The sequence below is a fragment of the Somniosus microcephalus genome, chromosome 9 (assembly GCF_052327205.1).
Source record: "Somniosus microcephalus isolate GS21.2 chromosome 9, FLI_Smic_1.0, whole genome shotgun sequence".
NCBI lineage: Eukaryota > Metazoa > Chordata > Chondrichthyes > Squaliformes > Somniosidae > Somniosus > Somniosus microcephalus.
This window is the reverse complement of record NC_140995.1, coordinates 11,068,611-11,140,699: the sequence shown is the minus strand read 5'-3', so window position 1 is coordinate 11,140,699 and position 72,089 is coordinate 11,068,611.

Below are 72,089 nucleotides of genomic sequence, written 5' to 3'. Positions count from 1 at the left end.
AGTGGGGAGCGTTTGTGCAGAATTTTCATCGGTGGGCCAGGGGCTATGACAGAGTAGATTGTACATTTATCTGTGTAAAACATGGGAGGGATGGGACAAACGTGTGATCGTTGTTACTGGTTTAGGGATTGATGAGTGGTCTTCTCGCTGGTGTGCATATCCAAATGTTTCTGGCTTGATGGATCTTCAAAATAAAAACCCAGGGGGAGTAATTTTGACTCTGCCATAGTGTAAAACCGGTGATCCCGTTGTACATCTCTCCTGATTTTTACTTCCACTGTAGTGGTGGGTGAAGGACACCTCTCGTTTGTGCTTACCCACATATCCGCAGCATAACAAAGACCGCCTACTTCCACCTCCGTAACATCGCCCGTCTCCGCCCTTGCCTCAGCTCATCCGCTGCTGAAACCCTCATCCATGCTTTTGTTACCTCTAGACTTGACTATTCCAACGCACTCCTGGCTGGCCTCCCACATTCCACCCTGCGTAAACTTGAGGTCATCCAAAACTCAGCTGCCCGTGTCCTAACTCGCACCAAGTCCCGTTCGCCCATCGCCCCTGTACTCGCTGACCTACATTGGCTCCCGGTTAAGCAGAGCCTCGATTTCAAAATTCTCATCCTTCTTTTCAAATCCCTTCATGGCCTCGCCCCTCCCTATCTCTGTAATCGCCTTCAGCCCCACAACTCCCCCCGAGATATCTGCGCTCCTCTAATTCTGCCCTCTTGAGCATCCCTGATTATAATCGCTCAACCATCGGTGGCTGTGCCTTCTGTTGCCTGGGCCCTAAGCTCTGGAATTCCCTGCCTAAACCTCTCCGCCTCGCTACCTCTCTTTCCTCCTTTAAGACGTGCCTTAAAACCTACCTCTTTGACCAAGTTTTTGGTCACCTGCCCTAATTTATCCTTATGTGGATCGGTGTCAAATATTGTGTCTTAAAATACTCCTGTTCAGTGCCTTGGGATGTTTTACTACGATAAAGGCGCTATATAAATACGCTTGCTGCCTGCCATTTTGGGGCCTTCAGCAGTGGCCAGAAACATTTCTAGGCCAATGTGCTTAATCTGGGGCAGATGTTACACTAAGCAATTGAATTCCATTTTCAAAACATTTACAGTTTCCAAAGCCAATTTATAGACAAAAACTGGGTCGGGCTTGGCGCAGACACAGAAGGACGGGTGAGTGTATTGCCCTGCCGAAGGTCCGCCTCAAGAGGAACAACAAAACCAGTATCTCATTAAAAAAAAAGGACAGTGACACCCCCTCCCCACCCGCACAAACACAGAGCTGGGAAGTAGAGCGATAACAAGGGAATAAAAAGAGAAAAAACTATAAGGAAATAACATTATATTAAACAATGTTCCTTCATCGTAAAGAGATGGAGAAAGAAAGTGGTAGAAAAACTGGGGACCTCAGTACAGGACTTAGTATAGACTGGCCCTAGTTAGAAGAACAGCAGACAGCAGAACACACATGCAGACCCACCCCAGCCACAATCTGTTCGCCCTCCTGCCATCTGGGAGACGCTACAGATGCATTCGCACCCGAACGACCAGATTTAGGAACAGCTTCTTTCCCAGGGCTGTCATCCTACTGAACTCCACAAATAAACTCTAAAGCCTGCACATCTGACAATGCACTTTATTATGGTTATGTTTATGTTAATGTATTACAAGCCAAATGAATGTTGAATGTTTAAATGTCTAAATCTAAATGTACACTCTCGGGAGCCGCAAGCCTACATTTCGTTGTACTGCACTTGTGCACTAACAATGACAATAAAGTTGATGATTATTATTATGATTTCAGCGTGAATTCCGCCATGGTAACATCTCCTAAAAAGAGCGGATGCATTTGTTTGAAAGACCGCTCACGAAATGTTCAGAACGACGACTTTCCGAAATCATTCAGTTGAAGTACGTGTCTAACGTTACAGTATACGTTTTCTTAATATCTGGATTTATTAAATTATTAATTTCAAAAAATTCAGAATTTAAAGGGGGAAGCTGGATAAGTACATGAGGGAGAAATGAGTAGAAGGCTAAGGATGATGGGGCGAGATGAAATAGGGTGTGGGGAGCCCCGTGTGGAGCGTAAACTCCGGCACGGACCAGTTGGGTGTAATGGCCTGTTTCGGTGCCGTCAAATCTACGTAACTCTCTGTAATTTAATACTTTTGGAAATCATTAAAAACCTGTTGTGTGTGAGATTAGCACCAGTGCAAGCAGGTTTAATTTGTGGGTATGATTTACACTGTACCTGACCAGCAGGTTTGTTTTAAATTAAACATTTATTATTGGTGTATATATTGGTACAGCATGCAGGAGTTAATATGTTTTTTGTTGCTTATACCTGATGGTGCTATATGAACATAAGAACATAAGGAAATAGGTGCAGGAGTCGGCCGTACGGCCCCTCGAGCCTGCTCCGCCATTCAATAAAATCACGGCTGGTCATCGACCTCAACTCCACTTTCCCCGCCCGATCTCCATATCCCTTGATTCCCCTGGAGTCCAAAAATCTATCGATGCCGGATGGCTGGGATGCTTTGCTGCAATGGTGGCTTTGGAGCAGGAGGGTAGTAATTGGGTGGCAGAGCTCAGTGTTCTCACTATCATTTTTGGGGTGATGTTGGATTGGATTATGGGTTACACCAGCCAGGACCATTATGAGGTCTACCCGCTGTCACCATCCTCTCATTTCTAAGGTTAAAGGCAGTAAGCATGCAGGTGCATCAGGCGGTTAAGAAGGCAAATGGTATGCTGGTCTTCATAGCGAGAGGATTCGAGTACAGGAGCAAGGATGTCTTGCTGCAGTTGTACAGGGCCTTGGTGAGACCACACCTTGAGTATTGTGTGCAGTTTTGGTCGCCTTATCTGAGGAAGGATGTTCTTGCCATGGAGGGAGTGCAGCGAAGATTCACCAGACTGATACCTGGGATGGCAGGAATGATGTATGAAGAGAGATTGGGTCGATTAGGCTTATATTCTCCAGAGTTTAGAAGAAGGAGAGGGGATCGCATTGAAACTTATAAAATTCTAACAGGACTAGACAGACTAGATGCAGAAAGGCTGTTCCCGATGGCGAGGGAGTCCAGAACCAGGGGTCACAGTCTAAGGATAAGGGATAAGCCATTTAGGACTGAGATGAGGAGGAATTTCTTCACCCAGAGAGTGGTGAACCTGTGGAATTCTCTACCACAGGAGATAGTTGAGGCCAATTCATTAAATATATTCAAGAAGGAGTTAGATATATTTCTTAAGGCTAAAGGGATCAAGGGGTATGGGGAGAAGGCAGGGACAGGGTACTGAATTTGGATGATCAGCCATGATCTCATTGAATGGCGGAGCAGGCTCGAGGGGCCGAATGGCCTACTCCTGCTCCTATCTTCTATGTTTCTAAATGTCCTGCTATCACTTCCTTAATGAAGGGCTCCAGCATTTTCCCAATGACAGATGTTAGGCTAACTGGCCTATAGTTCCCTGCTTTCTGTCTCCCTCCTTTCTTAAATAGGGGCGTTACATTTGCGGTTTTCCAATCCTCTCCAGAATCCAGGGAAGTCTGGTAGATTACAACCAATGCATCCACTATCTCTGCAGCCACTTCTTTTAAGACGCTCAGATGCAAGCCATTGGGTCCAGGGGACTTGTCCACCTTTAGTCCCATTAGTTTGCCTGGTACTTTCTCTCTAATGATAGTGCAAATGATTGTGAAATCTTAAGCGCAAATTACGTTCAGCGTAACTTGAGTTTCTACGATATTTTGCGCTGGTTTAATAAACATTGCGCTAGAAGCCGGCCCCACCCACAAATCTGGTCACGCCCCCAGGATGAATTAATCACCATTGGGAATTTCCACTAATTGTGCTCATTTGCAGGCCTTCGAGGAGGCTCTAAAAATTAAGCTGGTTCTTTTGGGCATGAGGACACTAATGGACGCGTTTTAAAAGCTTTTAGGGAAGAAAAAACATCTGGGACATTTTGCGCCAGGCGCAGAAGTCCCGCCCCGCTCGCTAAATTCGGGTTACCGTCCCCAGAAGGAAGTGGAGCGCTAAATCAAGCGCTCCACCTCTTTCCTGGGGCGGGAGCGGGGCGCAGCGCACGGCTCATCAGCGCTCGGCACTCGGCCGCGTACGAGGGGCTCTTCCCTCAATTAAAGGGAAGGGCCCAAGCTGCATACTCTGCCACAGAAGAAGCCACCGACCGGGCCCAGCGGGGAGCGGCGGTGCTGCGCGGTCAGCCCGGCACTCGAGCAGAGCGATCGCGGCACCGAACCCGCCAATAAAGCCGCAACCGGAGCGGCAACGAAAATGGCCCTTTTTTTTTTCACAGCAGCCAGCCACCTCCCCTTTAATTTTCACCCCGGCGGCGCCCGGCCGCTCGGTACACGCCCCCTGAAGCTGTAAAGTGCTTTGGGACATCCTGCTGTGGTGAAAGGCGCTATATAAATGCAATTTCTTTCTTTCACGGAGGCAAACGAGGAAACTAATTTGCACACAGCAAGATCCCACAAACAGCAAATGAGATCAATGTCCAACCAATCCTTGTTATGGTGTTGATTGAGGGAGGAATGTTGAAGAGGACACTGCGAGAACTCCCTGCTTTTCCTGAAATAGTGCCGTAGGTTCTTTTATGACCCCCGAGCAAGTAAACGGAGCCTAGGCCTTCACTCGAAAGGCAGAACTTCCTCGACAACGTAGCACTCACTTGGTACTGAACTGTAGCGTCAAGATTACGTGTTCAAGCCTTGGGTTGAGGCTTAAACTCACGGGGGGAAAAATTCAGTTGTTTGCGCCACCCGTTAGCGCCTTAAGAGGGCGCTAAGTGGGGCGCAAAGCAACTAGCGCCCTGGCGCGGCGATGTCTGCGCCTCTCGCGAAATTGACCGGACATTTTGCGGCGGCGCTAAACACTACTGCCATGATCTCCTGCGCCGGCAGATCGTGATGTCAGTCGAGTGCGCAACGCCCCGGTAGCGCCCCGGATTGGAAATTGAGTGGCGCCCCCTGCCTTACCGCCTGCCGCTAGCAACGACAGGTTGAGGGGAGCGTTTTGCAGTTGGGAAGAGACTGGGGGAGCGCTATTTAAAGGCGACCGCTTCCTGCCTTTTTTTGTTGGTGACATTTTTGCACCACGCATTCTGAGAGAGAGAGAGAGAGAGACTTCTGGAGAGGTTCAACGTTGTGTGAAGGAGTTTTGGGTACTGAGCAGCACTTTGCAGGTTGGTTTTGATTTGCCCTTCCTTGTATCGATTTAGAAGAGGCTATGGGGGCTGCACTCTGAGCTCTTTCCCTGGGCCTCTCCATTGTTCTTTCCAGCAGATTTGATGTACAGGTCTCTCCAGGCCGAGACTCAAGGCTGCAATGAACAGGATGTAGATGGAGACCAAGATAAACACTCCCCTTTAAGATAAAAACAGAAAATTCTGGAGAAACTCAGCAGGTCAAGCAGCATCTGTGAAGAGAGAAACAGAGTTAACGTTTCAGGTCGATGACCATTCATCAGAACTCCCCTTTAAGAACTGGACAGTGCCAGTGTGTCTGTGTTCCATTGCTGATTGACATCACATGAGCTTTTCCAGCGCTGTGAGTTAGCGCCTCGCTCCTTGGCCTTTGCGCCTTAAGACAGATGTGAAGCACCTGATTTAGCGCTCCAATCACCTCCGGGACAATAAAAGCCAAGTTTGCAGTTAGAGGCGATAATTAGCGCCAGGCGCTAATCTTTGCACCCGGCCAATAAATGTGCCCCAAATGGGGCGATACCGAATTTCTCCCCACTATGTTCTGATTCAGAGTTAAGAGTGCTACCATCTGAGCCAACATGACACGACCCAAATCATCTAAATGACCCACGAGGAAGGGAAAGCATAGCAATAGAGCAAGGGAATTAAGCCAAAAGCAACTGAAGCCAGGCAAAGACATCTTGAGGCTTGTTGATTTTGTACTTGTATATTCTAGTTATAAGATTGTAATCCAAGTTAAATAGCCTGCTTCCACCTATATTGTATGCCTCTCGGCATGTTTAAAACCGGAGTCGTGTTCCCTCTCCCTCGTTTCTCCAGTGAAAACTAGTTCAGCTCTTGGCAGTATAGATCTCCGTGTCAGTATTTACTAAGCCAGCATTGCTGCCAGTACTTAGTGCAGCTCTTTATAAAAGTCTGCATTTGCCAGCATTGAACTCACTGACATTTACAGTGTTTGCATTTACCAGCAGCACTGATCCCAGAGCAAGTATCCACTGTAGTTACATGCAATGAAAGATATTGGCAATTTGTCGCATTATTTTGTTACATCAATAACAACCCTTCTCAGTGCAGTGGTGTTTGTGACTAGTAACTCCCGACACTACCTATTAAAACCAATTGTATTGGGGGGAAAAACCAGACTTTGCTGTGTGAAATTATAGCAGGATCATATTTTTCTCATGTGATTTTCCACGGAAGATTCTAATCTCAGCCAGGATGTTGGCAAAAGAGTTTCTCCACGTGAAAGCAGAGAGGGCTGGCGGCTAGGTAAACTTGTGGCACTTTCTGTGTTTGCTTACCAGCTTCACGTTCACACAGGTCCCGGAAGCAAGCCACCTGTTGGGAGGACCTAGTCTGTAAGCGGCGATTCCTCCGGGTATGCCAGTTTTATTGGAGGTTTCATGCTTTTTCCAATGACCTGGTTTGGAAATAGTGCACAGCACCACTGAGCTAATGGTGGCAGCGGGCGGGAGGGAGAGGAAGAATGAACTGAAAGATGAAGGAACGTCCGACTACAAACCTCAGGATCCAATATCCGAAGCATTGTGATTGCTGTAACTCCCCTGTGCTTGGTCTGCTGCTGAGTTCAGTATAAATAAAGGGAATGCAATGGATGTGGTAAATATGGATTTTCCGAAGGTGTTGAATACGGTGCCACTTGCATTTAACTCACATCTTATGTTCTTCGCAGGGCATCCCAAAGCAATCCACAGCCAAAGAGTTGCTTTTGGTGGCACACTCGCCTCTGAGTCAGGAGGTTGTGGGTTCAAGTCCCACTCCAGGGCCTTGAGCACATAAAGCTAGGCTGACACTCTCCCAGTGCAGTGCTGAGGGAGTGCTGCACGGTCAGAGGTGCCGCCGTTCGGATGAGACGTTAAACCGTCTGCTCTCTCAGGTGGACGTAAAAGATCCCGTGCCATTTTTTGAAGAAGAGCAGGGGGAGTTATCACCAGTGTTCTGGGTCAATATTTATCCCTCAATCAACATGACTAAAACAGATTATCTGGTCATTATCACATTGCTGTTTGTGGGAGCTTGCTGTGCGCAGATTGGCTGCTGCGTTTCCCACAATACAACAGTGACTTCTCTTCAAAAAGTGCTTCATTGGCTGTAAAGCGCTTTGAGACGTCTGGTGGTCGTGAACAGGCGCTATAGAAATGCAAGTCTTGCTTTCTTTTTGTGAAGTGCAGTTTCTGTTGTTATGCAAGTAAAGACTGCTTCCAATTCGCACACTGCAAAGTCCCACAAACAGCAAAGTCCCACAAACAGCAAAGTCAATCTGCTTTTGGTGGAGTTGATCAACTGAAGAATGTTGGCCAGGATATTGGGATAACTCTCTGCTCTTCCTTAAAAAATGCAATGGGATCTTTTACATCCACTGGAACAGGCAGGCAGGGCCTTGGCTTAATGTCTCGTCCAAAAGAGTTCATGACCAACAATACGATAGCAAAATACTGTGGATGCTGGAAATCCGAAATAACAACAGAAAACGCTGGAAAAACTCAGCAGGCCAGGCAACATCCGTGGAGAGAGAAATAGAGTCAACGTTTCAGGTCGAAACCCTTCGTCAGAACCCTTCACAAGCGCCCCTGGGATCACGTGGGCCGGCCCAACCAATAAAAGATGGGAACCCCCATTTATACTTATGGGAGTTATTAATGTGCTTCCTGCACTGAATCCAGGAGCGTGGTACCCAACTTTCCCGCTAAGCTGCGCAGCCGCCTGGAGATCCCGCGCAGGCCGCGTACTGGCTTTTGAATCGGAGATTTCGCGCATGCGCAGAATTTTGAACGGGCCGCGCAGCACATTAAAAAAAATTGAGGGGGAGCATTGGTGGCCCCGCGCTCCTGTCGCTGACCTCCTCCGCAACCTCGAACCGTGCCATCGGTGGCCCCGCGCTCCTGTCGCTGACCTCCTCCGCAACCTCGAACCGTGCCATCGGTGGCCCCGCGCTCCTGCCGCTGACCTCCTCCCCAACCTCCAACCGTGCCATCGGTGGCCCCGCGCTCCTGTCGCTGACCTCCTCCGCAACCTCCAACCGTTCCATTGGTGGCCCCGCGCTCCTGCCGCTGACCTCCTCCCCAACCTCGAACCATGCCATCGGTGGCCCCGCGCTCCTGCCGCTGACCTCCTCCGCAACCTCCAACCATGCCATTGGTGGCCCCGCGCTCCTGTCGCTGACCTCCTCCGCAACCTCCAACCGTGCCATCGGTGGCCCCGCGCTCCTGTCGCTGGCCTCCTCCGCAACCTCCAACCATGCCATCGGTGGCCCCGCGCTCCTGCCGCTGACCTCCTCCCCAACCTCCAACCGTGCCATCGGTGGCCCCGCGCTCCTGTCGCTGGCCTCCTCCGCAACCTCCAACCATGCCATCGGTGGCCCCGCGCTCCTGCCGCTGACCTCCTCCGCAACCTCCAACCATGCCATCGGTGGCCCCGCGCTCCTGTCGCTGACCTCCTCCCCAACCTCCAACCGTGCCATCGGTGGCCCCGTGCTCCTGTCGCTGACCTCATCCGCAACCTCCAACCGTGCCATCGGTGGCCCCGCGCTCCTGTTGCTGACCTCCTCCGCAACCTCCAACCATGCCATTGGTGGCCCCGTGCTCCTGTCGCTGACCTCCTCCGCAACCTCCAACCGTGCCATCGGTGGCCCCGTGCTCCTGTCGCTGACCTCCTCCCCAACCTCCAACCGTGCCATCGGTGGCCCCGCGCTCCTGTCGCTGACCTCCTCCGCAACCTCCAACCGTGCCATCGGTGGCCCCGTGCTCCTGTCGCTGACCTCCTCCCCAACCTCCAACCGTGCCATCGGTGGCCCCGTGCTCCTGTCGCTGACCTCCTCCCCAACCTCCAACCGTGCCATCGGTGGCCCCGTGCTCCTGTCGCTGACCTCCTCCCCAACCTCCAACCGTGCCATCGGTGGCCCCGTGCTCCTGTCGCTGACCTCCTCCGCAACCTCCAACCGTGCCATCGGTGGCCCCGTGCTCCTGTCGCTGACCTCCTCCGCAACCTCCAACCGTGCCATCGGTGGCCCCGTGCTCCTGTCGCTGACCTCCTCCGCAACCTCCAACCATGCCATCGGTGGCCCTGCGCTCCTGCCCCTGACCTCCTCCCCAACCTCCAACCGTGCCATCGGTGGCACCGCGCTCCTGCCGCTGACCTCTTCCACAACCTCCAACCGTGCCATCAGTGGCCCCGCGCTCCTGCCGCTGACCTCTTCAACCTCCAGCCGTGCCATCGGTGGCCCTGTGCTCCTACCGCTGACCTCCTCCTCAACCTCCAACCGTGCCCTTTGGTATCAGCTGCAGGCTTCTTCCTCCCGCTGCCTAGGGAAGAGTATCTCTCTCCTACTCCTCACAGCCCCCAGCAGCACATCCAGGGAGATGTCAGTGAAAGGGGGCGCAGCCTTTGCCCGTCCGGACTCCATCCTGACACTTGCTTCTCTCTTCTTTTCAACTCCAAACTCGATCAACTTGCATCTTTGGATTGTCCCTTTAATACTGGAGTTGAGATCGCATCATGTGGGTCCTCATCACGCCCGCTGCCACTGATTGGACAGGAAACCCGGAAGTAAAATAATAATGAAGTGGCTGAGTTAACAAGCCACATCTTCTTCTTCCTTCAAGTGGCAGTAGCAAAGCAAATTAAATGTCAATATCTAAGTTGGCTATCCAGGCCAAAGCTTCTGGTGTAACAGCGTGGCTATCTTGTAGGCTGCTTGCGAATTTCCTCTGAGGGCAGTGTTCAATGATGTGCTCCAGGGTCTGATCAGGAGCTCCACAGTCGCATGATGGGGATGCTTTAATCTTCCATCTATGGAGAAGGTGGCAGCATCTACCAGGACCGGTTCTGAGGCGATGACAGATGCAGTGAACTCACTTCCGGGTTGACAGCGAGCCATCGGATCCCACCCCGCTCCCAGAACGTCACAAACTTCTCAGGTCAATGGCCCAGAAATTTGGGTCGGAGGCTTCCTGCGGGTGCAAGCCTCCGACCTGCACTTACCTTGCGCGCCGGCCGTTGAGCTGTGGGCCCGTGTGGGATTCCGATCCTGGGCCTCCTCCAACTGCCGGCGCGCAGTGCTCGCGTATCCCAGGGGCGCAGTTAGTTCGAAGCGTCCCCTGGGATCACGTGGGCCATGGGGAGCCAATCGGAGCAGGGAATGCTTCATTCATAAGTTTGACAGGAAGAGCTGTCAAACCTATAAATACTATAAGCCCCAAAACATCACTAAAACTTCAAATAATTTTTTTTTTAAATCACATTTTTAAAATAACTATAAATTACATGAAATAACTATTTTAAACAATAATTTAAATTTTTGAAAAAATTAATTACATTTTCTAACAGGGCTAAAAATAAACTTACCTTTCTTTAAAATATTTAAAAATAATAAACCCGTGGAAAAAATGTTTTAATTTTAATTAATTCACCACTTACCTTGTTAAAAGCAAGCCTTGCGCCTGCTTTTCAAAAGTGTAACTGTTGGAGACTTACTCTCCTGGAGAAACCTGCAAAAAAAATGTAAGTTCGATGCGCACGCGCTGCCTCTCTGGCACACGCGTTCCACCTGTCAACCCCTTCTTTCAAGGGAACGGAAGTTCCAGTTTCCCGCGCATGTGCAGTGCATGCACGAAACCGGCACTTTCGTTGGGCCTACGCGTGAGTACCCCGTGCGTACTCACGCGTTGTGACCCGAATTTCTGGGCCAATATCATTTGAAATTAGTTAAGTATTTGAAAAGGAAGAATATAAAAGGATAGGAGGTAAGGGCAAGGAAATGGGATTCGAGTGAGCAGTATAACAATTCCACCCGCCACTTTGAACTTGCCATCGCCCTATGCCATATCACGGGGATGGGGTTATTTAAATAATAAATCCAATTACATAGGTATGAGGGGCGAGTTGGCTAAGGTAGATTGGAAAAATAGATTAAAAGGGATGGCGGTAGATCAGCAGTGGCTAGCATTTAAAGAAATATTTCATAATTCTCAACAAAAATACAGTCCATTGAGAAACAAAACTCCACGGGAAAAGTGATCCAACCGTGGCTAACTAAAGAAGTTAAGGATAGCATTAGATTGAAAGAAGAAGCTGATAATGTTGTAAAGAATAATAGTAAGCCTGAGGATTGGGAGAGTTTCAGAAACTAGCAAAGGATGACAACAAAAAATTGATAAAAAGGGAAAAAATAGAATGAGAGAAAACTAGCAAGAAATATAAAAACAGATTGTAAGAGCTTCTACAAGTATATAAAAAGGAAGAGAGTAGCAAAAGTAAACGTTGGTCCCAGAGGCTGAGACAGGAGAAATTATTATGGGGAATAAGGAAATGGCAGAAACGTTAAACAAATATTTTGTATCTGTCTTCACAGTAGAAGACACAAAAAGCATAGCAAAAATGGTGGGGAACCAAGGATCTAATGAGGGTGAGGAACTTAACGTAATTAATGTAAGTAGAGAAAAAGTACTAGAGAAACTAATGGGACTAAAAGCCAACAATCCCCTGGACCTGATGGCCTACATCCTAGGGTTCTAAAAGAGGTGGCTGAAGAGATAGTGGATGCATTGGTTGTGATCTTTCAAAATTCCTTAGATTCTAGAACGGTCCCAACGGATTGGAAGGTCGCAAATGTAACTCCGCTATTTAGGATAGGAGGGAGAGAGAAAACCGAACTACAGGCCAGTTAGCTTGACATCAGTCGTTGGGAAAATGCTGGAATCCATTGTTAAGGAAGTGGTATCAGGGCACTTAGAAAATCATAACATGGTTAGGCAGAGTCAACAGGGTTTTATGAAAGGGAAATCGTGTTTGACAAATTTATTAGAGTTTTTTGAGGATGTAACTAGCAGGGTAGATAAAGGGGAACCAGTGGATGTAGTATATTTGGATTTCCAAAAGGCATTCAATAAGGTGCCATATAAAAGGTTATTACACAAGATTAGGGCTCATGGGGTTGGGGGGTAATATAGTAGCATGGATAGAGGATTGGTTAATGGACAGAAAACAGAGTAGGGATAAACGGATCTTTTTCGGGTTGGCAGGCTGTAACTAGTGGAGTGCCGCAAGGATCACTGCTGGGGCCTCAGCTATTTACAATCTGTATTAATGACCTAGGTGAAGGGACCGAGTGTAATGTATCCAAGTTTGCTGATGATACAAAGCTAGGTGGGACAGTAAGCTGTGAGGAGAACAGAGTCTGCAAAAGGATATAGATAGACTGAGTGAGTGGGCAGTAAGGTGGCAGATGGAGTATAATGTAGGGAAATGTGAGGTTATTCACTTTGGTAGGAAGAATAGAAAGACAGAATATTTTTTAAATGGTGAGAAACTTTCAAATGTTGGTGTTCAGAGAGATTTGGGTGTCCTCATGCAAGAAACACAGAAAGATAGCATGCAGGTACAGCAAGCAATAAGGAAGGCAAATGGCATGTTGGCCTTTATTGCAAGGGGGTTGGTGTATAAGAGTAAGGAAGTCTTGCTACAATTGTACAGGGCCTTGGTGAGACCACACCTGGAGTACTGTGCACAGTTTTGGTCTCCTTATCTAAGGAAGGATACTTGCCTTGGAGGCGGTGCAACAAAGGTTCACTGGATTGATCCCTGGGGTGAGAGGGCTGGCCTACTCCTGCTCCTATCTTCTATGTTTCTATGTTTCTATGAGAGATTGAGCATAATGGGCCGATACTCTCTGGAGTTTAGAAGAATGAGAGGTGATCTCATTGAAACATACAAGATTCTGAAGGGGATTGACAGGGTAGAGGCTGAGAGGTTGTTTCCCCTGGCTGGAGTGTCTAGAACTAGGGGGCACAGTCTCAGGATAGGGGGTCGGCCATTTAAGACTGAGATGAGGAGGAATTTCTTCACTCGAAGGGTTGTGAATCTTTGGAATTCTCTGCCCCAGAGGGCTGTGAACGCTGAGTCTTGAGTATATTCAAGGCTGAGATCGATAGATTGTTGGAATCTAGGGGAATCAAGGGATATGGAGATCGGGCAGGAAAGTGGAGTTGAGATCAAAGATCAGCCATGATCTCATTGAATGGCGGAGCAGGCTCGAGGGGCCGTGTGGCCTCCTCCTGGTCTTATTTCGTATGTTCTTATAGTCATGGGCACCCACACCTATAGTGGCACAATGGGGACGCCTGATCCACGAAGTCAGTGAAATCTTGGAATGATACCCTGCCACCCCCGAGAGGCGGAGTCCAACTGCTACCGGAATGCAAGTGCGGGAGGTGGGTGGCGGGCAGAAGAAGCAAACTCCCACCCTGATTGGAATTTATTGTCTAGGGTTGAGAAATTCATCAGAGCTGCCCCGGCTCCGCCGGCGTTGCTTCCCCGGAAGTGTGGCGGAAACCCGAGGAGTTTCCCGGCACAAGGACCTGCCCCCTGGTGGAATTCTGCTAGAATCCCGGGACAAACATTGCACCGTATCTGTAGCTCCAGTTTGAACTTCTGCGATTTCTGAACTATTAAAACCTAGCAGAGTTTACCCAGTTAGGATCAGTTGAAGCTTTTGTGATCACCTGCGCCCTTCGGATGTAAACACAGGGCAGGTACTGCGATAAGTAATTCTTCAAACCTTGCCAATCCAAGGATTTGTATACCTCTTAATGTCTCTTCACTTCTCTTTTGTTCTTTCATCCCCATTTCCCAGCTCCCAAACTGGCCTTTTAATCTGTTTCATTTCCTGTGTTTTTTCTCAGTCCTGACGAAGGGCATCGACCTGAAATGCTAACTCTGTTTCTCTCTCCACGGATGTTGCCTGGCCTGCTGAGTTTTTCCAGCATTTTCTGTTGTTATTTCGGATTTCCAGCATCCGCAGTATTTTGCTATCGCAATAGAACTGATTACTTGGGATGTTTTACCATGTTAAAACAGCTGTATAAATGTTAGTTGTTGTTGTTGATGAAATCTAGATTTGGGTAAAATTATTTTTGTTCCTCTTCATTGTAGATAGTTGTCTTTTGTCGGACAGCTTTCACAGTATTATCAGCGTGTTGCATTAACAGTGACATTATACAGGGCGCATCCTGTTGGTGCCAACTCATATAACTGCATGTAGAAAATGGTTGTGTATTTGAAGATTAGCACTGTAACACTATTCAACTAACACACTGCTGTGACACAAAAAAAACCCTCTTGAACTCCTGCACAATGTCTTGTTCTGGCAGGACTTCTGCGTGGAGCCATGTGGAAAACAATCTTCAGAGGATCCAGATTGTTCATCACCAGCCACAACCATAACAGTATCTGGAGCAGGCATGTAAACATCAGACGTTAGTACCAGGAGATCTCAGCCTATTAACCACAGCAATATTAAAAAAAACACACACATTTGCTTCATTTCAAACGTAAAAGGACAGTTATCTAAATATGAAAGCTGGCCTTCGTTCCTAGTACTTATATCACAGGCTATTTCTTTTTTTTTGACTGACCGAAACTGAAAACTCTGTTTTTGAAAGAATCAGTCCACTATATCCATAGGATTGGAGCTCTCCGAAACAACACTTTAAATCTCACATTTATAAAAGAGCATTATTAAAGGGATGCTGTCACTTCAATGGGATGCTCTCAGATACAATCAATTCCTAGATGCGCTCAGCACACCCCGCCAAGAAAATTTCATTCAAAGCGCCTCCTTGGTTTTCCCCATGGGCTTTTAAAGCTCAAAACTTAGTGTCAGCTAACCACCGCAGCTCGAGTTATCTTGTCTTCGTTCCTTGGTGGGGCCCTCGCTGTAGGCTTTGGCCCCTTATGTATGGTCTCTTCAAAACAAAAGTGACCTGATCGTTACTGCTGCAAGTTGCAGCAGATCGCGTATCTGTACTTTCAATCAAATATGTTTTCCATATACTTGTCTTGACATTCAATCACTCCTGCCCTCCAGAACATAAAAACATAAGAACGTAAGAAATAGGAGCAGGAGTGGGCCATTTGGCCCCTCGAGCCTGCTCCGCCATTCAATAAGATCGTGGCTGATCTGATCTTGCCTTCAACTCCACCTCCCTGCCCGCTCCCCATAACCCTCGACTCCCTTATTGTTCAAAAATCTGTCTATCTCCGCCTTAAATATATTCAATGACCCAGCCTCCACAGCTCTCTGGGGTAGAGAATTCCAAAGGTTCACGACCCTCTGAAAGAAGAAATTCCTCCTCATCTCAGTCTTAAATGGGCGACCCTTTATTCTGAGACTATGCCCCCTCGTTCTAGATTCCCCCACGTGGGGAAACATCCTCTCTGCATCCACCCTGTCAAACCCCCTCAGAATCTTATATGTTTCAATAAGATCACCTCTCATTCTTCTAAACTCCAATGAGTATAGGCCCAACCTTTCCTCATAAGACAACCCCCTCATCTCCATCCTATCATAGACCTCTCCATTTTGCTCTTTCCCCGCCCTCCCGCCTTTTCCCTGTCTCTGTATTTGCTTAAAAAGCTGTTCATCCCTAACAACTTCCAAAACTGATGAAAGGTCATCGACCTGAAACGTAGACTCTGTTTCGCTCACTGCAGAGGCTGCCTGGCCTGCTGAGCGTTTCTGTGTATTTTTTCCATATTTGTCTTATTTTATTAACTCGTCTTTGCACTGCCTTCCAGTTGTAAGCTCCTTTGTGAGACGTTTTAACATGATGACCCTGCCCCAAAACATGGCATGAAAAACATCTTTAGGAGTTAGGAGTTCTAGTTGCTCTGTTTCCCCAACACTAGCGCTAAACTGAAAGTAAAGCTAACATTAACCGATGACGAGAAAGGGATTTTGTTCTTCTTGTGTGCAGTATGATCATAAATCCAAATGACAACGGCATGAAGTCGGTTTGCAATTTGCCCCCATTTTGATGGTTATTCTGGTATGTATTCATAGGAGGAATAGATGCAGGGAGTGTCCAAGTTGCAAAGTGGCACTTCCTTCAGCCTTGTCACTTTTTGGCCTCGAACACACAGAGTGTTCTGCTTTTTTTTTAAACAGAAACTATATATATGTGTGTTTCTAAACTTGTGTCTCAATAGGGATTGGAGTTCTTTTATGAAATTCAGAAAAAAAATACTTTCCTTTTTTTAAATAGAATGTCAGCATTAGTGGAAAGACTTGTACAGATAAGACCTACTTTTTGTGTTCCTTATCTACACTTCCTTTTTTGTGGGTTTGCATCTGACTTACACTTGTACCATACTCCCACCCTTTCTTATGCTGCAATATGGCTTTCCGAGCGTGGGGCTCAGGCAGAAAGCCATCCTTAGTGTGCATGCGGTATTGCAGGTTCTGGAAGTATTAAGGGAGGGAGTCGGGTTTTAATAGCATTGAGGGGAAGGTGGCACTGGAACATGGGATTCAACCTCCCCCTCGCCTCTTCAGCATCGCCTCCCTAAACCGTTGTGTTTGGGAACCAACAGTCTCCCCCCGGTCAAGTTCCCAGCCCCTGCATCCCTGACCATCCCATAGGCGGAGAAGTGGCCCCTCTCTTGAGCTTCTGACCATCAGCCCAGAAGCAGCTTTAAGTGACTTTAAATCGCTCACTCAGCCTTTCGTGTTTTTGTTGACTGCATACAGTAGGTGAGCAGCAACTCGGCAGGGCAGCGATTTTTTTGGGCCATGGAAGGCTGGAAGAACATTGACAATTGGCGACATGAGAAAGGGTGGCTGGGAATTTGCTGATGGTTGTACAGGGGAAATGCTCGAAGGGGATAGGGACCCAGGGATGGCTGGGAGCAAGGGCTAGGGCCTCAGCGGTGGGCAGAGAATGGTGATTCTCTGGCTGGCCAGGATGTGGCAGGGGACCAGCTAGGTAGCGGGGGAAAGGCAGCTAACCACCGCCCCTTGACATTCAATGGCAGTACCATTGCCGAATCCCCCAACATCAACATCCTGGGGGTCACCATTGACCAGAAACTTAACTGGACCAGCCACATAAATACTGTGGCAACAAGAGCGGGTTAGAGGTTGGGTATTCTGCGGCGAGTGTCTCACCTCCTGACTCCCCAAAGCCTTTCCACCATCTACAAGGCACAAATCAGGAGTATGATGGAATACTCTCCACTTGCCTGGATGAGTGTAGCTCCAACAACACTCAAGAAGATCGACACCATCCAGGACAAAGCGTGATTAGCACCCCATCCACCGCCTTAAATATTCACTCCCTCCACCACTGGTGCACCGTGGCTGCAGTGTGTACCATCTACAAGATTCACTGCAGCAACTCGCCAAGGCTTCTTCAGCAGCACCTCCCAAACCTGCGACCTCTTCCACCTAGAAGGACAAGGGCAGCAGGCGCTAGGGAACACCACCACCTCCAAGTTCCTCTCCAAGTCACACACCATCCTGACTTGGAAATATATCACCGATCCTTCATCGTCGCTGGGTCAAAATCCTGGAACTCGCTCCCTAACAGCACTGTGGGAGTACCTTCACCACACGGACTGCAGCAGTTCAAGAAGGTGGCTCACCACCACCTTCTCAAGGGCAATTAGGGATGGGCAATAAATTCTGGCTTTGCCAGCGACGCCACATCCCATAAAACGAATAATAAAAGGAGGTGTGTTTAAGCTATCTAATCCCTGGATTTCTAGTTGAGATTTAGAACCCGCCGAGAGTGGAATCTCGTTTGAAAGTCGTAACAATGCACAGAGTTTATTATTGAACTGATCAACTGAATCCACGCTGCTCGCCTTGAGAGAACCCTTGGCTTTACAAATGAAATAAGGATAATCCCGGCCATCTAGAATAAGATATTAAGCTCGTACATTATTTTAGTTTTTCTAAGAAATCAGACAACATTTCTGTTCCAGGCACATCTGTAACTACTTATACATACTGTAGCAGTTCCAGAAACTAGTGCAGCTGGGCTCTTGTGGTTAGATGATCTAGGCACTGATAGCACTGCACACATTGTCAACGCACAAATATGTGACTATTGATAAAGTATAGTAATGCTTTACTTCAGTTCCATCAGTAACAATGCAATCACAAAGTGATAGTTTAGTAATTATCAATACAGTAGAATAAAGAAAGACTTGCATTTCTATAGCGCCTTTCACGACCACCGGACGTCTCAAAGTGCTTTACAGCCAATGAAGTACTTTTGAAGTGTAGTCACTGTTGTAATGTAGGAAACGCAGCAGCCAATTTGTGCACAGCAAGCTCCCACAAACAGCAGTGTGATAATGACCAGATAATCTGTTTCTTTGACACGTTGGTTGAGGGATAAATATTGGCCAGGACACCGGGGATAACTCCCCTGCTCTTCTTCAAAATAGTGGCTGTGGGATCTTTTACGTTCACCGGAGAGAGCAGACTTGGTTTAACGTTTAACGTTTAAGTTTAACGTCTCATCCAAAAGACGGCACCTTCGGCAGTGCAGCACTCCCTCAGCACTGCACTGAGAGTGTCAGCCTAGCTTTATGTGCTCGAGTCCCTGGAGTGGGGACTGTGAACCCACAACCTTCTGGCGAGTGTGCTACACACTGAGCCACAGCTGATCAGTTTGGCCAACAGCTCAAATGATCGCTGTAACCAGCTGTTTCCCATGTGTCTTCCATTGTCCAGTGGTGCTGGGCACTTTAACCGGCAGATTAATCAATTGTTTTTCCTGCTTCCCCCCATTTAGTGCCACTCATTTGATCCCAGAGTGACACTCTTAAGCGGAAAGCGCGGAGTGGCATTGCACGTAGTGTGCTGGTTGTGGGGCTAAATTAATTGGGCTCGATGAGGTGAGGGGGGAAGCGGCTGAGTAATGCGTTGGTTGAAGTGCCGGGCAGCACCGAGCTGCGGCGGACATCACTGCGGAGGCCCAACACGACCAACCGGCAGCACTGATCGGTACAACCGAAGGAAAACTTGTACGTAAGGCTCAGGCTGAATTTGGCAATCAGGATTGGAGCCGTATGTCTGCACGATCACCACAAAGGGTGAAGACTACAAGCCCCTTCTATTCTATTTTATTTGATAATGTTTCTATTTTTATACTGTTACACTAGGACGCCACCGATAGCAACGTGATTATTTGTGAGTATTTTCGAATTACATTTTTAATACATATACAGGAGTCTCTGACTCAATAAAACAAGATGCCATGCGGGGAAACCACTTCCTTCATTTTCCAGTTAAATAAAAAAATCGCTTTCACTTGCGTGTTTACGAATAAATAAAATATTCCACTCGTAAAGGGGAAGAATTCCGACTGGCGGAAATAGATCCGACAATGTGACGTGAGCAGGTGGAATCTGGAGTTAGGGGAATGAATGAAGTTGCTGGATCTAGGCCCCAATAATGCAACATTTGAAATGGCGGACTTGGCAATCCTTGCTCTCACGGAGAATGTGTGACAGCTTCAATACACAGAAACATAGAAACATAGGAGCAGGAGTAGGCCATTCGGCCCTTTGAGCCTGCTCCACCATTCAGTATGATCATGGCTGATCCTCTATCTCAATACCATATTCCCCCTCTCTCCCCATACCCCTTGATGCCTTTTGTGTCTAGAAATCTATCTATCTCCTGCTTAAATATATTCAGTGACTGGGCCTCCACAGCCTTCTGTGGTAGAGAATTCCACAGGTTCACCATCCTCTGAGTGAAGACATTTCTCTTCATCAAATGTCCTACCCCGTACCCTGAGACTGTGACCCCTCGTTCTAGACCCCCCAGCCAGGGGAAACATCTCCCCTGCATCCAGTCTGTCTAGCCCTGTCAGAATTTTATACGTTTTAATGAGCTCCTCTCTCATTCTTCTAAACTCCAGTGAATACAGGCCTAGTCGACTCAATCTCTCCTCATAGGACAATCCCCCATCCCAGGAATCAGTCTGGTGAACCTTCGCTGCACTCCCTCTATGGCAAGTATATCCTCTCTTAGTTAAGGAGACTAAAACTGCACACAGTACTCCAGGTGTGGTCTCACCAGGGCCCTGTACACCTTTGAACGCTATGTAACTGCGAGCCAGAGCTTGCAATGCGCACCAGCTGTGCACACAGCACGCCCACTGGAAACCAGTTTTTAAAGGCCACACCTTCTGGCCTGGGTGCTAGGCATTCCTTAAAGCTGGTAGGCTCTGATCCGCTGAACTGCATTGACTTCAAAGTTGCAGAGATTAGAGTCAATGCTCCCTCGTAAAAGATTTTAGAGACTAGGGTGAAGGAGGTGGCTGCCGAAGGGTTGCCAGGGAAATCAAACTGCGCCAGAAGTGCACCGGCCACACACACCAGTAAACATGGCTCTACAAACTTGGGTCCAGCCCCCTGGAACCATCAGAGGAGAACTGGCTTTACAAGTTCCCGTTCATCCAATTACTGAACGGCCTTTTAGGGAGGGAGTTCCAGGATTTTGACCCAGCGACGATGAAGGATCGGCGATATATTTCCAAGTCAGGATGGTGTGTGACTTGGAGGGGAACTTGGAGGTGGTGGTGTTCCCATGCACCTGCTGCCCTTGTCGTTTTAGGTGGAAGAGGTCGCAAGTTTGGGAGTTGCTGCAGTGCATCTTGTAGATGGTACACACTGCAGCCACGGTGCGCCGGTGGTGGAGGGAGTGAATGTTTAAGATGTTGGATGAGGTGCCAATCAAGCGGGCTGCTTTGTCCTGGATGATGTCGAGCTTCTTGAGTGTTGTTGGATGTGCACTCATCCAGGCAAGTGGAGAGTATTCCATCACACTCCTGACTTGTGCCTTGTAGATGCTGGAAAGGCTTTGGGGAATCAGGAGGTGAGACACTCGCCGCAGAATACCCAGCCTCTGACCTGCTGTTGTTGCCACAGTATTTATGTGGCTGGTCAATGGTGACCCCCAAGATGTTGATGGTTGGGTATTCAATGATGGTAATCTCATTGGATGTCAAGGGGAGGTGGTTAGATGCTCTCTTGTTGGAGATGGTCACTCTCACCTCACCTCTGGCCCTAGAATGTCTGCTACCAGGGTTCCACAGCAGATGGCCCTGGAGTTGCCACACGCTCCATTTCAGCTTGTGAACTCCTCCATGTTTCGAGCCAGAATGTGAATTTTTGAGGCTGGATTTTCCTTTGCCATCCCATTTAAAATGGGAACACAGGGCAAAATTAGGAGCCGTATCCTACCACTACTGCTGACTCCCCATCCCGACCTTAATTCCCCTGAACTCCCCACTCCCCCACCCCCTGCTGGGACCGCATCAGGCCGCCCTGCCTTGCCCGCCACATGCCAATGTCGGAGTGTCGGCAGGGCCCCGTGATCCAGAGAAAGCTCCGGAGGAAATGGATGTGCTGCAATAGTTGGGTGTAAGTCCCGCCATATTCCCTTTCTGCCCCATTAATTCCACCAAAGTAACCGTCACCCGTAATCTTACGACGTTCTCGTGCCACTGCTGTGAAGCCAGTGGTAAAGCTTTGCAATTCTAATGGTGACCAGTATAAAAAGTGGTGTTGGCAACAGAAGGCAGGAACTCAAATACCAAATTAGAAACAGGAAAACTCAGAAGTTGATTTTTTTTTCTCTTGAAAGTGCATATCTGCTGTGCAAAATAAGAAATGACTGCCAGAGTTTTATAGGCTGCAACACAATCTTAGTGTTCAGATAACTGTGTAAACTGCACAAGCTTGGCACTTACCATTTATGGAGCTACCTAAACTCCTCGAGGGTATTGCAGCCATTTAATACAATCACAGACATCTGTTGTTTTCTGTGTGTTTTTTTTTTGCACATAGCTGAAAATCAAACACTAGAATAAAGCTGAACGGTAGATACCCTGAGTGCAGTTTTCTGATTGACTGGCTCATCAATAATCTAGTAAACGGCTTCCAAAAAGCCTTCCTCTCTCCGGCTCCGTGTCACAGACAGCTGCAAATTTGCATTTTAGTGATTTACGCAGGGAATGCTCAGGTGTAAACCAGTGCAGAGTTATTTACCGTGATTGTAGGTCAGGGTTGGAACTCCCGATGCTTGTTACTGGCTTTCAACTCAGCTGTGAAATAGGAAAGCCACCGATACCATTTGATGAACTGTTTGTAATGATGCACACCTGATGCAAGTCTCCGACCATTTTCTTCAAAGAGGAAAATCTTTGAAGAGTGAGGGTGTTTATTTTGTTAGCACAGTGAAAGAGTGTTAAATGAGTTTCTTCTCACTCCATTTTTTTTTAAAACGCGCTAGTAGGTCTGCGCAACTTTACTTGTGCGCTGTCTGCCAGGTTGGAGAGGTTACAACGAACACACAACTCAGAAGTCAATCAGAACACATCTGCAGAAATGCCACGGAGCCACTTGTTAAACGGCTAACCATGCACTTAATAAGCTCAAGCTGCAAGAAACTGGCTGGCCTGTTCTCCTCTGCTGTGAGCATTCCTTTAATGCTTTCAGTATCAGTGTCAGTTATTTGGAAGCGCTCTTCCCTCTGAGTTAGAGGGTTGCACATTTAAGCCTCGCTCCATGATATGAGCATATCATCTAGGTGGTGGCTCCGGCGCAGTCCTGTGGGGAGTGCTGCACGGTCACAGGATGAGATGTTAATCTGAGATTTTGTTTCGCTGGATGTGGATCCCATGGCACTAATTTGCCAAGCCAGAGAGTTCTGCCAGTGACCTGCTCCAGATTCCTCCCTAAATCAAGATTAGCAAAGACACTAACTGGTCATTCATCTCATTGCTGTTTGTGGGATTCTTGAAGTGTATAAGGAGATTATAAGGAGGCCTTAATTGAGGTGTATAAAATTATGAGGGGCCTAGATAGAGTGGATAGGAAGGACCTATTTCCCTTAGCAGAAGGGTCAACAACCAGGGGGCAGAGATTTAAAGTAATTGGTAGAAGGATTAGAGGGGAGTCGAGGAGAGCTTTTTTCACCCAGAGGGTGGTGGGGGTCTGGAACTCACTGCCAGAAAGGGCGGTAGAGGCAGAAACCCTTGTCGCATTTAAAAAGTACTTGAAGTGCTGTAACCTACAGGGCTACGGACCAAGAGCTGGAAACCTGGGATGGCAGGAATGACGTATTTGTGCATTGAGTGCTGCTGGAGTTTTGCTAAGTGGGAGAGTTCGGATAAGTGGGAGGTGAGGGTGTGTTTTTTGCTCTGTTTTATTCCCCACTCCCAGGCTTAGACAGCACTGCGGAGGCGGAGCAGCGAGACGAGTCAACCAAACAGGCTCCACAGACAGTATTCAAGGAGGAGGTTGGTGATCAGCTGGTTGGTTGGTTTTCTTCCTTCTCTTCTCTTTCATACCTTTAAGTTGGTAAGTCCTATTGAATAGTGGTGTGATATTATCATATATATCCGGGCAGGGTCTTCATAACTAATAATAAGAAATTTAATTAATTATATAGAATGGAGCAGGTGATGTGTTACTGTTGCGAGATGTGGGAGCCAGTGAACCCCATTGAGGCTAACGGTGATTACATCTGCGACAAGTGTTTGCTGCTAGAGGAACTCAAGTTCCATGTTATGGAGCTTGAGACCGAGCTTCGGACACTGCGACACATCAGGGAGGGGGAGAAGTTCCTGGACTCTATGTTTCAGGAGATGGTCACACCTATGAAGTTAATTACTGCAGATGTAGTCCGTGGTCAGGGACAGGACGGTGTGACTACGAGTGAGGAAGGTACAGGGATCCAGGATGTAGTGTTGAAGGAGACGCAGCCCTTGTTCTTGTCCAGCAGGATCGAGGTTCTTACTCCCTGTGAGGGCGGGAGCGGGGACTGCAGGGAGGATGAGCAACCTGGCCACAGCACCGTGGTACAGGGGGCCATTCAAGTGGAGGGAGTAAAAAGAAATGTTGTAGGGGATAGTATCATTAGGGGGATAGATAGGGTTCTCTGCAGTCAAGAGCGGGAGTCCCGAAGGCTGTGTTGCCTGCCTGGTGCCAGGGTTAAGGACATCTCTTCTGGGCTGGAAAGAAACTTGCAGTGGGAGGGGGAGGATCCAGTTGTCGTGGTCCATGTTGGTACAAACGACGTAGATAGGACAAGGAAGACGGTTCTGTTAAAGGAGTATGAGCAGCTAGGGGTCAAATTAAAAAACAGAACCTCAAGGGTAATAATCTCTGGGTTATTACCTGAGCCACGAGCGAATTTGGCTAGGATAAATAAAATTAAAGAGTTAAATGCGTGGCTCAAAGACTGGTGTGGGAGAAATGGGTTTTGCTTCTTGGGACACTGGCACCAGTACTGGGACAGGAGGGAGCTGTTCTGTTGGGACGGACTCCACTTGGCCAGTGCTGGGACTAGAGTCCTGGCGAATCATATAACTAGGGCTGTAGAGAGGGCTTTAAACTAATTAGTGGGGGGGAGGTTTCAAGAGAGCAAATAATAGAAATGACAACAGAGAAGGTCATAGACTTAGGTAGCAGTGGGGGAATTAAAAAACAGAATGTGTCAGGAAGGGACAGAAGGTATGGAGTAAAAAGTAAAGTACTAAAAAGGGAAAAAACAGGAACTAAGTGTTACAAAACATATTTGAAAGTTCTTTATCTGAATGCACGTAGCATTCGTAACAAAATGAATGAGTTAACGGCACAAATAATGACATATGGGTATGATCTTGTGGCCATTACAGAAACATGGCTGCAGGGTGACCATGACTGTTAAATAACCTGGTATGTTTAATTCCCAATCAGGAAGGACAGGCAGGAAGGGAGAGGAGGTGGGGTGGCTATGTTAATAAAGGAAGGAATCACTATAATACAGAGAAATGATATTGGGTCAAAGGAGCAGGATAGTGAAACAGTTTGGGTGGAGGTAAGGAATAATAAGGGGAAAAAAACACTAGTGGGTGTAGTCTATAGGCCTCCGAACAGTTGCAACTCTGTTGGACGGAGTATTAATCAGGAAATAGTTGAGGCTTGTAATAAGGGAACAGCTATAATTATGGGGGATTTTAATTATCATATTAACTGGACAAATCAAATTGGGCAGAGCAGCCTTGAGGAAGAGTTCATTGAGTGTATTAGGGATGGGTTTCTTGAGCAGTATGTAACTGAACCGACCAGGGGGCAAGCAACCTTAGATTTGGTCCTGTGTAATGAGACAGGATTAATTAAAAATGTCCTAGTAAAGGATCCCCTTGGAATGAGTGACCATAACATGGTTGAGTTCCATATTCAATTAGAGGGTGAGAAGGTTGGATCTCAAACAAGCGTGCTGAGCTTGAATAAAGGAGACTATGAAGGTATGAGAGCGGAATTAATTAGAGTGGACTGGGAAAATAGATTAAAGGGTAAGACGGTACATGACCAGTGGTGTACATTTAAGGAGTTATTTTACAACTTCCAAAAAAAATATATTCCACTGAGGAAAAAAGGGTGTAAAAGAAAAGATAGCCATCCGTGGCTAAGTAAAGTAATTAAGGATAGTATCCGACTAAAAACAAGGGCATATAAGGTAGCCAAATCTAGTGGGAGGATGGAAGATTGGGAAGTCTTTAAAAGACAGCAAAAAATAACAAAAAGATTGATTAAGAAAGGGAAGATAGATTATGAAAGTAAATTAGCAAAAAATATAAAAACAGATAGTAAAAGTTTCTATAGTTATATAAAAAGAAAAAGGGTGGCTAAAGTAAATGTTGGTCCCTTAGAGGATGAGACCGGGAAATTAATGGTGGGAAACATGGAGATGGCAAAAACACTGAACAATTATTTTGTATCAGTCTTTACAGTAGAGGACACTAAGAATATCCCAACACTGGACAAACAGGGGGCTCTAGGGGGGGAGGAACTAAATACGATTAAAATCACTAAGGAAGTGGTACTTGGTAAAATAATGGGACTCAAGGCGGATAAATCCCCTGGACCTGATGGCTTGCATCCCAGGGTCTTGAGGGAAGTAGCGGTAGGGATTGTGGATGCATTGGTAATAATTTTCCAAAACTCACTGGACTCAGCAAAGGTCCCAGCAGATTGGAAAACTGCTAATGTAACACCCTTATTTAAAAAGGGTAGTAGGCAGAAGGCTGGAAACTATAGACCTGTTAGCCTAACATCTGTGGTTGGTAAAATGTTAGAGTCCATTATTAAGGAGACAGTAACGGGACATTTGGATAAACATAATTTAATAGGGCAAACTCAGCATGGTTTCATGAAGGGGAAGTCATGTTTAACAAATTTGCTTGAGTTTTTTGAGGAAGTAACATACAGGGTGGATAAAGGGGAACCAGTGGACGTAGTGTATTTAGACTTCCAAAAGGCATTTGACAAGGTGCCACACAAAAGATTATTGCTCAAGATAAAAAATCACGGGATTGGGGGTAATATTCTGGCGTGGGTGGAGGATTGGCTCTCTAACAGAAAGCAGAGAGTTGGGATAAATGGTTCGTTCTCAGATTGGCAACCAGTAACTAGTGGTGTTCCGCAGGGGTCAGTGCTGGGTCCCCAACTCTTTACAATCTATATTAACGATTTGGAGGAGGGGACCGAGTGTAACATATCAAAGTTTGCAGATGATACAAAGATGGGAGGGAAAGTAGTGAGTGAGGAGGACATAAAAAACCTGCAAAGGGACATAGACAGGCTAAGTAAGTGGGCAGAGATTTGGCAGATGGAATACAATACTGGAAAGTGTGAGGTTATGCACTTTGGCAGGAAAAATCATAGAGCAAGTTATTATCTTAATGGCAAGAAACTGGAAAGTACTGTAGTACAAAGGGATCTGGGGGTCCTGGTGCACGAAACTCAAAAAGTTAGTATGCAGGTGCAGCAAGTGATTAAGAAGGCCAATGGAATGTTGGCTTTTATTGCTAGGGGGTTGGAATATAAAAACAGGGAGGTATTGCTGCAGTTGTACAAGGTATTGGTGAGGCCGCACCTGGAATACTGCATACAGTTTTGGTGTCCATACTTAAGAAAAGACATACTTGCTCTCGAGTCAGTACAAAGAAGGTTCACTCGGTTAATCCCGGGGATGAGGGGGTGGTCATATGAGGAGAGGTTGAGTAGATTGGGACTCTACTCATTGGAGTTCAGAAGAATGAGAGGCGATCTTATTGAAACATATAAGATTGTGAAGGGGCTTGATCGGGTGGATGCGGTGAGGATGTTCCCAATGATGGGTGAAACTAGAACTAGGGGGCATAATCTTAAAATAAGGGGCTGCTCATTCAAAACTGAGATGAGGAGAAACTTCTTCACTCAGAGGGTGGTAGGTTTGTGGAATTTGCTGCCCCAGAAAGCTGTGGAAGCTACATCATTAAATAAATTTAAAACAGAAATAGATAGTTTCCTAGAAGTAAAGGGAATAAAGGGTTACGGGGAGCGGGCAGGAAATTGGACATGAGTCTGGGTTCGGAATGGTCATGGCCCTGTGGGTAGTGGAGCGGGCCCAGGGGCCGTGTAGCCTTGTTCTGCTCCTACTGTGTTCTAATTCTGTTAGATTTCAGGAGATGGTTTTATTCCTGTTCCTGGCTGGGGTGGAGATCGCCTTTACAGAAGGTAAGTACTGTAGAAAATATAGGGACAGAGTGATCTCCTGGAAGAATTTCGATCGCCTAGATGGGTCGGAGAGGAATTTCCCAGATTTTTTTCTCCCAAATTGGCCATTGGGTCTTTATCTGGTTTTTCGCCTCTCCCGGGAGATCACATGGGTTCGGGTGGATGCAGAGTGATAGAAGATTTGAGGTTAGGATCAGATCAGCCATGATCTTATTGAATGGTGGAGCAGGCTCGAGGGGCCGATTGGCCTACTCCTGCTCCTATTTCTTATGTTCTTATGTTCTTATGTATGAGGAGAGATTGGGTCGATTGGGCTTATATTCGCTGGAGTTTAGAAGAATGAGAGGGGATCTCATTGAAACTTATAAAATTCTAACAGGACTAGACAGACTAGATGCAGGAAGGATGTTCCTGATGGCGGGGAGTCCAGAACCAGGGGCCACAGTCTAAGGATAAGGGGTAAGCCATTTAGGACTGAGATGAGGAGGAATTTCTTCACCCAGAGAGTGGTGAACCTGTGGAATTCTCTACCACAGAAGGCAGTTGAGGCCAATTCATTAAATATATTCAAGAAGGAGTTAGATATATTTCTTAAGGCTAAAGGGATCAAGGGATATGGGGAGAAAGCAGGGACAGGGTACTGAGTTTGGATGATCAGCCATGATCTCATTGAACGGCAGAGCAGGCTCGAGAGGCCGAATGGCCTACTCCTGCTCCTATCTTCTATGTTTCTATGTAAGTGGGATTATGCTGGAGAGCTCTTTGTCACCCGGCGCGGACACGTTGGGCCTCCTTCCGTGCTGTGAATTTCTACAATTCTATTCTATGATTCTGCTACATTTGCCTCCATCACAACAGTAAATGCACTTATTAAGTGATTTATTGTATGTGAAGTGCCTTGGGATATTCCTGACTGATATGATGAGGTGCTATATAAATGCAAGTCTTTTTTACTTCTGACGAGTTCAGCTAAAAGTATGAAAAACCTATGTAACCAGAACATCCTGCATGTCTGGCTGTTATAACAACCAGCCTGGTTTTTTTATTCAGGAAAAGAAGGCTGTTGCCGTGTTTCGATAGTTTTTTGACCATTTTCTAAATAAAGAAAAGATTTGCATTGCTATCGAATCTTTCACAACACCCGGACGTCTCAAATGAAATACTTATTGGGGCAGAAATTCCTCCCCAAACGCGTGAGTACGGAAGGGGTACTCACGCGTCTGGCCGGAGGAAATGCCGGTTTTCAGCATGCACAGCGCATGCGCTGAAAACCAGCATTTCCTCTCCTCTAACCCAAGAGTTGAAGAGGCTAGCGCGTGCGCTGTAGGGGGCAGCGCGTGCGTCTTGGATTTCCTCTGTTTTGGGGGATTTGCGCATGTGTAAAGGCCTCCGGTCTTTACGCTTGTAAAAAGCACACGTAAGTATTTATTTTTACAGGTAAGTGGTGTTTTAGTGCAATTTAGAATTTTCTTTTCCACAGGTTTATTATTTTAAAGAATCTACAATAAGATAAGTTTAGTTTTAGACCCTTTTTATTCAAAATTTATTCTTTTCAAAAAAAAAAAATTATTGTTTAAATTTTTTTTTTAACTTATTTATACTTAATTTAATGATTGGGATGTTTTTTAAAATTTTATTTAAAGTTTAAGTAGTGTTTTGGGGTGCAGTACTTCTCATGAGTTTGACAGTTCTTACTCTCAAACTTATGAATGAAGTTTCCCCTCCCCTGATTGGCTGAACAGTGCTCACCTGATCCCAGCCGGCACATTGCACTAACTACGCCGCTGGGTCAGGTTAGCACAGCGCGCCGACATCAGAACCGGGCCACTGACAGGAAATCCACTGCGGGCCAGGTTTCAGATGTCGGCGCGCAGGGTGAGCGCACATCGGGGGCTTGCACGCGCGGCAAGCCCCCGACACCAAGTTCTGGGCCATTGAAGTGGGGTCACTGTTGTAATGTAGGAAATGCGGCAGCCAATTTGCACACAGCAAGGTCCCACAAACAGCAATGTGATAATGACCAGATAATCTGTTTTTGCTATGTTGATTGAGGGATAAATATTGACCCAGGACACTGGGGATAACTCCCCTGCTCTTCTTCGAAATAATGCCATGGGGTCTTTTACATCCACCTGAGAGAGCAGACGGGGCCTCGGTTTAACGTCTCATCTGAAAGACGGCACCTCCGACAGTGCGGCACTCCCCCCAGCACTGCACATTCAAGATACAGATTGATAGATTTTTGAATATTAAGGGAATGTGCTGGCAAGTGGAGATGTGGTAGAAGGTCAGCCATGAACTTATTGAATGGCAGAGCAGGCTCAAAGGGCCAAACGGCCCACTCCTGCTCCTATTTCTTATGTATAAGCCTAGATTTTTGTGCTCAAGTCTCTGGAGTGGGACTTGAACCCACAACTCTACTGACTCAGAGGCGAGTGTGCTACCAAATGAACCACAGATGACACTGAAGAAAGAATTTGGAAAAAAGAGTTACTTTTAATGTTAAGTTTTTTTTAAAGTAAAGTGTATTTTCATAAAAAGCACCTCAAATCCATTGTGTTGGAAAGTCCTGTGATCCCTGTCTGTGAACAGATGGGGAATAAAAAGAGAAACAGGATTTTTTTATGAGACGGAAGGCTGCGAAGGCAGTCAGATATAATAAAGAAAAAGTTGTGAGGGCTTCCGCTAGAGTAGAGAGACTGGCTCTGAATTAGCGGTCGGAGGCGTACCTCCGGACTACGACCCCCGCCCCCCTGACCTGCGAAATATCTACGAACTTACCTCCTGGTTCCTGAGCTACGGAGGGTTTGGGTCTCGGGCCTCCAGGCGTACACCTGGGTAAAGGCCCATGGATCCCAGGGGCGCAGGCGGTTCGGACGCGTCCCTGGGATCACGTGGGCCCGGTCCTCCAATGAGAAAGGCGGATTCCATTGCTGTCATTTCCGAATGGAATCCCCTCATGACACGCAATGGAATCCCCAAATAATTAAACAATTTAGACAACTCGAATAAATATAAATGTTCTGATTTTCAAATTTAATTAAAAGTCCCTTCATTACACCGAATACAATAAAAATTAAATTTTTCAAAAAATAATTTTAAACATTTAAGTATTTGCATAAACTAATTTTAAGTGTTTGTGTATCATTTTTTAATTTTTAAGTAAAGATTTATAAGTGCCCTTACGCTGATGAAAGCAGGCCCTACAACTGCTTTTACCAGCCCTAAGAGTTTCGTGGGCAATTGCTGGGCAGTAGTTGGGCTTATAGCAGCCCAACTCTGTGCCGGAGAATGTGATTTTCCAGTCGGTTCATATGATCCGTCAAGGCGAACCTTGACAGATCGCAAGTTCTGAGTTTTCGCGCTTGCAGAAACCCGGAACTTGCGGGGCCCTTTCTGAAGGATTACGACGGCGTACGCTCAGACACCGTAAATTCTGGCCCACTTTAAATGCTGGAGGAAAATTAGAAGCCAACTTGTTTTTGGTGAAGCAAGATAACCCATTGATGTGGTACAGTGTGACGTGTGCTTTATTTTGTACAGTTACATGGAGATCAGCGATATGGATTGAATTAAGTGAGTTCGTTCATAACAGCTGTTCTGTATACTCGTCTTACTGTGAAATAAAGTAGCTTAGCATGTTGTATCTGGACTTGTCTCACCATATTTTTTGCTTGGCCTGCCTTCAGAGAGATTGAAGATGTACACGTGTGAAAGAATATTTGGATCAGGTCACAAGGGGGTACTAATGTTGCACCCTAGGGTCTCGCTATTATACAAACCGATTGGGGCAGTGTGAGTCCCACAATACAAACTAGGGCCACTTACGGGAGCCACTGAATTCACTGTACCCGAGAAGGTATCTACAGCAGGCCTGAATTTGTAACATTTGCGTTAAAATAATTACTTTTGGGAGTGCACTTTGCTATCATGTTTATCTGGCAGATCACCAGCTAAAAGATACCTCTGCACCAATTCACTGAGCAGGTAAATTTTAAATCAAAACTGTAAGCAATGAAATCATATAAAGCTCCCTCAACATTGGGTAGGTGTTAGGAGCGGAAAGCAACTCACATGATTATATACAGGAAATGCAATGAGGCATTTCAAAGGAAAAAGACGGCCACGCAGGTTACTGAAGATAGAAACATAGAAACATAGAAAAATAGGAGCAGGAGTCGGCCATTCGGCCCTTCGAGCCTGCTCCGCCATTCAATATGATCATGGCTGATCCTCTGTCTCAATACCATATTCCCACTCTCTCCCCATACCCCTTGATGCCTTTTGTGTCTAGAAATCTATCTATCTCCTTCTTAAATACATTCAGTGACTTGGCCTCCACAGCCTTCTGTGGTAGAGAATTCCACAGGTTCACCACCCTCTGAGTGAAGAAATTTCTCCTCATCTCAGTCCTAAATACCATATTCCCGCTCTCTCCCCATATCCCTTCGTTAATTTTGACAAGAGGTGGGAACTTCCACAAATCCCTTTGAAGGGGGCTGAAGTGTTACAGGCAGGAATTTCTGCTCACTCTTGTGCCTGAGTCCTAAGGACAGGGTCATTAGAACACTTGGGGTTGGGCACCAGCGCCAGTAGTGGCACAGCAGAGGCGCCCACTCCGTTGAGTAGGTGGAAGATGGAGCGACAGCCTGCAGCTCTGAAAGAGGGCACCAGAGGCCCGAGGGGCTGAATAGGAGAGGAGAACGTTAAAAAAAACCTTCCAGCCAGATCTTTCGGCTGTCTCTTAGATAGTAATCCATGCCAGCACTCTCAGCAGATGTAAGCGCTACTGGGCCGATCTGGGATGAACTGGGAAGAGTTCCTGGAGTATTGTGTACAATTTTGGTCTCCTTACCTAAGGAAGGATATACTTGCCATAGAGGGAGTGCAACGAAGGTTCACAAGATTGATTCCTGGGATGGCAGGACTGTCGTATGAGAAGAGATTGAGTAAACTAGGCCTATGAATTCAGAAGAATGAGAGGGGATCTCATTGAAGCATACAAAATTATTACAGGGCTTGATGGGGTGGATGCTGGAAGAATGTTTCCCTTGGCTGGGGAGTCTAGAACCAGAGGCCACAGCCTCAGGATAAAGGGTAGGCCATTCAGGACTGAGATGAGAAAAAATTTCTTCACACAGAGGGTGGTGAATCTTTGGAATTCTCTACCCCAGGGGGCTGTGGAGGCTCAGTCATTGGGTATATTCAAAACAGAAGTCTATAGATTTCTGACTACTAAGGGCATCAAGGGATATGGCGATAGGGCCGGTGAATGGAGTGGAGGCAGAAGATCAGCCATGATCTCATTGAATGGCGGAGCAGGCTCGAAGGGCCAAATGGCCGACTCCTGCTCCTATTTCTTATGTTCTTAGGTGCACCCCAAAAGTTGTTCCTTGCTATACCGTGGACGGGCCTAAGAAGTGAATGCCCTCCTGAAGTGCAATTTGGAAGGGAAGATGTGAGGGACAGAAACCTGGTGGTCTGGCTCCCAACCCAAGTTACAGGTCACCTGCTGGGATTGTGCCACAGTTCCGCCCTTCACCCCAGTACTTGGCCCAACTGGTCTTATGCTTCACACGAGCCTCCTCCCACCCTACTTCATCTAACCCTATCTGCATAACCTCCTATTTCCTTTTCCCCCGTGTACTTATCTAGCTTCCCCTTAAATGCATCTATTCTATTTGCCTCAACAAGAGCTGGCAATTTCAGTGAGACCGATCTACAAACCCTCCTCGTAGAGACGGACCGTAAGAGAAAGAGAGTTCCCGGGTCTCCATGAAAGGAAATGACAAAATAAATGTTTCCAATACCATGTGGAGGAAGGTAGCATTGGCACTCAGTGCCAACTCTCTCAGCCCCAAAACATAGAGCAGTGCCTCCAGAAGTTCAATCATCTGACCAGGACAGGCAAGGTAGCACACCAGCTATTCTGCCTTGGGCATCAGCACACAGCATATTCTTCACCCTCTAAAACTAAGAGCTGGAGAACTAACGCTGGTTAAGGAGGGGGCACCAACTCAGGATTCTATAGTAGGGCTACCCATCTCCCCTGGCAGCGCTTAATTGCATGCAGATCCTGAAAACTCCTTCCTCCACTTCAACAATGTGAAGAGACCAAATCTCTGACATCACCTGCCCAATGCCACCATGGAGAGAGCCCTCAATTACTATCCTTCACTTAATTTCAGGAGAAACTTCTGCACAATTTCCACGAGACGCATGGGATTGGAGGGGGCATCCTTGACATTAAGAAGCTCAGCCCCTACGAACAGCATGCCCTGGAGCTTCTGGGGAAGCTGCCTGTTCTGGTAACGATAGTGTAACGGCCAGCACCAGGTTAGTGGATGCATATCTATCCAGTCACCACGGGATTCCTATGAAGAAGCACAAAGCCACAAGCTTCTACACCCTTCTCTGTCTCCTTAATCCCAAAGCGGGGAGTGGGACTAACTGGATGGTTCTTTGAAAGAGCCAGCGCAGACTCGATGGGCTGAATGGCCTCCTTCTGATGTCTTACACCAATTATATAGGGCCTTGGTGAGACCACACCTGGAGTACTGTGTGCAATTTTGGTCTCCTTACCTAAGGAGGGATATACTTTCCATAGAGGGAGTGCAACGAAGGTTCACAAGATTGATTTCTGGGATGGCGGGACTGTCGTATGAGAAGAGATTGAGTAAACTAGGCCTGTATTCTCTTGAATTCAGAAGAATGAGAGGGGATCCCATTGAAGCATACAAAATTATTACAGGGCTTGATAGGCTGGATGCTGGGAGAATGTTTCCCTTGGCTGGGGAGTCTAGAACCAGGGGCCACAGCCTCAGGATAAAGGGTCGGCCATTCAGGACTGAGATGAGAAGAAAGTTCTTCACACAGAGTTTGGTGAATCTTTGGAATTCTCTACCCCAGAGGGCTGTGGAGGCTCAGTCATTGGGTATATTCAAAACAGAAGTGGATAGATTTCTGACTAGTAAGGGCATCAAGGGGTATGGCGATAGGGCCGGTGAATGGAGTTGAGGCAGAAGATCAGCCATGATCTCATTGAATGGTGGAGCAGGCTCGAAGGGCCGAATGGCCTACTCCTGCTCCTATTTCTCATGTTCTTATGTTCTGTACTATTCTATGGTTCTACCTTTTCTCTTTGACATGCTGCCTCTGTATTTCTAACTTTTTTTTGGCCTTTCTTTCAAATTCCCAGCAATTGCACTTTTTCTTTTTAGTTCCACCTGGTACTTGATGGAAGATCATCAGTAGAAATAAAAGCATAGAAATTAATTTCAACCTCTTACTGTCATTCTCCCAATATCACAGCGGGTTTTTCCAGTGAATAGCTGAACTGTACAGACCAGAAAGATCACTGACTCGTTCCCAGTCACGTTGAGTTAACTGGTCCAAGCTGGGTCGCTGCTACAGGGGAGGTTGCGCCGCAGTGGACTGATGCATTTCTTGCTGTTAAAAGTGAGAATCGTAAAAAATTTACAGCACAGAAGGAGGCTATTCGGCCCATCGTGCCTGTGCTGGAAATAATAAGCACTGCAATTCCTGGCAGTGGGGGAATTCGAACCCAGGCCCCCCCACCGAATAGATTGGAGCCTTAATCCAGCGCCACAATACCACAAACCATGCAAGCTGTGGGGGCCCCTTGTAATCTTCACTTCTTCTTCTTAGGCAGTCCCTCGGAACTAAGCATGACTTGCTTCCACATTAAAAATGAGTTCTCAGGTGACTGATGAGTCCAATGCAGGACCTACAGTCTCTGTCACAGGTGGGGCAGACGGTGGTTGAAGGGGCGGGTGGGTGGGGTGCTTGGGTTTGAGGCTTTGAGGGTGTCCTTGAAACGTTTCCTCTGCCCACCTGGGGCTCTCTTGCCGTGCCAGAGCTCCGAGTAGAGCGCTTGTTTTGGGAGTCTCGTATCGGGCATGCGAACAATGTGACCCGTCCATCGGAGCTGATTGAGCATGGTCAAAGCTTTGATGCTGGGGATGTTGGCCTGAGCAAGAACACTGACGTTGGTGCGCCTATCCTGCCAATGGATTTGCAGGATCTTGCGGAGGCAGCGTTGGTGGTACCTCTCCAGTGTTTTGAGGTGCCTGCTGTGCATGGTCCATGTCTCTGAGGCATACAGCAGGGCGGGTATCACTGCTGCTCTGTAGACCATGAGCTTGGTGATGGGTTTGAGGTCCTGGTCTTCAAACACTCTCTTCCTCAGGTGACCAAAGGCTGCACTGGCACACCGAAGGCGGTGTTGGACTTCGTCGTCGACGTCTGCCCTTGTTGACATTGGGCTCCTGAGGTATGGAAAGTGGTCCACGTTGTCCAAGGCCTTGTCGTGGATTTCTTCACACCAGGCTGAGGGCAAACAAAATAGATCTCACTGAATGGCGGAGCAGGCTCGAGGGGCCGAATGGCCTCCTCCTCCTCCTAGTTCTTGTGTTCTTATGTTAATTGGAGCTCATTGCGCCCATTTTCCAGGCAGGAAACGGGGCACAGAGGCTCAACTTAGAAGGCTGACCTTCAACGTCATTCGAGAATTTGCTGTCAAAATAATGGCAAGGCGAATGGCACTCACGTTTATTTATGGGTAAATAGTACGGCAACCTCAGGCGAGGAGCAGGTGTGCGGTTAAATGTGAGTGTCCACGTGTTGCTGTCCAGGTGGTGCCGCTCCATTCGCTTTGTGGAAACGGAATCTTGCCCCTCGTTTCCCCGCATTTATTAGGATCGTGCTGTATTTGCCCATTAATTGCCCATTAAACTCGCCACAGAAAGATAAGTCTTGTCATTACAAGCCTTAGTACCCTTATAATGAGGTGATAAGTGTGGATGACTGCCAATCAACCTCTCTGGCCCTGAAAATTAACTACTACAAGTGTTTTTGAAATTTTGGGGGCAATTTTAAAAATTCCAAATTTTAAATTTACATTTTTTTTCTTACTTTTCCTTTCTGTCTTTTTTCTCTCTGTCTTAATCTGATTTTCCTTTCCCTCTCTTTATTTCTCATTCTGTGCCTGATTTGATCCAGTGGTCATGAAAGGCGCTATATAAATGCAAGTCTTTCTTTCTTTATTTCCCAATCCTTAAATCTCATTGGTTAATGAGATGCCCTGTTGCTTACCCTGTTCACTCAGGCCCCAGATGCCCTGTTTCCCTCACGGTGCCGTTATCAGTTCGCACTTTCAGCAACTTTGTGGACAACATTCTTTTTGGTCTGAAGGCTGGTAGGAAGAATAGAAAAGCGGAATATTTTTTAAATGGTGAGAAACTTTCAAATGTTGGTGTTCAGAGAGATTTGGGTGTCCTCGTGCAAGAAACACAGAAATCTAGCATGCAGGTACAGCAAGCAATAAGGAAGGCAAATGGCATGTTGGCCTTTATTGCAAGGGGGTTGGAGTATAAGAGTAAGGAAGTCTTGCTACAATTGTACAGGGCCTTGGTGAGACCACACCTGGAGTACTGTGCACAGTTTTGGTCTCCTTATCTAAGGAAGGATATACTTGCCTTGGAGGCGGTGCAACGAAGGTTCATTAGATTGACTCCTGGGATAAGAGGGCTGTCCTATGAGGAGAGATTGTGTAGAATGGGCCTATACTCTCTGGAGTTTAGAAGAATGAGAGGTGATCTCATTGAAACATACAAGATTCTGAAGGGGGATTGACAGGGTAAATGCTGAGAGGTTGTTTCCCCCTGGCTGGAGTGTCTAGAACTCGGGGCATAGTCTCAGGATAAGGGGTAGGGCGTTTAAGACTGAGATGAGGAGGGATTTCTTCACTCAGAGGGTTGTGAATCTTTGGAATTCCCTGCCCCAGAGGGCTGTGAATGCTGAGTCTTTGAGTATATTCAAGGCTGAGATCGATAGATCTTTGGACTCTAGGGGAATCAAGGGATATGGAGATCGGGTGGGAAAGTGGAGTTGAGGTCGCTGATCAGCCATGATCTTATTGAATGGCGGAGCAGGCTCGAGGGGCCGTATGGCCGACTCCTGGTCTTACTTCTTATGTTCTTATGTTCTAATGTGCCGGGACAAGTCTAACTAATGGCAGATGTCGTTAGGTGCCCTGCCGCAGCAAATTCTGGCTGAGTGTTTCGGCCACGCTGGAGGCATCCTTGGCATGAGTTTAAAACAGGCATCGGGCCCCTGGATTGTGCTGATCAGGGGGCCTATCGCCCGTTTTAGGACCGCTTTGCGAAATTGGTCAAAAACTGGCTGGAGCTTGCCCCGTGCACGGAGCTGAGTCTAGACGATGCCAGCCAGAGCCTACAGATATCCAGGGTCTCCAACGATAAGCACAAGGGGTGGGGGAACAACTGGAATGTGTCGAATATTTTGTTCTTGTGGTCGCAATGGTCTAGCCCGGGGTGCGGTAGACTTTGCCGAGTCTCAATCTGCAGTGCTACTCAAAAAATATATAAAACTATCTAAGAACCACATTGCGAGTGTCTTGACCCAATAAAGTACGCAAAATCTGTTCAACTCACTGACTTAAAATGTACAAACACATGCAAGGGGCTGCAAAATGTTGGTTCCATATAAAACTGCAGCAAGAGCACAGCACAACTCCGACTACACAGTCCGACACCAACCATTGAGGTTGAGGTTCTCAGTATTTAATGTTTGAGAATTCTGATCCGTCCAAGACTAGCCAGTGAAGATTGATACTTGAAACGCGCGCCATGGATTTCCAGGAGATTAAACCATTTCCAAACAATGCGTTGAGCACTGTTGTTAAATTCTGTGAAACAACAATGAAGCCGCTGCTTTACTGGTTTCGTTCCAGTTGTAATCTTTTGGTACAATACACTGGTAATTGGCCATTATGAAGAGTATGTTAATTTAGTAACCATCACTTGTTCTACAGATTTTTGTGTTAAATACAGATCTCATTGTACTAGATGGCGAATGTTCAATATTGACAACGGAACTGGTTTTTGTAGCATTGAATGCTGTTAAGCATATTTACATCGAGACCTGTGCTTATTATGGCTGATTTTGATGAAAAAACATCTTTAGGAAGTTTTACATCTCCTTATAAACAGCAGGGTGGAAGCAATCTCAAAAGGTTATTGAAGGAATTGAACTCGCCTGGACCAGGTTGTGTTTATGTATAAATCACAGAAATTGTGGCACAGGGGAGGGAGGCCATTTGGCCTGTCCCACCTGTTCAGGTGATAACTCGTCAACTCGAGCTATCTACTCTAATTCTGTTACCCTGCCCTTGTCCCGTATTCTTTTATATTCTTCCTTATCCAATTCCCTTCTAAATGATATAATAGTCTCTGCCTTGACAGTCACTTGTGGTCCATGTTCTAATAATTTCCTGTGTGAAAAAATTGCTCTTGATTTTGTTTTTTCTGTCCCATCTACTGTTCTTATCTGCTGAGCTTTGGGACTGTACTTCAGAGCACTGCGGGTTTCTCAGCTATACTCTATTGCTGTGTTGACCACGCTCGATCAACTCCGATGGGCGGGCCACATCGTCCGCATGCCCGATACGAGACTCCCAAAACAAGCGTTCTACTCGGAGCTCCGACACGGCAAGAGAGCCCCAGGTGGGCAGAGGAAAGGCTTCAAGGACACCCTCAAAGCCTCCTTGAAAAAGTGCAACATCCCCACCGACACCTGGGAATCCCTGGCCCAAGACCGCACAAAGTGGAGGCGAAGCATTCGGGAAGGCGCCGAACACCTCGAGTCTCTTCGCCGGGAGCAAGCGCAGGCAGCGCAAGGAGCGGAAGGAGCGCACGTCAACCCAAGCACCCCACCCACCCGCCCCACCTGTGACAGAGACTGTAGGTCCCGCATTGGACTCATCGGTCGCCTGAGAACTCATTTTTAGTGTGGGAGCAAGTCATCCTCGGTTCCGAGGGACTGCCTAAGAAGAAGGTTGGGTCCCGGACAGAAATCTGCTTGCCCCTGGGACAAACTCCACTTCTTCGTCGGCACCTGGGCTTTACTGTGACCTCCGCCTTGCTACTGAGGCTGCAATCATTGCTGGACTGCTTCTGCAGTCTCGCCTTTCTGCTCCTGCGCTGGGGACTTTCCGTTCTACGCTGAGCTAAGCTGTGATCTGTCCCTGCTGGTTCCCATCCTGGTCTGGACTCTGCTCCCATACTGCTGAATGATCTCTGCCTTGCTGCAATTCACTTTCTCCCCATGGTCATTGACTCGTCATCTGTCAAACTCCTCCAACACGCTTAGCTGGACTGGGTGGGACCGGCTTCTCAAGCACTTGCTGCTGCTCCCAATCTTATATATTTCTCACCTTCCAAAATCTGTCCCTCATCTGTACTCCCATGGATTAACCATCCACTCTCTCTTTGGTTAACCTTTCACCCTCTCCTGGATTAACCTTTCACCCTCTCCTGGATTAACCATCCACCGTCTCCAGGATTAACCATCCACCGTCTCCAGGATTTACCTTTCATCTTCTCCTGGATTTACCTTTCACCCTCGCCTGGATTAACCATCCACCCTCTCCAGGATTAACCTTTCATCTTCTCCAGGATTAACCTTTCACCCTCGCCTGGATTAACCATCCACCCTCTCCAGGATTAACCTTTCATCTTCTCCTGGATTTACCTTTCACCCTCTCCTGGCTCCCTGGAATTTACTACTCTTGGACCTCAGGTTTCATTCCTCCTGCTCCTCTGCTGGTATACCTGATCTGCTGGGGCACACTGCCGACATCTGACGCCACTACACACCTCTGTTGGACACCTGTGACAACCTATGCTGGCTAATAGTCATCTCTCCACTCCATCTCGGCCCTCTGGTCCACTGGACAACCTCCAGCATTCCAGTCACCGCTACTCTGCGCCCTGAACGATTCCTAGATCCATTCCCTCTCCTAAACTCACAGCTGGCTCGCGATTGTTCCAAGCTGATTCAACCTTGTCTCCATCCCACCGCAGGACCTCAAGACTTTAACCTTGGACATTTTCACATCACCCCCTCCCTGCCCTCTGTTTACAACCAGAAAATGTCTCTCTTCATCTCTGCCACGCCTTTGCAACCTGAAACCTGTGTATTTACACGCTCGCTGTGGTTGCTACTCTGGATCTGAGTCAATCATTTTTATTTCACTTTCTTTTTCTTTTTCCTTTTTATTTCTCTTTTGGCCTCTCTTAGGCTCTTCTCTCCAATCACCCAGTCACGCCATCTTTCATTTCTCCCCTCTCAGGTACAGCCCCCACCCCCCAATTCCTACCCTAACCCATCACTATTCCTCTGCCTTCCGGTTCTCACTGTTCCAGGCTTCACTCCCTCTTGAATCAGCCCGCAGCTACCCTCTACACCTCGCTTGCCATTCTCCAACGGACCCATTGAGACACCAGTCGCTGCCTCCCCGTGGGCAGCAAGCCCAAATGGCCCTTCTCCCTCTCTCGCGAGCTTCCCACCCACGCATTTGCTGTGGACTAACTTTCCTGATCTCTTTCCTGTCCGGATCATGCCACCCACCACTGCTCCCCTTGGATTCTGGCGCTGGATAATAATCACCGCCGCCCCACCCCCCCTCCGCATTTACATCCAGAATGTCCTTTCACTTGAGAACAAGGCCCTTGTCATCTAAGACCTTACCGTGACCCTTATTACCAAATCACACTTTACGCCCTACTCCTCACACCTTAGCCCCACCCCGCATTTCTCCCAAAGATGTCCTCCCACCTATCCTTCCTCAGCATCTGCATCGAGCAATTCTTCATTCGCAATTATTTCAATTTCCATCTCCGCTCCTCTTGGCCTTTCTCCTCCGAATTCACTGCCTCCCTGTTTTCTCTAAAGCGTTCCCTCCTGGAGCCTTTCATTCCTGCTATCATTCTAATGCATTCTTTTTAAAATTCATTTATGGGATGTGGACGTTGCTGGCAAGGCCAGCATTTCTTGCCCATCCCTAGTTGCCCTTGAGAAGGTGGTGATGAGCCGCCTTCTTGAACCACTGCAGTCCGTGTGGTGAAGGTACTCCCACAGTGCTGTTAGGGAGGGAGTTCCAGGATTTTGACCCAGCGACGATGAAGGATCGGCCGATATACTTCCAAGTCAGGATGGTGTGTGACTTGGAGGGGAACTGGGAGGTGGTGGTGTTCCCATGCGCCTGCTGCCCTTGTCCTTCTAGGTGGTAGAGGTCGCGGGTTTGGAAGGTGCTGCCGAAGAAGCCTTGGCGAGTTGCTGCAGTGCATCTTGTAGATGGTACACACTGCAGCCACGGTATGCCGGTGGTGGAGGGAGTGAATGTTTAAGGTGGTGGATGGGGTGCCAATCAAGCAGGCCATTATTTACTGGACCATTTTCATATCACTAATTTGCTTTCAATAATGTAGTGCCAAGAATTGTATCTAATACTTTAACTGTGGCTTAACCAATGTCTTATACAAACTTAATCTAATTCTGTTGCATTTATACTTAATGGCCCTATATTTAAAGCCTAGGATTCCATTTGCATGTTTTGTAGCTTTTTCTACCTTCACTTCCAATGTTATAAATTTCTGCACCCCTCGATCCCTCCTTTCCTCCCACTCTGTGAGAATCTTACCATTTAGAATATACCTGCTTTCACTGTCCTTTTCCGTAAAACAATGTAAAATGCAATGGAATTTATTTGCCCTTTTTTGAACATGGTTTGATAGCCTGATTTACGATCACAATAAGTAAACCAAATTCTCTGGGTCTCTGCGCCTTAGCTTATGTTTGGTAGTTCTGCGGGCGTACCGGTTTTTGACATCCCTAGATCACGTTTAATTATTGCCTCCTTTCCCCTCGGGGTTGTTTGCAAAATTCCATTGGGATGGTCCAAGTCTCGGAGGAGCTCCCTCACTTATTTCCACATCGTCAGTGATTCAGTTATTGTCTCAACCGGGATCGCATTCCACCGTTCAAGAAAACCTTCAGGCTGTTTTTCCTCTTAGGGTCGGCTTCGCAATTTTAATCTGAAAGTGGTTGCTTTAGTACTCCAAGTTTCCAGATATGTGTGAGTCTCAAGTCATGCGTATCTGTTATGTCTGGTGTTTGATGTGGTCAGAGATGTCTCAGCCCTATGAGCTGCATGACTTTCTCTTGGGCCCAACTGGAATGCCTTGTGCATTGCTGTGTGTGGGACGTTCCTGCCACTTTTTGAAGCTCTCGGGATCGGATCCTGTTGTACTCTTGTTTTGTCTGGTTGGTCCTGAGCGTTCTCTAAAATTGGCAAATTTTCTTTTACCAGAAAGATGTCCAAATGACAGGGGAAGTCTAAGAGTAAGCAGAAGTTCAGAGAGAAGGACAACGATCTTTTTGATTTTGGGTGATGGTGTAAACTGGGTGATATCGATTCAGCCTCTCATTATACACTGGATAATACACAACATGAAAAAATGTATGCATTGGATAGTTGTAAAGTACTCATAGTCATAATTTGTAAAACCACAATAATCCTTACAAATATCCTCATTAAAAAATCTTGCCCACTAAAAATTGAATTCCAAATGGTATATATTTAAAGGTGTTTTTTTTTCTGTAGTAAGGATTCACATTGGGAACTAAGAATCTTGTATTTTTATGCTGTTAAATTTTGAGCTATGCACTTGGTTCCTGAGTGCAGAGGTCTACACTATGGCCGCGATTTTCACCGGCCGAGGCGGGTCCAGGGTGGCTGGGGTCGGTGTTGCGGTCCCAGCCCGCTGCCAATTAATAGGAAGCGGGTCTGATGACGTCATTTGATGATATGTCATCAGCCGGTTTCCTTAAAGGGGCCATGTCCAAATTCATTTTGACAGTTCAGCTGTCAGTGTTCTACGGCATTGAGGTGCCGCAAACACTGACAACCACTGCACAAAGGCAGAGGGCTGCACCCAGTCTCTCCCATGACTATCTCCAAACGCTTATTGAGGGAGTCACAGCATGCAGGGAGGTCCTCTTCCCTTCCCATGGGCAGAAGAGACCTCCCCAGGAGACCAACGCAGCCTGGTTGCACATTGCACAGGAGGGCACAAGCAGGGATGTGGTCAGGAGGACCAGGCTGCAGTGATGCAAACCTTTCAATGATCTCTGTAGATCACGAAACGTTACTGCAAAGCCACACTCAACCTCATCCTGCTGTGTCACTCATCACATCCACATCATTCTACCTTCCCTACCCTACTCCTGCACATCTTTACTCACACCAACTTACCTTGAACCTCCACCCATCCCTCCCTAACTACATTATCACATCCTCATCTCACTAGCCACCCCTCACACTCACCCTCATCCTAGTGCAATCATACCAACTAACAACAAACAAGGGTAGGCACTTGGGTTGTTTAGCCAATGTTCATGTGAAGTTTCTGTTGCTAAACATTGAAATCTATATTTTCAACACTTTACCTTATTGGACAGATCTGTGCTCACCTTTGGAAGTGTCTTAGTGAGTCCCCCCCACCCCCACCCTGCAATGGTGACGAGTGTGAAAGAAATGGCTTGGGTATTGTAGGGATGCTTTATGGTGCTGGTGTGGGGTGGTGCCAACCTGACGCATCATGTGGCAGCCAGGGTGTACAGTGTCAAGTGAAGTAAATCTGGCCGTGGTGAGGCCAACCCTGGCCTCCCGGGCAGCAATGTGGTCGGGTGCTGATGCCCTGTGTCCTGTGCAGCATCAGGTGATTGCGGAGAAGGTTGGTGTTGTTGGTGATGTTGGTGTGCCTGGTGATGTGGGTATTGGGGCTGATCGTGGTGGGATTCAGAGGACCAAGGTGAGATTTTTTCCAGGGCACCGATGTTACTGGAATAGATGGCAGCTGAAGTTGAGATAACAGTAGTGATCTGTCAATGGTGAGAGAGCTTACTCCAAGGAGGTGACACACTGGATAGAGAGTTTACTCCAAAAACTTCCAAACTGCATACAGCTCAAAAGTGTCTTCCAAGTCCTCCTTCTTATCGTGTCCACGGACAGTCTATACATAGCCCAGCCAGAACTGGACACATTTTTGCGCCTTGTTGTTGAATTCAGCAAGATCTGCAACAGTGCAGGGTTCCTCTAACGATGGGCATTGCAGGAGATGTTGCATAGTCTGTGCCTCAGTTCCACATTCACAAGTTGTCGGGCTGGTTGAATATCCCCATTTGCTTCGTGACACCTTTGAGCAACCTACACCGGTCCTAAGTCTGTTAAGGCACTTTCAGGTTACCCAGTTGCAATTAGCTCCTGGGGGAAAGCTTTCATCAAGTAAAATTTCCATCGCTGGGGGTTGTTCAAGACTGGCTCAAGCTTCTGACATTGGAAAGTGACCAGCTGTGAAATGGTAGCTTTTATACCGCTTTTCCAGCTGTCACCTACTCACAGCAATGGGGAGACAGAGAACCCAAAATACTTACCTGCGTGATCTCTGAACGACGTGAAGCCCGTTAAAAAAGTGGTAAAATAGAAAAAGGCTGGCAAAATAGTAGTTAACACATGTTTAACAAGCAATTAACTATCTTAAATGCATCCCCTGCCGCTGGGTGACGGGTCTGTTTTGAAATCGTAGATCCAACACTTTAGAAACTTACATGGAGGCGGGTTCAGAGCGGGCTCCCAACCCGCTGTCAATCATTCCGATTTTGACAGCGGACCCACCTCCGAACCCGCCCTCTGAGCACCGGCAAAATCGCAGCCTTTGTGTCTACAAATGAAATCTTTCCTGGTTCTGATCCCTGCTAGGGAGATGAAATGCTTTTAAAACGAATTACTTTCAAATATAACTTTTAGCAATTAAGCTTCCCTAGAGGACCTTTACCCAGAAAAAAAATGGATGGTTACGGCTTTAAATTGAAAATACCGAGTTCTTTGTGCCTTGACTGCTCTGTCAAGCTTCTAGTTTCCTTCATACTTTTCAGATTACCTTGAGAATCTCGTAACAAGATCTGGAACGCGCTGCCTGAAAGGGTCGGTGGAAGCAGATTCAATAGTAACGTTCAAAAAGGGAATTGGATAAATACTTGAAAAGGAAAATGTTGTCGGGATATTGGGAAAGGGCAGGGGAGAGTTGGACTAATTGGAGAGCTCCTTCAAAGAGCCAGTACAGGTGTGATGGGCAGAATGGCCTGTGGCCTATGATTCTGTGAACACAAATACTAGCACTTAGGTTATATGCAGGCAATGCAATTTCTTTTCATGTGAGTATTTATTTATTTGTTACTGCTGAAATGACGAGGTTCAAAACATTGTTGGACTCCATTTTCTGTCGGACTTTGTACCCATAGACAGTATAAGCATGTACCACTTAATCAGGTATCTTGGTGCATCGTAATGATACGGCTTCACACATCCCCGAAATATATCTTCGACTCCCACGTTGGAAGAACACCCTTTTTACTCTGCTAGATACTTTTAGCATGAGTCTGACAAGAGGCTGCTAAATCGGGTTGTCATGTGCCAAGGATAGGGTCAACTGGAAAGCAGACTGACTGCCAGAAATCATTTCACCTGTTAACCTTATCACAGAGACTATCTTTATATCACCCATCACTGGACGGCACTAGATTCAGTGCAGCTCCCCAGAGATGGAGAGCCGTGATGTAGATCGGTGTCAGTGTCAGGGAGCAATATAATGCCACTTCTGCTCTACTGGAGTGCCATTCATTTTCCATAATTTTCAAGAGTACAAAAAGTATATTGTGAGAAACAGGATTCACCTACACGGTTTCTACAGCAGATTAGGATTTTATCAGTGTCATTTTAATGATTTTTACAGTAAGCTTTGTGAGTGGGAGACTAGAAACGTTGCATTTTTTGCAGTGTGAAGAAAATGATAATAATGGTAGTTATTTACAGTATAATCGGACATTGAACTTAGTAATTAACCTGCACGAGCTTGACCAGACCAATCTAAATTGGTACAGTACACTCAAGCAGGTCAGTGCTGCTGTCTCTATTCATCAGGTGCACAGCAATTGTCAATCCTGTGGGAGCAGAGGTACTGATCTATTTTTAAAATTCATTTCTGGGATGTGGGTGTCGCTGGCAAGGCCAGCATTTATTGCCCATCCCTAATTGCCCTTGAGAAGGTGGTGGTGAGCCGTCTTCTTGAACCGCTGCAGTCAGTGTGGTGAGGGTACTCCCACAGTGCTGTTAGGGAGGGAGTTCCAGGATTTTGACCCAGCGACGATGAAGGAACGGCCGATATATTTCCAAGTCAGGATGGTGTGTGACTTGGAGGGGAACTTGGAGGTGGTGGTGTTCCCATGCGCCTGCTGCCCTTGTCCCTCTAGCTCTAGGGGGAAGAGGTCACGGGTTTGCGAGGTGCTGCCGAAGAAACTTTGGCGAGTTGCTGCAGTGCATCTTGTAGATGGTACACACTGCAGCCATGGTGCGCCGGTGGTGGAGGGAGTGAATCTTTAAGGTGGTGGATGGGGTGCCAATCAAGCGGGCTGCTTTGTCTTGGATGGTGTCGAGCTTCTTGAGTGTTGTTGGAGCTGCACTCATCCAGGCAAGTGGAGAGTATTTCATCACACTCCTTACTTGTGCCTTGTAGATGGTAGAAAGGCTTTGGGGAGTCAGGAGGTGAGACACTTGCCGCAGAATACCCAGCCTCTGACCTGCTCTTGTTGCCACAGTATTTATGTGGCTGGTCCAATTATGTTTCTGGTCAATGGTGACCCCCAGGATGTTGATGGTGGGGGATTCAGCGATGGTAATGCCATTGAATGTCATGGGGAGATGGTTAGACTCTCGCTTGTTGGAGATAGTCATTGCTTGGCACTTGTGTGGCACGAATGTTACCTGCCACTTGTCAGCCCAAGCCTGAACGTTATCCAGGTCTTGTTGCATGCGGGCATGGGCTGCTTCATTATCTGAGGAGTTGCGAATGGTACTGAACACTGTGCAGTCATCAGCAAACATCCCCATTTCTGACCTTATGATGGAGAGAAGGTCATTGATGAAGCAGCTGAAGATGGTTGGGCCTAGAACACTCCCCTGAGGAACTCCTGCAGCAATGTCCTGGGGCTGTGATGATTGACCTTCAACCACCACAACCACCTTCCTTTGTGCTAGGTATGACTCCAGCCAGTGGAGAGTTTTCCCCTGATTCCCATTGACTTCAGATTTACTAGGGCTCCTTGATGCCACACTCGGTCAAATGCTGCCTTGATGTCAAGTGCAGTCACTCTCACCTCACCTCTGGAATTCAGCTCCTTTGTTCATGTTTGGACCAAGGCTGTAATGAGGTCGGGAGCCAAGTGGTCTTGGCGGAACCCAAACTGGGCCTCAGTGAGCAGGTTATTGGTGAGTAAGTGCCGCTTGATAGCACTGTCAACGACACCTTCCATCACTTTGCTGATGATTGAGAGTAGACTGATGGGGCGGTAATTGGACGGATAGGATTTGTTCTGCTTCTTGTGGACAGGACATACCCGGGCAGTTTTCCACATTGTCGGATAGATGACAGTGTTGTAGCTGTAACCTTATCGCAGAGACTATCTTTATATCACCCATCACTGGACGGCACTAGATTCAGTGCAGCTCCCCAGAGATGGGGAGCTGTGATGTAGATCGGTGTCAGTGTCAGGGAGCAATATAATGCCACTTCTGCTCTACTGGAATGCCATTTATTTTGCATAATTTTCAAGAGTACAAAAAGTATATTGTGAGAAACAAGATTCACCTACACGGTTTCTACAGCAGATTAGGATTTTATCAGTGTCATTTTAATGATTTTTACAGTAAGTGGGTGACTAAAACCGTTGCATTGTTTGCAGTCTGAAGAAAATGATAATAATGGTAGTTACTTAGAGTATTGTCGGACACTGAACTTAGTAATTAACCTGTACTAGCTTGACCAGACCGATCTAAGTTGGTACAGTACACTCAAGCAGGTCAGTGCTGCCGTCTCTATTCATCAGGTGCACAGCAATTGTTAATCCTGTGGGAGCAGAGGTACTGATCTTACTGCAGCCTGGAAGCTAGTCTACCCACCTCTACATTTCTTATGTTACCCTGCTCCCGTGCTACAGCTTAATGCACATCAATGTGAAATTAACAGTACAACGGCTGCTGCCAAACCCGTCACCTCTTCCACCTGGAAGGACAAGGGCAGCAGGCGCATGGGAACACCACCACCTCCAAGTTCCCCTCCAAGTCACACACTGACCTGACTTGGAAGTATATCGGCCGTTCTCTCATCGTCACTGGGTCAAAATCCTGGAACCCCCTCCCTAACAGCACTGTGGGAGTACCTTCACCACACGGACTGCAGCGGTTCAAGAAGGCGGCTCACCACCACCTTCTCAAGGGCAACGAGGGATGGGCAATAAATGCTGGCCTTGCCAGCGACGCCCACATCCCATAAACTAATACATTTTTAAAAAAGTAACTTGGGAGTCAGGTGCTAAATCTGACTCCTCAGCGCACCGAGAAGTGCAACACCACCTCGTTTTATGCCACGTTGGGCTTTACACTGGGTGTAATATAACCCCAGCCAGGAAACCATTGGACCATCAGGACCCTTTATAAACTTACTTTTGAACTATTCTCTCCTAACAGTGAAAATTATCCATCTGGGAAGCAGAGCCCTTGACACATGCTCCTTTTGTCACTGAGCTCAGAGCACCCCACAGCAAGGCGCAGTCGGCAGTGTGACTCAGGTCTCAGGCTCATACTTAGTATGTTGGCATCCATGGCTGTGTCTCAGACAGGGGTCCGAAGGATGGAACCAAGTAATTCAATTCAAATACAAACATCTTGTGGGGGGTTTGTTCAAATACGTGTTGGATTGTCAGTGTGTTTTGAATTGAACAGGCTGTTATTTAAACCTGTTTGATCCTGGCTGCTTTTGCTTAGTCTGTCTAAAGACTTTAGAGAGTAACAACTAAGCATGCCAGCTTTCAATAAAAAAAGAGAAAAGGAAAAGATCTGCCACGTAATACATAGTTTAGCCCAGCACTTACATCTATTTGTTACTTTCTACTTACTCGAGCAGTTTAATAACTACTGTAACATTTATATTTGTAGAATAGTTATGGCTCAATTGTTGTTTAACTAGTCTAGTGCAGTGTTATTCTGCTACCTTCTTAAGTGAAGGAGATCATAAAACATGTGAAAAAACAATAAGCTGAAGTAAAGTGACGAGGCTTCTCTGCTCGATCCCTGGGCATGCTAGTAATTTACCGCTTTGCGGAACACCTCCGTTCAGTCCATACGGGTGACCCCGAGCTTCCGGTCACCTGTCATTTTAATTCACCGCCCCATTCCCACTCAGACCTCACCGTACTCGGGCTCTTGCATTGTTCCACGGAAGCTCAGCGTAAGCTCGAGGAACAGCACCTCATCTTCCGATGAGGCACTTTACAGCCTTCTGGACTCAATATCGAGTTCAACAATTTCAGATCATAACCTCGGCCCCCATTACATTTATAACTCTATTTTTTATCCACAGCTTTGTTTTGGCCCTTTCCCCCCCTCCTTTCTTTCCCACGTGGCAGCTGTCTCCCATTCTGCCAGCGCATTTCACACCTAATCTAGAGCCGTCTCTTGTCTCCACTAGTCCTACCACCATCTCGTCTGGTTTTGAATACCTCTTAATGTCTCTTCACTTCTCTTTTGTTCTTTCATCCCCATTTCCCAGCCCCCAAACTGGCCTTTTAATCTGTTTCATTTCCTGTGCTTCTTCAGTCTTGACAAAGGGTTTTGACCTGAAACATTGACTCTATGGGCTGGATTTTCATTCAGCAGTCGGGAAGGAGATGGGACTACAACTTTTGGGTTTTAGTCCCACCTCCATCGACGTCCGGCCAATCGACGCGATTTACCCTTGATTGACCTTGTTGAGCCCGCCCAGCGGGCTCAGCAGGCCAATTAAGGGCCACCCGGCAACAGGTGACGTCACAGACTGAAATTTCATCTGTCAAGAGTTCTTGACAGATGAAATATCAGTGTTTCACAGCTGTTTGAAGCTGTCAAACACTGACAGTCTGACTTCTAACCTGAGTCCTTCTACACAGACTCAGTTAGAACTCTCACCGACACTGAAAGCTGAAGGCTGTCACTTTTGACAGATCGCAGCCATTCAGCTTTCAGTGCCGGCTGAGTGATGGACCCCCGACGCCTAGAGGAAGAAAGGCTGTTAAGGTAAGTACAGGTAATTTAAACTTCTTTACACACTTTAGACACACCAAACACACTTACCTTTGCACTCATGCACCCATCACTCACCTTTACACCGACATCTTGACCCCTCCAAGTCCTTCAACCCGACGGCCCGCCTACTCTAACCTGGCGTGGTTTGGAGCCGTCGGGAATCCCACACGACACCCCTCAAAATAGGGATTAGACTAAAACCTGCCTGTTAACTACCTGTTAACAGGCAGTTAATTGGCACTAATCCCTTTCCACCTCGGGTCGGCGGGTCCCAGTGCGGGGCGGGTACCTTTGAAACTTACGTGGAGACGGGTTTTGGGCAGGATGGTGTCGGGACCCCCGAATTCAGGATTTTTGCCCCCCGCATGCCTAAAAGCCCGCCTCACGGCACACTGAAAATCTGGCCCATATTTCTCTTTTCACGGACGTTGCCTGGCCTGCTGAGTTTTTCCAGCATTTTCTGTTGTCATTTCGGATTTCCAGCATCTGCAGTATTTTGCTATCGTACTAGTAATTTACAGATATCTGGGCACTCTCTGTCACATAGGGAGCAGAGGATCGCCTGTGGAAGTGGTTTGAGATGCTGAACCCCCACCCCCACAAAAAAATCTAGAGTTAAAAAGAAACTTAACACAACCATCATCATAATAATAAAGTAGAAGATAGTTGGCATGTTGTATGCTCAGTCTGCTTGGCAAAGCTGCTGTTCTGTTCAAACAGTCTGCACGCTGCGAAGCCACTCAACACTCATCACTCGGTAAATACACCGACAGGACAGGAAGGTGATGGGTGCTAATTGGATAATTGGTGTAAGACCATGAAATGGGTTCACCATCGGGTGTGGCGTTGGTGCAGCATTAAGTCACCGGCACCCGGGCTGGCGCAGCTGCATTGCGATTCTGGCTTGAACGAGATCTGGACCAGACTGTGGACAGAGCAATGTTTGGAGCAAGTACTCAGCGCAAGTGCTTCGTGCGAGTCCCTTTCAGTTCCAGCTAGCAGCACCCTGCCCTTCCTCCCATCCATTGCAATGGAACTCACAAGTCAGGTTTGGATGAGAAAGTCTTTTGCAGCCCACCATTCCAAGATACTAACCCACAAGACTGAATCATGCTTTGGAGTCCCTAGCCATAGTTCATGTGCAAATAGCAGTTCATGGCCTTTACATAGAAACATAGAAAAATAGGAGCAGGAGTGGGCCATTCGGCCCTTCGAGCCTGCTCCGCCATACAATATGATCATGGCTGATCCTTTATCTCAATACCATATTCCCGCTCTCTCCCCATACCCCTTGATGCCTTTTGTGTCTTTCTTTTGTTAATTAATAGTTAATTTCATGATTCTTTTGAAAGGAATACGCTCCAGGAAACTATTGGAAAGGACAGTAATGATCTAACTCAGTGTACCGATGCGCCCATCATCTGATTTTTAATTGAATCTTGCAGCCAGACCATTGGGACTGCCTATTGTTCAATTCTGCACGCCATGGTTGTGTCTGAGCTGTCGGTTTTAATGTTCCACTTCGATTGACACGCGAGGGCGAACTTTCCGACTGGCGGAATTGCCTCGGCTAAAGGGATTCAGGTGAGTGGGGGAACCAGGAAATTGTGCGTCGCGCAGTCCTGCCCACTACAAACACCGCCCTGGTATCTTTCCACTGGGGGAGGGGAGTGTATGCTCTGCCAATTACTCCTGCTTCCGTTGATGTGGGTGCCTTATTAAGCACATATGCAGCATTCTGTTGAAAGCATTTAGCAGGCTTGTTTCACTTTCCAGTGTTTGGGCGGACATCCTGCTCAGCAATGCATCTGCCTGTTATAATCATGTGTTAAAGGGAAGCTGCTTAAAGTCCTCATTTAAAGGGACAGAAGGTAAATACTTTTAAAATCTTTTAAATAAAAATGTTTACCTTTCAGGTATGGCTTGTAGTTTGAAATACAGATTTTTTATTTCAGGTAATGTTTGCACTTATGAATTTTATTTTTTCTTACACTTTCAGCCAATGTTTAATGTATTTTTCCTTTGTTTTCTGGATCAGACGGCGGAAGAAATGGTTATGTAACGAGGGAAGCAGCTGAATCATTTGTTACCAATATCCCAGAGAAACCAACTGCACAGAAAACCTTTCCAAGAATTCATGCAGAACAGAAGACATTTACGGCAGCAGAAGCCTCGCTTTATGGCACCGCTGGTCCTCTTGGCAACCACTCTTGTAATGGCATGTGACTCACTGTAGCAGTCCTCCGCTGCTCATCAGACCAATCTGACTGGGGCCATTATCTGTTTTTTTTTATTCGTTCATGGGATGTGGGCATATCTGGCAAAGCCAGCATTTATTGCCCATCCCTAATTGCCCTTGAGAAGGTGGTGGTGAGCCGCCTTCTTGAACCGCTGCAGTCTGTGTGGTGAAGGTGCTCCCACAGTGCTGTTAGGGAGGGAGTTCCAGGATTTTGACCCAGCAACGATGAAGGATCGGCGATATACTTCTAAGTCAGGAAGATGTGTGACTTGGAGGGGAACTTGGAGGTGGTGGTGTTCCCATGCGCCTGCTGCCCTTGTCCTTCTAGGTGGAAGGGGTCGCGGGTTTGGGAGGTGCTGCCGAAGAAGTCTTGGCAAGTTGCTGCAGTGCATCTTGTAGATGGTAAACACTGCAACCACGGTTCGCCGGTGGTGGAGGGAGTGAATGTTTAAGGTGGTGGATGGGGTGCCAATCAAGCGGGCTGCTTTGTCCTGGATGATGTCGAGCTTCTTGAGTGTTTCTTTCGTTCTGACTTCTGCCCAGTGCACCGTGAGTGTAAAACCAGGATTGCGAGAAGGCCCTTAAAGCACAATGGAATTCAGAGAGATCGATCTTGGGGTGGTTAAGCCAAGGAAAATGGCTTTTGTTCCATTTATCTGGCCAAATAAAAAGGTAACGCCCTGATTCTAAGAAAACGTTTGCCAACAACGGTGTGGAGATTGGGGGCCATATGTCGTATATATGTTGTTGGAAAATATTGTGAATTTTCAAATCAATTCACAGTTTTATTGCTGTTTAAGGGTGGATTTGGCAAAATACTGGGAAACATGTGAATTTTACCATTTTTTGCATCCGGGGACTTCCAAGTCTGGTATGGCACAGAGCAGATGCTACCAGGATCCTTTTCACACTGAGAACACTCCTGATCCAGTGTGACATTATTTTTCGCGGCGTCCTCTCAACCTCTGTGTCAACGGCAGGTGATCAGCTCCAGTTAGTGCCCATTTTGAGGGTATGTCACCACGGCACTGTATTGAGACTCTGACAGCTTGCCTCTTTAGAAATGGGCACCCTTCATTCCAAATATTTAGGCTGGATTCGAACTTGGATTGCAGAGGTGAGCGAACTGTGCTCCAACCAGAGCTCTAAAGCCACCCTGTCACTATAATATAATTTCCTAAAATAACTTAAACAGCAGGTTATTTTTATTGACCCTCCCCCAAACCCCTTCTCTTTACTGTTGTGGCAACGCGTTCCCCCAAACCCCTTCTCTTTACTGTTGTGGCAACGCGTTGTGCCAATATGGTTTTAATCTTTCTGAATAATTTCATAACAATGCATTGGACAACATGTCATGAGCAAAAGAGAATGTGTGATGGATTCCTATAAATTTTAACATCTAGCCTAACAAAAGGATGGCTGCATTTAGCCCCTTTATAAAATCAGTTACATATGTAGTCAACTAAAGGCTTAATTTTGCAGCATCTGTTTCCAGTTTTTTTTAAAAATCCTTCACAACTCCAAAATGTCATTTATGTCAAAAGGTTTCATGCGATTACATCACTTGCATCATATAAACCACCAAAACCCAACAGCATTGTCTCATATGGTGCACAGCAGCAGATAATCATAAACATCTTTTCAACAAGCATTTGTTCAGTCATCAGTCAAGGCTCCTGATGAAATCAGTATGGGTACACATATATATATATATATGGTGGGTCTGCGGAAAGAATTTTCTGAAGTCGGAACTTGCATTATGTGAATATTCACTTTTCTTTTTATAACAACAAGGGTTGCAGCCAATATCTGACAGCTTATTTAACTCTGTTGTCAACATTTTTGCGATCTTACAGCGCGTGGAAGTTGAATTTTAAAACTGTTCTGTTTTATATAAGGGTAACGTGACTGGCCAATACATGTTAGACAACTGCTTAATGGCAATAGCTGCTTTTCAAGGACCTCGCCAGATGGTAACCACAAAGGTAAAATGAAACGTGCATTGACTGAAATGATGATAAATGTTCGCCTATCTATCAGGATTCTGCCCATCTGCAGTGTTCAGCTCAATGAAGGTGCAGAATCTACACAGGCCTAAGTATATTCTTAGTAAAGTCTCAAAATAAATTCAAAAAAGTGAAAACATTTATTCACAGTACATGGGGGCGTCCGTTAATTACAGAATAAGTCAATTGGATTATGTTTTGTGTTATGTATTACATTTTCACTTATATTTTAAAGACAATTACAGTATACTGGCTCCGAATACACTCGCTGTACTTTAGTATGGATTGTTTATGACTGTTTGCTTAACAGAATAGCCATTAAAACACCAATTACCTGGGGGAAATTTTTCGGCGGGGTCAGTGGGCACGTTTGGTGGCGGGTCGGCTGGGAACATATTTTTTTACAGCAGGTCGGGAACCCGCCACAACGTGACTTTCCCAGATGTCGGGTGTGTCAACGCTGAACAGACCCGACACGCAGCAGCAGGGGAGGCAATTTAGGTCATTATGACCTTGTTAAGAGCCACTAAAAAAGTATTTTGAGCTCACCTTTAAATTTTACAAGCTCACCCACGCTGCTCAGGGATCACATCAGGTAAGCAGGACAGGAGTTGTATGACCATGGAATCATCTCATTACTTGACAGCTGCAAATGTGCTATAAAAGCTCCCATCTCACAGCTGTTCACTTTCCAAGCTCAGAAGTTGTTGCTTACTGCATTTGGAAGACAGATTGAGCTTTATGCAGGCTGCAAGTGTTTGGAGTAAACTCTCTATCCAATGTCGCCTCATTGGAGCAACCTCTCTCACCATTGACAGATCGCGTCTGTCATCTCAGCTGCATCTGCCAGCAGCATCGGTGCCATTGAAGCTATCTCATTTTGGTCCTCAGAATCCCACCACGATCTGCCCCAACACCAGCAGCACCAGGCACACCAGCAGCACCAACAACAACACCAAACTTCTCCGCAATCAACTGATGCTGCACAGGACACAGGGCATCAGCACCCGACCACATTGCTGCCCGGGAGGCCAGGGATGGCCTCACCATGGCCAGATTTACTTCACTTGATGCTGTACACCCTGGCTACTACATGATGTGCCAGGTTGGCACCACCCCACACCAATACCATAAAGCATCCCTACAATGCCCAAGCCATTCCTTTCACACTCATCACCATTGCAGGGGGTACCGTTATGTCTCACCATTCACTGCAACTCACTAACACACTCCCAAAGGTGCACACAGATCTGTCCAAGGACACAAAGTGTTGAAAATAAAGGTTTCAATGTTTGACAGCACATTAACAGAAACTTCACATGAACATTGGCTAAAACACCCAAGTGCCTACCCTTGTATGTTGTTAGTTGGTATGCTTGGACTAGGATGAGGATGAGTGTGAGGGGTGCTAATGAGATGGGGAAGTGATAATGTTGATAGAGAGGGGTGGGTGGAGGTGCAAGGTAAGTTGGTGTGAGTAAGGATGTGCAGGAGTAGGGTAGGGAAGGCAGAGTGATGGGGGTGTGATGAGTGGCACAGCAAGATGAGATTGAGTATGGCTTTGCAGTAACGTTTCGTGATCTACTGAGATCATTGAAAGGTTTGCGCCACTGCAGTCTGGTCCTCCTGACAACATCCCTGCTTGTGCCCTCCTGTGCAATGTGCAACCAGGCTGCGTTGATCTCCTGGGGAGGTCTCTTCTGCCCATTGGAAGAGAAGAGGACCTCCCTGTGTGCTGTGACTCGCTCTATAAGCATACAGAGGGAGTCATGGGAGAGCCTGGGTGCAGCCATGCACCTCTGTGCAGTGCTCGTTAGTGTTTGCAGCACCTCAATGCTGTAGAACACTGACAGCACAACTGTCAAAATTAATTTGCGCATGGTCCCTTTAAGGAAACCGGCTGATGACATGTCATCAAAAATTGCAGCATTCAGCTTTCTGTTCCGGGGAGATCTCTAAATCATCCTGAGAGGAAGGAATTAACCTGGAGTACAGATTGTCAGTGTTTGACAGCTTCAAACAGCTGTCAAACATTGATATTTCATCTGTCAAAAGGTCTTGACAGATGAAATTTCAATCTGTGACGTCACCTGTTGCCGGGTGGCCCTTAATTGGCCTGCTGAGCCCACTGGGTGGGCTCAACAAGGTCAATCAAGTCAAAATCACGTGGGTTGGCCACAACTCGATGGAGGCGGGACTACAACCCCGAAAGTTGTAGTCCCGCCTCCTGCCCGACTCCTCAATGAAAATCCAGCCTGTTATTTGCAGAATTTATTCAGGAGTGTGGACTGGGATTAATGCCCTATTGCATTCAGTCCTCACAACTGGCTCAATTAATTCTCCAAAAATAATGGCCGAGAAGTTGATTGATGGCCGACTTGGGGCTCAAACCCGGCTGCGGCCACGAGCCGTCACATCAAAACCGATGAGCAAGAGGATCACGTGAAATTGGTCACTTGTGTCATCAGGATGCAACCGGAGTGCACAGTTTCAACATATTCCTGGGGAGTTGGCTCTAGCAGCTTTAGATGCAGCAGTACGTGGAGGAGTGCATCATGATGACCGCCACTCAGAGGACTCCTCAGTGACCAGCTGCAAGGGTCACCACAGCACAACCGATCACGGAAGTCTTTGGGGGAGAAATTCGGTATCGCCCCATTTGGGGCGCAATTATTGGTTGGGCGCAAAGTTTAGCACCTGGCGCTAATTATCGCCTCCGACTGCAAACTTGGCTTCTATCGCTCCTGGAGGTGATTGGAGTGCTAAATCAGGTGCTACACACCTGTCTTAAGGTGCTAACACCGAGGAGCAAGGCGCTACCTCAGAGTGTTGGCGAAGCTCATGTGATGTCAGCCAGCAATGGAACACAGACACATTCTTAAAGGGGAGGGTCGATCTTGCTCTCCATCCACACCCTGCTCATTGCAGCCTTGAATCTCGGCCTGGAGAGACCTGTACATCAAATCTACTGGAAAGAACAATGGAGAGGCCCAGGGAAAGAGCTCAGAGTGCAGCCCCCACAATCTCTTCTAAATCGATGCAAGGAAGATCAAATCAAAATCAACCTGAATGCGTGGTGCAAAAATGTCACCGACAAAAAAAGGCAGGAAGTGGTCGCCTTTAAATAGCGCTCCCCTGGTCCCTTTCTGACAGCATAACGCTCCCCTCAACCTGTCATTGCTAGCGGCAGGCGGTAAGGCAGTGGGCGTCACTGAATTTCCAGTCCGGGGCGCTAATGGGGCGTTGCGCACTCGACTGACGTCACAATCTGCCGGCGCAGGAGATCGTGGTGGTAGTGTTTAGCGCCGCCGCAAAATGTCTAGTTAATTTCGCGAGCGGCGCAAACATCGCCGTGCCCCGGCGCGAGTTACATTGCGCCCCGTTAGCGCCCTCTTAAGGCGCTAACGGGAGGCACAAACAACTGGATTTTTCCCCCTTTCCGTTTAACACCATTGCTTTAAACCCTTCGCCCCCAACCTTCAAATAAAGGACCAATCCTTCAATCCAGCATGCCTTCTAGAACGTGACCTCTTTGCCGCGACATGACCACGCCAAAAATTATCATGCGACTGAGTAAGTCTGCGTGAAATATATGCGCACTTTTCTGTACGACTGTAATCTCTATTAATAACAAAGCACAACATAAGTGCACATTCTCTTTTAATGCAACAAATTCCAAAATGAAGACAAGGCAATGTAATCCTTCCTAACACCATGCTACCCCTGTCTGGCTGAATGTTGCTTTCGTCCTCCTATTCTAGTGCTTCTCCTCGGAGCAACCTGAGGGCCAGTATTGTGAGGCTGCTCATGTTTTACAGAAGAGTCATGGGACTGAGATAAGAACATAAGAAATAGGAGCAGGAGTCGGCCATTTGGCCCCTCGAGCCTGCTCCGCCATTCAACAAGATCATGACTGATCTTCTACCTCATCTCCACTTTCCTGCACTATCCCCATATCCCTTGATTCCCTTAATTTTCAAAAATCTATCGATCTCTGTCTTGAATATACTCAATGACTGAGCCTCCACAGCCCTCTGGGGTAGAGAATTCCAAAGATTCACCACCCTCTGAGTGAAGAAATTTCTCCTCATCTTTCAGCCTTCATGAAAGAAGAAGAAAGAAAGCTTACAAAGGTTAATTAAAGAAAGTAAGACTTGTATTTCTACAGCGCCTTTCACGACCACCTCAAAGTGCTTTACAGCCAATTAAGTTTTTTGGAGTGTGGTCGCTGTTGTAATGTGCGAAACACGGCAGCCAATTTGCACACAGCAAGCTCCCACAAACATGGTGTGTAAGTTCGTACGCCGGGGGACTGTCTGACCTCTCCCTTACTGCCACAGAGCTGCAATCTGTGATTCCGTGGAGGCACCAACTGATCCCGTGGCTGATTCTTAGCTGGGGTGGGCAGGGACTCTGTTGCCGGTCCCGGTGAAGTTGCCACGTGCTCCATTGATGTCTGCAGAGAAGTTAAGCCAGAAACATCTCAAACATTGCCAGAGACGCACCTATTAAAATGGCATGAGCGGAGTGTGCAGTGCTTAGGACGCTGTTCCAATTTTAACCCCCTGCACAGGTTTGGCATGGGGGAAGGGGTTAAAATTGGGGCGACAGTATCATTATAAATTTGTATAATGCCCATTATTAAATGTTAACGCCGCTGTTAATTCTATGTGGAAAAATACTGAGATTTCAAACTCTATTGAAATATATCATAAATTATTAATATAATAAGGAATTATTTAATGCCATATTTTAATAGATACTGTACCACAACAAAGATAGGGGAAAAAAAACACACAGATGAGGATAGAGAAAGAATGATGTCTGTATCTCGCAAATGGAATAAATTAGCAGGCAAGGATGCAGTTTGTACCTTTGCTTGAATTGGGCTTGCACAGCTGGGATTTTAGGGCCTGTTTGATCTGCCCTTACAAGCTCTGATGATCCTATGAAATTACATTTAATGGACATGTGCTGCCGCGAGGAAACGCAAAGGGCTTGTGGCAAAACAATGGGGACAGACCATCTCCCGCGCACACCTGTTCTTTGTAGTTCACAGAGGCTAATTTGAACAGTTAATATTCCTTGAATTAATTTGACTGAAGTTGTACCTTTGTAAATGTTTTAAATAATTGGTTCAGTTACCAGATGCCTGATTTTTTCCGAACGCCCCAACACTATCAAGCGCAAAGTTTACGTGGTGAATAGTATATACTTGACCAGCGACTCTATTGTTAGAGATTATGCACCTGCATATTCTACTGTCACAAGGTTTTATCAGGAGCGCTTTTTGCGACAGCATTGGGGCTATATAAAAGCATTAAGGGCTGTACAATGAAAAACGAAAACTTAAAAATGGAAATTTCGATCACCAATTTTCCACATCACAATCACAAGAACAAAGGCTGGTAATCTTTCTTTTGTTCTCAATTCTGTGTTCTAAAGAGGCAGTAGCATAGCAACTAATTTACTTAAAGCACAATACAGCAACACAGCTACAAATTTGACCCACAGCAGCATAGCATAATAGCATAATATAATATCTTAATGGCCCGTAATTTCCGATCGGAGGGCTTCCTGCGGGCAGATGCCTCCTAGCGGGAAAAAATCTACGCCCTTACCTGAGGGCTCCCGAGGTCGGGACTCTTCCGATCCTGGGCCTCTCCTGGTCCACGCCCACGCAGAGGCCCAGGTATCCCAGGGGCGGCGCAGGCAGTTCGCAAGCGTCCCTGGGATCACGTGAGTCACGGGGAAACAATCAAAGAAGGGAATCCCCCTGCACACTTTTGACAGGTCTCGCCGCATACACCTGTCAAAAGTATGAATGGGGATCACTGAAAAAAGGCACATTAAATTTAAAAAAATGTAAATCACCTTTTTAAAATGAGTTAAGATTACATTATATTAAATATTTTAAACAAAAATTAAATTTTTTGAAAAATATAATTAAAGTTTTTTATGGGGCTAAAAATAAACTTACCTTTTTAAAAGTATTTTAAAATTATAAATAAGTGAAAATAAATTATTTTTTTACTTTTTTAAACTCTTATGCTGGTAAAAGCAGGCCTTACTCAGGCTTTTATCAGGCGTAAGATTCCTAAGTGATTTCAGCGGGCGGAGGTTGTGCAGAAAGCGGAACTCTCCCCCCGCAGAGGTCCTTCTCCAGGGCAGGTGGAGGATCTGTCAAGAGGATTCTTAACAGATCAGAAATGCTGGTTTTCAGCATATGCGCTTCGCACGCCTGAAACCGGCACCTCTGATGTCCCTACGGGTGTGTACACAGCTCGTACCCACCCGTAGACATCGGAAAATACAGGCCATTATATTAAATGTGATAGCTGAGAGATCAGTGTTGTTGGTTTTCAGTGAGACCGTTGGAGAGCACGGGCCTGAAAATCTGTGATTTTTTTGGGGGGTGGGGGTGGGGGAAGTGAGGTATTTGCATGAGTGGGGGGGGAGGGGGTGTGAGAGAACTCGCCTCCCTTGAGCTATAACTCTGCCTGCTCCTTCCTCCTCCTCCTCCTCCTCCCCCTCTTGCCAGAGTGAGATTCCCAGAATGACCCCCACGAAGAAGTAAGTACATTTCCAGAAACCATGAAAGAGTTCAGAAGATCCAGCAGGCAACTCCAAGCACTTTGAAATCAGACCATCGAATGCAAGCAAAACGTTTCCCAAAACCTTCGACAGTTTTATCTGAGAACAGCTGAGGATCCCTCTAAGTAATCACTGAAAGTGGCTGACGTAAGAAAACTACTAGGCACTTGGTCTAAGCATTAAACAAAGCTTTAATCAACTGTTTTACAACATGGAGGTCTAGTTGTGTCCTTCACTAGTTCCTGTTAAAGAATGTCCTGAGCAAGCTGGGCCCATGCCCGAGTATTTATACTCTCCCTGGACAGCGCCACCCGTAGGCCGCTCAGTGTTATTTCATAAGTCTTTCTTCCATGAATGACTGATTCATGTCAGTGGCCACCTCCCAAACTATATTATCCATGGTTTGGGGGAGGGAGCAGGACGTCAGATGGGCAGAGACAAAAATCATGTCGGGGTCATAACTACTTCATTTGATGAAGTCGTATGAGAAGAGATGGAGTAAACTAGGCCTGTATTCTCTTGAATTCAGAAGAATGAGAGGGGATCTCATTGAAGCATACAAAATTATTACAGGGCTTGATAGGGTGGATGCTGGGAGAATATTTCCCTTGGCTGGGGAGTCTAGAACCAGGGGCCACAGCCTCAAGATAAAGGGTAGGCCACTCAGGACTGAGAGGAGAAGAAATTTCTTCACACAGAGGGTGGTGAATCTTTGGGATTCTCTACCCCAGAGGGCTGTGGAGGCTCAGTCATTGGGTATATTCAAAACAGTAGTCGATAGATTTCTGACTAGTAAGGGCATCAAGGGATATGGCGATAGGGCCGGTGAATGGAGTTGAGGCAGAGATTAGCCATGATCTCATTGAATGGTGGAGCAGGCTCGAAGGGCTGAATGGCCGACTCCTGCTCCTATTTCTCATGTTCTTATGATCCCAACTTGCATTTATTGATGAGACGGCCGCCTAATTTTGGCAGGAGCTCTTGTAAGAATTCGCAATAATTTACAGTCCTGAAGATCAATTTTTTTGATTAAAGAATCCCTGGGCGTTGTGCTTTTAAATTTCCAGGGATAAAAATGGCTGTCACCACATGGCCGAAGACAAAGGACAATGCTTTGTTCACAAAGCAATTGAATGCTATTAGCATTTGTTTGTATATCGAGTGGATACATCTAAACTGCAGAAGAGACTTTTGTATCTTGAATGGGAAACGTTTAACAATTGAATGGGTTTTAAATCACCCAGCACTGGACAATAGGGCTGTTGCATTCTCTTTGTTTCAGCCCAGGGAGCTCCGGAAGACACATTAACCCAGTCAAACCACACTGAGTTAGCCAATCACAGCTTTCTCTTGTGTATTGGACCCTTTGGGCGGGGAATTTTGCACACAGCCCTTGCAAGGCAGAATGGCAGGGGCCTCACCAGGTATAAAGATAGCTGCTGAGAAGCTATCTCTCTCTCTCTCTTACTTCGCTGGACCACAGGTGAGCAGGGTGTTCTGACTCCTCAACAAGGTAACCTAGCAGGAGTTTGGGGTGGTGATTTGAGGGTAATTGCTAAGATTGTTTAAATAACATTGTAGTCATTTTATCCCTAGTTTTCGCCGTCTGCAACCCCGTTATATAGTTTTAATGTAATTACTGTATTCGTGTGGTATAGTTTATTCTTTGGATTGTAGTTTATTTAGGTAATAAAACTGGATTTTTCTCTCATCCAAACCACTTGTTCCGTTTTAATATCATTAATTACAAGTTCCTCCACTCAGAACTGAAGGAGGGGTAGCGATTCGGAACCGTTGTTTTAAAATTGGTTTTATTGGAATTGATCTGAGTGCAGGCAAAGGCTGCAAGACCAGGAAAATTACTTTAAACCAGTTTAAAGAAGCCCCCAAACCCTTACACTCTGGCCGTATTGGATCGAAGCCTGCCCAGAAATCGGCAGGAGTGTGGCCTCAAATGCAAGTCTTTCTGCCATCGGTAAGCTGGTGCTTCGCTTGTGCGTGCTATCTTGGTCCCACCACACAAAACGTCGCCTCCCCAGGAAATGCTGAACGAACGGTTAAGTGGGCAGCGGCACAAAGATGTGAAAACTCACTCGGCGAGACGCCCACTTGTCGAAATGGGGCCTGATGATGCTTTTCTCTGTTTGTGTGTGTAACAGAGCTGCTGTGTTTCCATTCCCACTGCATTTACCAGCTCTCTTGCAGCCTAGATACCGTAGAATGTAACTTCCTAAAACCATCCATAGGCAATCTATCAAAATGGGACCATGCTCTGGGAAGTGCCTCTAAACTACCTGTAACCCCGACTGTTAACTCATCTGTTGATTGTAAAACAACAACAACAACATTGTGTATTTATATAGTGCCTTTAACGTAGTAAAACGTCCCAAGGTGCTTCACAGGAGTATTTTAAGACAAAAAATTTGACACCGAGCCACATAAGGATAAATTAGGACAGGTGACCATAAACTTGGTCAAAGAGGTAGGTTTTAAGGAGCATCTTAAAGGAGGAAAGAGAGGTAGCGAGGCGGAGAGGTTTAGGCAGGGAATTCCAGAGCTTAGGGCCTCAGCAACAGAAGGCACAGCCACCGATGGTTGAGCGATTATAATCAGGGATGCTCAAGAGGGCAGAATTAGAGGAGCGCAGATATCTCGGGGGGTTGTGGGGCTGAAGGACGTTACAGAGATAGGGAGGGGCGAGGCCATGGGGGGATTTGAAAACAAGGATGAGAATTTTGAAATTGAGACGCTGCTTAACCGGGAGCCAATGTAGGTCAGCGAGCACAGGGGTGATGGGTGAACGGGACTGATACTGAAGCTCAACTGATAACTCATCTGTTAAAGAGTTCTGTGCTTAATATGTTGATTGAAAAATAATCAATCATGTGTTGATATAAGGTTTGTGTGAAATATGCCCACTTGTATGATATAACTGAAATAAAGAATAGATTTGCCTTTCTAATCTCGGCTTTATTAACTTAAAAATCCTGTAGCACATCTTTCAACACCCAGTCCCAACTAAAGGCTGGAAAGAACTGAATTTAAGATGGCCACCACAAATCACATGACATCAACTACCAATGAGATTACAGCATATATCCCAAGGCAGGAAACAAACAACCAATCACAATACTTCTTACTAAACATAAGGAATAATCACCACAGTCACCCCTCCTTTTAAAATATACTCCAACCTAAATAACCTTTACAATTTATAATTAATTATTTACAACTAAAACTATGCACAGACAAAATAAAACTATTCAACATGACACAATACTAAGTGAGCAACAACAAATAGTAACATTGCACATAAGTATTAAGTATCTCTCAACTAAAACAATATAATATAATATTTCAACAATTTTAAAACATTACTATCAATTTAAAAGTCCATTTTCAATCGGTCGACCGGATATCTTGTTCGTGTCGACCTTCTTAACCTTGGTGAAATTCCTTGCCCTCCCACACCAGGAGACACAGAAGTATCTTCTGCAGGAAGGCTATCCATATCCTGATTTTCAACGGTTTCCGGATTAGAAATCCCATCAGGAGGTAAACTGGGACGGTCATGAACATCCCTCAAGGGCTGACTGATAGAAGTATAATTATCTGCAGTCGGATTGGAAATATTCGTAGTATCTGTAACAGCATCCACATTATCTGAATCATGACTATTGTTAATATCCTCAGAAGAGGGCTGGCCACCACAAGGAGCCAAGTCTTTAATTGAAACGGTACTTTCTTTCCCATCTTGGAATCGAATATGAGCATATTGGGAATTTGCCTCCAACAGCTCCACCTCCTCCACTAAAGGATCATATTTTGACAATCTAACATGGCGTCGAAGCAGCACAGGTCCCTGCATAGTAAGCCATGAAGGTACCGAATATCCCGTAGTAGATCTCCGCGGATAGTTAAAGAGCCTTTCATGGGGGGTCACATTAGTAGCCGTTGAAAGCAATGATCTAATGGAATGCAGGGCATCAGGCAGTACCATTTCCCACTGTGTATTCTTAAGGCTCCGGGATGTCAAAGCCAACATAACTGCCTTCCAGATCACCCCATTGTATCGTTCGCACTGTCCATTACTCTGGGGATTATATGGGGTAGTTCTGCTAGTAGAAATTCCCCGACTCTGAAGGTATTCCTTCAACTGGGAAGACATAAAAGAACTTCCCTGATCCGAATGGATATACGCAGGCATCCCAAAGATGACAAAAAGTTGAGTCAGACATTTGATAACTGTAGCAGCTGATACATCTGCGCAAGGAAAAGCAAAAGGGAACCTTGAAAACTCATCCACAACAGTAAATATATATCGGTTTTGAGTAGTTGAAGGAAGAGGCCCCTTAAAATCGACGCTCAAACGTTCAAAAGGAGAAGTAGCCTTTATAAGATGAGCTCGTTGAGGCTTAAAGAAATTTGGTTTACACCGAGCACAGATAGAACATGATGAAGTCATCCGCTTGACGTCTTCAACTGAAAAGGGCAAATTCTTACTGCGTACGAAGTGTATCATCCTCGTAACCCCAGGATGGCATAAGGCATTGTGAAGATTAATAAGTGTATCTCCGTGAATCACCGAACAATAAGCCCTCGACAGCGCATCAGCAGCAACATTATCCTTCCCCGGACGATAAACTATATCAAAATGGTAACATGCCAACTCAATCCTCCACCTCATTATTTTATCATTCTTAATCTTTCCAAAATGTTTGACATCAAACATAAAGGACACAGACTTTTGATCAGTTACCAACATAAAATGTCGCCCCGATAAATAATGTCTCCATTTACGCAGTGCTTCTACTATTGCATACGCCTCTTTCTCTATTGAAGAATGCCTTTTTTCACTATTGTTCAAGGTACGTGAGAAAAGGCCACAGGTCTTCCATTTTGGTTCGGAGTAGCCCCAATTGCAAAATCAGAAGCGTCCGTCTCAATCACAAAAGGAACCTGCTCATCAATAGAATGCACAACTGCTCCAAGGATATCCTTTTTAAAATTATCAAAACACGTCCTGGCCTCCCATGATAGAGGATATGTCGTAACCCGAATAAGAGGCCGGATCTTCTGTGAAAAATTTGCAATCCAATTAGAATAGTAAGAAAACAGTCCAACAACTCGTTGCAAAGCCTTAGAATTAGTAGGACAAGGTAAATCAATCAATGGTCGCAGACATTCTGGGTCTGGTTTAATCTTGTTTCCCGAGATAATGTACCCCAGTAGATTTACCTCAGTGGTCGAAAAGGTACACTTCTCTTTATTGAAAGTTAAACCAACTTTTTCCGCAGCTTGAAGGAATCTTTCTAAATTAGAATCATGCTCCACCCTTGATTTGCCACACACCGTGATGTCATCTAAGTATGAAAAGGTGTCAGAGAGAGAGTTATCACTTATAAAAGCATCCATTGCCCGTTGAAAACAAGCAACACCATTAGTAACACCAAATGGTATTCGGCAAAACTGATACAGCTTTCCACCAGCCTCAAAGGCCGTATATGGTTGATCCTTCTTAACAATAGGAATCTGATGATAAGCACTCTTTAGGTCAATAGTGCTAAAAACCTTATACTGAGATACTTTATTGATAAGCTCATCAATCTTAGGCAAAGGGTACGCATCTAATTGAGTATACCTATTAATAGTTTGGGAATAGTCTATCACCATTCGTTTCTTATGTCTCTCGTTAGTCATGACAACTACCTGTGCCCGCCAAGGCGAACAACTAGGTTCAATGATTCCTTCCAATAAGAGACGTTGAACTTCAGAATTAATAAATTCTCTATCCTGACTGCCATACCTTCTTGACTTGGTAGCAATTGGCTTACAATCCGGCATCAAATTGGAAAAAAGTGATAATGGAGAAATGGATAAAGAGGTTAATCCACAAATAGATAAAGGTGGCTTAGTCCCTCCAAATGAAAGACTGAGAGACTCGTGTAACTGAAGCACATCATGACCAATCAAAATATCCGCACAAAGATTAGGCAAAACAGATAGGCGTATATCAGTATACGTATTACCTAGAAGAATCAATTTCACAAGGCAACAACCAGCTACTTGTGAAGTGAGAGTCGTCTGAGCCATACACACCTGATAGGAAACAGGCGAAATTTTCAAATGCTTCTCCTTTGCAAACTGAAGACTTATAAAACTCTCGGTACTGCCCGTATCTATAAGGGCCTTCACTTCCAACCCATTAACTTGGGCCGTAACTATAGCTTTGTTTAGGCCATGAGCAAATGCAGCAGAAATTGATGCAATAAACGCCCTATCTAAAGGCTGAATAGTCACAGAGGAGGTAATTGAACCTGATGATTTACACACACGTGCGTAATGACCTCTCTTGCCGCATTTACTACACACAGCCTCCCGAGCAGGACACTTCAGACGAGGGTGCTGGACGTTCCCACAAAAATAACACTTCTGAATCCTAGAGGCAACAGCCGCTGAAGTAGAAACTGTTTCAGAATCTAGTAAACCACTCCTATTAAGTCCACATAATTCCTTTTCATCCGGAACTGCCGAAGCCACAGTCACAGGCCGATTAAAAAGAGCATAAGAATCCGAACTTCTCTGAGCCACATCCAATGTAGAAGCTTGCTCAAAAGCACTCTTAAGATCCAAAGTCTTATTTTCTAACAACCGCTGATGAATTGATCTAGACAGTAATCCATTAATAAAAGCATCCCGTACCGATTCTTCCTTATATTCTTCAGCCGTCACGGCCTTATAATTACAGTTAACACTAAGGCACCGAAGTGCTTGTAAATAAGTATCCAAAGATTCTCCCACCTGCTGCCTACGGGCAGATAGAAGGTGACGTGCAAATACCTCATTCTTTGGTTTAACAAAAATCTTTTCCAATGTAGAAATAGCCACTTCGTAAGTTTTACAGTCCAAAATATACTTATACACATCCGGAGCAATGTAGTTGATCAGCATATTCAGCTTATTTAGAGACTCTTGATCCAACACGCCCAAAAAGTTTTTAAATGTACAATACCAGTGTTTCCATTTATCATCCACTCCTGCAGAATTAGGGTCAGTATTGAATTGTTCTGGTTGAAGATATCGCTCCATTCTGACATAAAGTTAATAAATTGAAATAAAGAATAGATTTGCCTTTCTAATCTAGGCTTTATTAACTTAAAAATCCTGTAGCACATCTTTCAACACCCAGTCCCAACTAAAGGCTGGAAAGAACTGAATTTAAGATGGCCACCACAAATCACATGACATCAACTACCAATGAGATTACAGCATATATCCCAAGGCAGGAAACAAACAACCAATCACAATACTTCTTACTAAACATAAGGAATAATCACCACAATAACGGAGTGTGTAAATGCTTTTGTTTGTAATATTTACAATGCGAAACTGCTTTAACCCAATGGAGCATGATTTTGTGATGGATTATTCATTTTCGTAGGTTCGAAAAGAAAATGTGATCCAGGTAATAACAGTGGAAAACATTATTATATTGCTTGTTAGTTTATTTTCTGTAGGTACCATAGCCACTGATATACATTGTGATCATTTACACCACCTTTAAAAAAGCCTTGAAGCCACTTGCTGAATTAGTATGTTATTTATTTGCACCGTCATTATAACATATGACCTTTGCGCTCGGATATTTATGGGGCTGCGTGTTCGGAGTGGGGGTGGAGGAGCCATGGACAGGAAACGTGGAAGTACAAATTTCCCGAACGTCCTGCGTCTTTTAACTTTATTGTGCAGGTTTCCCGCCCGACAGCCAGCCTGACTGACGGGATGGGAGTCGGTGGGGGGAGATGGTGGTCGGGGGGGAGATGGTGGTCCGGGGGAGAGAGACGGTGATCGGGGGGAGAGATGGTGGTCGGGGGAGAGAGACAGTGGTCCTGGGGAGTGAGATGGTGGTCGGGTGAGAGAGATGGTGATCAGGGGGAGAGATGGTGGTCGGGGGAGAGAGACGATGGTCGGGGGAGAGAGACGGTGCTCAGGGGGAGAGATGGTGGTCGGGGGAGAGAGACAGTGGTCAAGGGGAGAGATGGTGGTCGGGGGAGAGAGACGGTGGTCAGGGGGGTGGAGATGGTGGTCAGGGGGGTGGAGATGGTGGTCGGAGGAGAGAGATGGTGGTTGGGGGTAGAGAGGCGTTGGTCAGGGGGAGAGACGGTGGTCCTGGGGAGTGAGACGGTGGTCGGGGGAGAGAGACGGTGGTCGGGGGAGAGAGATGGTGGTCGGGGGAGAGATGGTGGTCGGGGGGAGAGATGGTGGTCAGGAGGAGAGACAGTGGTCGGGGGGGGAGACGGTGATCGGGGGGAGAGATGGTGGTCAGGGGGAGAGACGGTGGTCGGGGGGAGAGACGGTGCTTGGGGGGAGAGAGATGGTGGTCGGGGGAGAGAGTCGGTAGTCAGGGGAGAGAGATGGTCGTCAGGGGGAGAGACAGTGGTCATGGGAGAGAGACGGTGGTCGAGGGAGAGGGACGGTGGTCAGGGTAGAGAGACGGTGGTCGGGGGAGAGACGGTGGTCGGGGGGAGAGACGGAGGTCAGGGGGAGAGACGGTGGTCGGGGGAGAGAGTCGGTGGTCAGGGGAGAGAGTCGGTGGTCAGGGGAGAGAGATGGTGGTCGGGGGAGAGACGGTGGTCGTGGGAGAGAGACGGTGGTCGGGGGAGAGACGGTGGTTGTGGGAGAGAGACGGTGATCGGGGGAGAGACGGTGGTCGGGGGGAGAGACGGAGGTCAGGGGGAGAGAGATGGTGGTCGGGGGAGAGAGTCGGTGGTCAGGGGAGAGAGATGGTGGTCATGGGAGAGAGATGGTGGTCAGGGGGAGAGACGGTGGTCGTGGGAGAGAGACGGTGGTCAGGGGGAGAGAGATGGTGGTCAGGGGAGAGAGATGGTGGTCAGGGGGAGAGACGGTGGTCAGGGTAGAGAGACGGTGGTCGAGGGAGAGAGTCGGTGGTCAGGGGAGAGAGATGGTCGTCAGGGGGAGAGACGGTGGTCAGGGTAGAGAGACGGTGGTCGAGGGAGAGAGTCGGTGGTCAGGGGAGAGAGATGGTCGTCAGGGGGAGAGACGGTGGTCGGGGGAGAGATGGTGGTTGGGGGGAGAGACGGAGGTCGGGGGAGAGAGTTGGTGGTCAGGGGGCGAGATGGTGCTGGGGGGAGAGAGATGGTGGTCGGGGGGAGAGAGACGGTGGTTGGGGGAGTGAGATGGTGGTCGGGGGCAGCGAGATCATGGTTGTGGTCGGGTGGGGGGAGAGATCAGGGGGGCTGGAGGTGGTGGTTGGAGGGTCTGATCGCAGGAGGAGGGAGCAGACAGATCGCAGGGGGATTTACAGGGGAGCTTGTTGGGCCGAGAGGAACCACTCCTGCTCCTCCTGGCCCTCAAGCAGTGCTGTAAAGGCACTTGTCTTACGGGTCCAGCCCTTCTTCCCTCCTTTTACCTGCCGGGGTTCCTGAGGCCCGGCAAACCCGGCTAACATGGGTTAAAAATAGAAACACTGTTAAAATGGAGGTATGCAGCCTCCTGAGAGCAGATTGGTCGCCCGCGTTCCCCCCATTCTTGCCTGATTCACCAAGATGGGTTGGGCTCCTGTTTCAGATTTTTAACTTTTTATCCTCCCCCCGAACCAAACCCACCTGTTTTTGGGGGTTATGCTTATGGAGGGAGTCCCAGCACGCAAGAAGGTTCTCTTCCCTTCCCATGGGCAGAAGAGACCTCACCAGGAGATCAACACAGCCTGGTTGCACATTGCACAGGAGGACACAAGCAGGGATGTCGTCAGGAGGACCAGGCTGCAGTGGCGCAAACCTTTCAATGATCTCAGTACATCACGAAGCGTTATTACAAAGCCACACTCAACCTCATCCTGCTGTGTCTCTCATCACATCCCCATCACTCTGCCTTCCCTACCCTACTCCTGCACATCCTTACTCACACCAATTTATCTTTATACATGTTTGTGTAAAGTTTCTGTTAATGTGGTGTCAAACATTGAAACCTTTATTTTCAACACTTTGCATTCTTGGACAGATTTGTGTGCACCTTTGGAAGTGGCTCAGTGAGTTGCAGTGAATGGTGAGACATAACGGTACCCCCCGCAATGGTGACGAGTGTGAAAGGAATGGCTTGGGCATTGTAGGGATGCTTTATGGTGTTGGTGTGGGGTGGTGCCAACCTGACGCATCGTGTGGCAGCCAGGGTGTACAGCAGCAAGTGAAGTAAATGTGGCCATGGTGAGGCCATCCCTGACCTCCCGGGCAGCAATGTGGTCGGGTGCTGATGCCCTGTGTTCTGTGCAGCATCAGTTGATTGCGGGGAAGGTTGGTGTTGTTGTTGGTGCTGCTGGTGTTGGGGCTGATCGTGGTGGGATTCTGAGGACCAAGATGAGAGAGCATAAAGGGCACCCATGCTGATGGAATAGATGGCAGGTGAAGTAAAGAGAACAGAAGCGATCTGTCAATGGTGAGAGAGGTAATGAGGTCAGACTGGATGGAGACTTGTGTAAAGACTTGCAGCATGGTGAATCAGTTGTGGAAATGCAGTGAGGAAGAGCTTGTGGCTGAGGCAAGATATCTCTGTAAGGTGGGAGCTTTTACT